At 40.8% G+C, this 72089-nt stretch overlaps 1 protein-coding gene and 1 pseudogene across 2 annotated transcripts; one reads left to right on the plus strand and one right to left on the minus strand.

The window, feature by feature from the left end:
- Positions 1–34332: 34332 nt before the first annotated feature.
- On the minus strand, positions 34333–46627 carry LOC127674866 (zinc finger protein 551-like). Of its 2 annotated transcripts, XM_052170656.1 has the most exons (4): positions 46348–46627; positions 45767–45805; positions 43046–43169; positions 34335–36803 (listed from the first exon to the last, which is right to left on the minus strand). In XM_052170656.1, the coding sequence occupies exons 1-4, from the start codon at positions 46438–46440 to the stop codon at positions 34969–34971; spliced, it is 2091 nt and encodes a 696-aa protein (XP_052026616.1). In that variant the 5' UTR covers positions 46441–46627; the 3' UTR covers positions 34335–34968. The 2 variants fall into 2 exon arrangements, with proteins under 2 accessions (XP_052026624.1, XP_052026616.1); XM_052170664.1 differs by lacking the exons at positions 45767–45805; positions 46348–46627 and adding an exon at positions 44096–44156 and having other exon boundaries at positions 34333–36803.
- Positions 46628–55292: 8665 nt separating this feature from the next.
- Positions 55293–56246, plus strand: LOC127684334 (vomeronasal type-1 receptor 1-like; annotated as a pseudogene).
- Positions 56247–72089: the final 15843 nt, after the last annotated feature.

The following is a 72089-nucleotide window of genomic DNA, read 5'->3' on the forward strand; positions in this document are numbered from 1 at the left end:
ACAATGTTTTTATGATTAAGCAAGCATGAAAATATAAGTATAAGCCTACAAATAATAAGAAAATGTGACTACATAAAAGGGGACATATCCTCAACAAAGCTTAAAATTATGCTGAGACTATAGTTGGACATTCTGCTTTCTTTGTACAAGAAAAGAAGGAACATTGAAAAGCGGAAGAATCACTACAATTATATACAAAGGGGCTGAGTGTGGGGAAGCCCAGGGAAATTAGCACAGAGGTATTCAGCAGCCAGTGGCTTGGGTTCACACTCTGGGTTATCCAAAGTGAAAAGATGGAAGAGAGAGAGTAAAAGGAGAGAAACATGGTCGCTAAGATCAGGATGGTCCGTGTGGCTCTGTCCTCATGGGCAGGCTTTGGGGACAGGCTGTGGCTCCGGATATACTGGACTCGCTGCTTGTGCTTACGTAGGACAAGGGCCATGGAGCCACTGGCCCAGGCCATGATGACCAGACACATAATATCACTTAGGGATAAAATCACTCCTGCTAGTAAGAAACCCATTCTCTCAGGCATGGTGGAGGAACAGTATCTGTGGATTCCTTTGGCAGTCAGATTTTTACTGTTCTGTGGGGCATGTGCAATCTTGGTTACATGGACATTGAGCATGAGGTGCAGGATCCAGCAAAGGAAACAGCAGGTGCCAATCCACTTTGAGGATCTAATTCTGAGGCTCAGCCACCCAGAAGTATTGGGGTGAAGCTTAATGGCCTGAAAGCCACTGAGAAGGGAGGTGGTGCTGAGGGAGACCCCTCTGGCCACTCTGTACAAACAGAGGATAAGTTTGCACCCAGCATCCCCCAGGAATGATGTCAACCCAAAAGTGGCCACTGTCTGAGGGATCCCTTTGGAGAGAAGAACCAGGTTGTTTGCTATGATGAGCTGATTGAGAATCAAGTTTGTGGGTCTCATCACTTGTGCAGTGAAAACCGGGAAGTCATGCAGATGAAAGAGGAAGGAATTGCCAAAGATTCCAACAGTGGTCTGAATGAGGAACATCATTCCCCAGTTTAAATTAATGGAAACTAATGCATCCATTTTTATGAGAAGGCTGTGAGCTTCCTTTATTTGAACCAGAGAAATACAGAGATGGGTTGTTACTTACAGTGGTTTGAATGAAAAAAAAAAAAACTCCAGACACTTATGGTATTTGAATAGTTTCTTCACAGTTGATAGCACTGTTTATGACATTATGATCCTTTAGGAGATGATTCCTTGCTGGAGGAAAACCATCACTGGGAGGGAGAGAGGAAACCTTGAGTGTGGAGAGCCCGAATCCATATTCTGTTGTTTTTCTTGTGTCTTTAATCACCCAGCCTCCTCCTCCTCCTCCTCCTCCTCCTCCTCCTCCTCCTCCTCCTCCTCCTCCTCCTCTTTGTCCTCTTCCTCTTCCTGCTCCTCCTCCCTCCACACCTTTTCTGACTGTTTTGGTATCTTACCTTGAATAATAAACTATCCTTCTGGAGCTATAAGAAAAAAAACAAATTCCTCTCTTCTCTACCTTGTGTGGCTATAATTTTTATCACAGCATCAGATAAAGCCAGTACAGTTTACTCCTCTCTTATCTAGAAATGTCTTTTCTATCAAAACCAGTATTCGTCATGAAGATTAACAGTAAAAGCAGACCATTTTTTTTTAATATACAAGGACTTTTATTTGCATTGTTTGTAGTCACACACTCAAAACTCTCCACTCAGTCACCAAAAGTTTCAGTGGCTTTGCATTGCTCTGACAAAGTGTTGTGCAGCTCTGTCCCTGATAAGGAAGTCTGATGACTATATCCCTTTGAGGAAACACCAGTGTTTACAAAGAAAAAAACAGTAAATGACTCAGATCACTTTTTAGAGAACACAAATGCCAGCCCAGGCTACTATACCCAGCAAAATTCTCAATTACCATAGATGGAGAAACCAAGATATTCCTTGACAAAAACACATTTACACAATATCTTTTCACAAATCCAGCCCTTCAAGGGATAATAAATAGAAAACTCCAACACAAGGTGGGAAACTTCACCCTAGAAAAAGCAAGAAAATAATCTTCTTTTAACAAACCAAAAAGAAGATAGCCACATAAACAGAATTCCACCTCTAACAGCAAAAATAACAGGAAGCAACAATCACTGTTCCTTAATATCTCTTAATATCAATGGACTCAACTCCTCAATAAAAAGACATAGACTAACAGAGTGGATACAAAAACAGGACCCAGCATTTTGCTGCATACAGGAATCCCACGTCAGTGACAAAGAAAGTCATCTTTTATCTTTAAAGGTGAAAGTAAATCACCAATTTCAGAAATAGCCTTATGAGAGTCAGTAAGCAATGCAGAGAAGTCAGTATGGAGCCAAGCTACCACAAAGTGATCTTCCTTCTTGTATGTGCCTAGAAGATCATGGCTCAGCAGATAAAGCTGTCACCAGGCTTGATCATCTAGGTTGGATCATTGGGATGTTCATGGTAGAAGAACCTACTAAAATGCTACAAATTGTCCGATGTCCTCCAAATGAACAACAGGACATATGCACCCACAAACATGTACATTATGAAGGGAGGTGGAGAGTGGGGATAAGGCTTGGTGTTTAAGGTCACTTCAGACTTTTTCAGAAAATCCAAGTTTAGTTCCCAGCACACACGTTGTCGAGTTCACAACTTCTTGTAATTTCAGCTTCAGGAGTTTGTCTGTCTCTTTTGGACTCTGTGGGCATTGCAGTCAAGTGTACAAATAAATGTGTGCATGCACACATGTCCACACAAAACATACACAAATGAGAATAGAAGAAATATGTCCTTAAAAGATATAAAGAATAAAACTGTATTTTTCTTAAACATATATATACCAAAACTTGTGTCTAGAATAATTCATACATAATTGTCTTAGTCGCGGTTTCTATTCCTGCACAAACATCATGACCAAGAAGCAAGTTGGGGAGGAAAGGGTTTATTGAGCTTACACTTCCATGCTGCTCTTCATCACTAAAGCAAGTCAGGACTGGAACTCAAGCAGGACAGGAAACAGGAGCTGATGCAGAGGCCATGGAGGGATGTTTCTTACTGGCTTGCTTCCCCTGGCTTGCTCAGCCTGCTCTCTTATAGAACCCAAGAGCATCAGCCCAAAGGTGGAACCACGCACAAGAGGCTCTCCCCCTTGATCACTATTTGAGAAAATGCCCCACAGTTGGATCTCATTGAGGCACTTCCCCAACTGAAGCTTCTTTCTCTGTGATAACTCCAGCCTGTGTCAAGTTGACACACAAAACTAGCTGATACAATTGACCCCTTGTCAACTTGACACACAAACACATCACTATTAAGCTTCATCCCTTACTTTCTTATTCATCCCCAAGATCCAAATTACTTTAAAAGTCACACAGTCTTTACATATTAAAAGTTCAATCACCTTAAAAAGTCCAATATCTTTAAAATTCAAAGTCTTTTAAAAATTCAAAGTCTTTTAACTGTGGGATCCACTAAAATACTTTCTTCCTTCAAGAGGGAAACATATCAGGGCACAGTCACAACCAAAAGCAAAACTCAAACTCCAATGGTTCAGTGTCTGGGATCCAACTCACAATTTTCCAGGCTCCTCCAAGGGCAGGGGTCACTTCTCCAGCTCCGCCCTTTGTAGCACACAACTTGTCTTCTAGGCTCCAGCTGCCTGTACTTCACTGCTGCTGCTGTTCTTGGTGGTCATTGCATGGTACTGGCATCTCCAAAACGCTGCTATCTTCCACTGTAATTAGGCTTCACCAATAGCCTCTCATAGACTCTCTTCATAGTGACAAGCCTCTGCTCCTATGCATGACTCCTTCAAGTCCTGGGCCATCAATTGTAACTGAGGCTGTACCTTCACCAATGGCCTTCTGTGGCCTCTCAGTGTGCCAAGAGCCTCAGCTGCTCTTCATGACCCCTTCATGCCTTTAAAACCAGTACCATCTGGGTGACTCTTACACAGTACCAAGTCCAGCCACAGCACAAAATACAGCTGTGGCTATCTCTGGAACACACTCTCTGTGCTCTCAGAAAACACATCCAAGAAGATTTCATCTCAGTTATGCTGGTTTCTTCTTAATCACTGCTAATTTCTTAGCTCCAGCAAACCAGCATCAATAGTCCCAGTAACACAAAGGTTTGCTTTAGTGGTTCTGGTATCTTGTTACTCACAGCTGATTCTTCATCCCCAGCTAACCAAAATGACAGAATCTTCACAATCAAAACATGGCCACTGTGAGAGTCTTTAATCTTCCCTCTGAAATTTCACAAGCCAGACCTCCATCTTTTGCACTGTTCTTAACATTGTCTTCTAAGCTCCTACAGAACTTTCCACTGAGCTCTTAATATTCTAATGGCTTTTCTAGCTCAAAGTTCCAAAGTCCTTCCACAGTCCTCCCCAAAACATGGTCAGGTTGTCACAGGAATACCCCACTACGCTGGTACCAATTTGTCTTAGTCAGGGTTTCTAATCCTGCACAAACATCATGACCAAGAAGCAAGTTGGGGAGCAAAGGGTTTATTCAGCTTACACTTCCACATTGCAGTTCATCACTAAGGGAAGTCAGGACTGGAACTCAAGCAGGTCAGGAAACAGGAGCTGATGCAGCGGCCATGGAGGGATGTTTCTTACTGGCTTGCTTCCCCTTGCTTGCTCAGCCTGCTCTCTTATAGAACCCAAGAGCACCAGCCCAAAGGTGGTACCACCCATAAGGGGCCCTCCCCACTTGATCACTAATTGAGAAAATGCCTTACATCTGGATCTCATGGAGGCACTTGCCCGACTAAAGCTCCTTTCTCTGTGATAACTCCAGCCTGTGTCAAGTTGACTCACAAAACTAGCCAGTACAATAATCAGGTACTTGCTTAGAATGCACAAGGCCCAGAGTTCAATACTCATTATCATGCACACAATAAAACAACAAACATTGCATAATAAAAGCAAAGTCAAAAACTGGCCTTTAAAGAATGATACAGGCCAAATAATGGAAAATCAAGATATCTCTCCTACTGGCAGAACTCCATATCCACCAGGTATTTATGTAAGTTCATCTTTCTGTTAACATAGGAGACAACATTGCAGGACTTATTTAGGTTTCTTCAGGGGCATTACTTCAAGCAAACACAGATTAATCAATAAAATTTAATATGCAATGTGTGCATATTATAATATGATGTTACATATATGATGACATTAAAATAGAAAAATTAGCCAGGTGGTTAGAATCCACCTTTAACTCTAGAATTCTTGGGACAGAAGCTGCAGATGTCTGCCAGCTAAAGGCTGGTCTGATCTACACAGGAAGTTTCAGTCTAGTCAAGGATACATTGTGAGAACCTATCTCAAACCTAATAATGCCAGCCCAAATAAGTAACAGAAAAAATCACAGGAAACATAACGTTTTTCAAATTAAAATGAAGATCCATCAAAATAATAATTGTCCTTTTTGTAACAAAATTTCATTTGTTCAAAATTAATGCCATTACATTATACTAAGTTATATAGCTAGCATTCAATTTTAGAAAATATTAAAATCTAGATAAAGTGCAGGCACTTTAAGAAAAGGAAATGCTAAAAGATGGAATATTTCAAATAGAATTCTTAATTCTCACTACGGGCATGGTATGTAACTCAGGAGTAGAATGCTTGCTCAAACTGCATAAGCCTCCAGGTCCAATTCTTAGCACTGTGAAAATAAAACTTTCCATAACTAAAGCGGGCAGATTAAATTGCAGTGTTGCAGGCAATGCAGGCTATTCATATAGCGCTGAGCAAATAGACTCACTGTATCCTCAGCAATGAACTGTGGACACTAAAGGCACACAGAACTAAGACATTATCTCACCATTTGACCTGCTAAGATCCCAGATCCCTGTGCAATTTAATAACTGAAGTCATTCAGGCAAAGACAAGCACCCTCCTCTTTTTCTTTATTAAAGGATTACCTGCAGAGAAATGAGTAAAAAATAAGGTGTATACAACTTCTAGAATAAAGAAAGAAAAATGCAGCTCAAATGTGTGGTGAGAAACATGCTGTATTTTCACTGCCTCAAGACAGGATGGGGGACACCCTGATAGTTTTGAGACTGGTACAGGACATGTAGGCATATCCAGGCACTGTCACTATGGTCACATGACAAAGCCACAGATAATGTATTGATGCACTGCAATTCCTCCTATTCAGAATCCTAAAAACATCTTAGACAATTTGGGGTGACATTTTTCTTACTTTTGTGAAAAGATGTATTTACCTTCATCACATGATCTTAGAACTTTCTGTGACAATAAAATTAATAGAATAATGAAATTCATCTTGCTGCCAAGGGCCAGTAGACACCTAATGTGTGTCTTATTGGTGCTTTGAGTTCATAAGAAAAAGACTGGCACCAGGAATATGGCAAGGGTGTGTGGTTGTATGGATCTGATTGAAAACATTCAGAGGCTTGTTCACAGACCCAACTGAGCACAGCATGGACCACAAATGTGTTAGTTGTCCTAGCTAGCCTTGCATACATGCAGGCTGAAATAAGTGGATCATGTGAACCCATGTGTTGTTGGTCAACTCTGGACAACATTGCAAGAACCTGTCTCAAAATTTTGCATATCTACCCCATTCCCTTCAAGACATTTCCAGAGAAAGAAATCTATGAAAAAGAAGGAGGCAACTTACCAAGCCATATTCAGTGAGGCAGTAACCACTTTTGTCACACTCTGATCATCTGCACAGAAGAGCATTTCATCCATGAGATAAATATTTGGCATTCCATGAGGTCATCCTGCTGGGAGGTGATTATCATTTCTCCTTTTAGTGTAGTGACAGCATCTGCACAGAGATTAGAAGTCATTTCAGAGAAACACCTGTACCATGTTCAAATTCCTGAAAGCAATTAGAGTTATTCAGGCCAGGGCAGAGGATATAGAGAAAAACACAATCTCAAATGACTGAAAATCACCAGGTGGAATTGGTGGAGTGCACCAGGGCACTGAAGTGGGAATAAGCTCGGTAGTATCTTGCCACCTTGAAGGCTTCACTTTTCAGTGTGATTATCAGTACAAAGAAACTCACACCATGCATACCTAGAAGTGGGAGAATGAGATGGTGTGGGTAGGAGTAACTTGCTTGATCTGACTTTGTTCCCAGAAGAAAAGGACAAGAAGTGATGATCCAACTCTCAAGTGTGAATTTGGAATACCCTTTATTAACAGTTTCTACATGCAGGATTAAGACCTAATATGTGTCTTATTGGTGCTTTGAGTTCATAAGAAAAAGACTGGCACCAGGAATATGGCCCAACATGTAAAGGTACTTACCTCCAACAATGATAACCTGAGTTTGACCCTGCTGGGGACAGCATACCAAGATACAGAGATGGCATCTGGGACCCTGAGAAGCAGAAGATACATCCCTCCAGGGGACCAGCCATCAGAAAGAAGGAAGTGACCACAGCAGGCCTAGATGGAGGCATCTTAGAAACCCAGGGTCCAGCAAAGGAGAGAGACAGAAAGACAGACAGAGAAACAGAGACAGGCAGAGAAATGGGGGAAAATAACTAAATAAATACATAAATATTCAATTAAATAAAATGTTACATGGAGGCAAATTTCTGCCTCCTATCTTGTTTATTCATGATAGAGAATTGTATTTATTGGATGCAACAAAAAGACAGATAACTTTTTTTTTAATCTAGTATGTTAAATTTTTCTTTGTCACAGAATTGAAAATGTTAATTTTGATACTTACAGAGCACAATGTTGTTTCAATTCTTGTATTCAACTGAACTATGGGATCCCCCTCCCCCTCTTGGGTTTTATTCTTTTTGTTTCATCTTGTTTTATCCCATGTTTTATTAATTATATATATATTCCTCATTTACATTTCAAATGTTAGCCCCTTTCCTGAATTCCCTTCCAAAAACATCCTATGCCATCCCCTCTCCCCCTGCTCGCCAACACACCCACTTACTATTCCCTGTCTTTGCATCCCCCTATACTGGGGCATCAAGCCTTCACAGGATCAAAGGCCTTTCCTCCCTTTGATGTCCAACTAAGCCATCCTCTGCTACATATGCAGCTGGAACCATGAGTCAGTCACTCCATTAATACAGTTTGGTTGGTAGTAAGTCCCTGGGAGCTCTTGGGGTACTGGTTGGTTCCTATTATTGTTCCTCCTATGGGGCTGCAAATCCCTTCAGCTCCTTGGGTCCTTACTCTAGCTCCTCCATTGGGGAACTTGTGCACAGTCCAGTGGTTGACTGAGAGTACCCACCGCTGTATTTGTCAGGTACTGGAAGAGCCTTTCAGGGGACAAATATATCAGACTCCTGTCAGCAAGCACTTGTTAGAATCCACAAAAGCTTCTGGGTTTGGTTACTGTATATAGGATGAATCCCCAGGTGGGGCATTCTCTGGATTGTCTTTCCTTTAGTCTCTGCTCCACTATTAGACTCTGTATATCCTTCAATGGTAATTGTGTCCCCCCTTCTAAGAAGGACCAAAGTATCCCCACTTTCGTCTTCCTTCTTCTTGACTTTCATTTGGTCTTTGAGTTGAATCTTGGTTATTCCAAGCTTCTGGGCTAATATCTACTTATCAGTGAGTCTATACCATATATGTTCTTTTGTTTTGGGTTACCTCACTCAGGATGATATTTTATTGCTCCATCCATTTGCCTATAGAACATTTCATGCAAAATCAAAGAATAAACCTTCTTCTCAGCAACTCATTGTACCTTCTCCAAAGTTGATTATGTAACTGGTAATAAAACAGAAGTCAACAGATACAAAAATATTGAAATAAACCCATGCATTCTACCAGATTACTACAGAGTAAGTCTGGTCTTTAAAGACAACAAAACCAATAGAAAGCCCACATACATGTGGAAGCTGAACAACACTCTATTCAGTGATAAATTGGTCAAGGAAGAAATAAAGAAAGAAATTAAATACTTCTTAGAATTCAATGAAAATGGAGGCACAACATAAGCAAATTTTTGGGACACAATGAAATCAGAGCTAAGAGTAAAAATCATGTCTCTGAGTGCCTCCAAAAAGAAACTGGAGAGAGCATATACTAGCAGCTTGACAGAACATCAGAAGCTCTAGGACAAAAAGAAGCAAATGCACCCAAAAGGAAAAGACAGCAGGAAATAATCAAACTCAGGGCTGAAATCTACCAAGTAGAAACAAAAAGAACAATACAAGGAATCAACAAAACCAGAAGCTGGTTCTTTGAGAAAGTAAACAAGATATATAAATCCTTAGCCAAACTAAACAGAGAACACAGAAACATATCCAAATTAGCAAAATCAGAAATGAAAAGGGAGACATAACACCAGGAACCTAGGAAATAAAAAAAATTATCAGATCCTACTACAAACGAGTATACTCAACAAAACTGGAAAATCTGGATGAAATGGACAATTTTCTAGACAGATACCAAACATCAAAGTTAAATCAGGATCATATGAATGATCGAAATAGTTCAATAACACCTAAAGAAATAGAAGCAGTCATTAATAATATCCCAAACAACAACAACAACAAAAAAGCCCAGGACCAGATGGGTTTAGTGCAGAGTTCTATCAGACCATCAAAGAAGACCTAATACCAATACTCTTCAAACTATTCCACATAATAGAAAAAGAAAGAACACTACCCAATTAGTTCTATGAAGCCACAACCTAAACCACACAAAGGCCCAACAAAGAAGAAGAATTTCAGACCAATTTCCCTTATGAATATCGATGCAAAAATGCTCAATAAAATCTTGCAAACTGAATCAAAAAATACATCAAAATGATCATCGATGATGAACAAGTAGGCTTCATTCCAGGGATACAGGGATCATTCAATACACAGAAATCCATCAATGTAATATACTACATAAAGAAACTCAAAGAAAAAACCATATGATCATTTCATTAGATGCTGAGAAAGCATTTGACTAAATTCAACACCCTTTCACAATAAATGTCTTGGAAACATCAGGAATTCAAGATCGATGTCTAATTATAATAAAAGCAATATACTGCAAACCAGTAGCCAATATCAAACTAAATAGGGAGAACCCTGAAGCAATCCCACTAAAATCAGGGACTAGACAAGGCTGCCCACTCTCCCCTACTTATTCAGTGTAGTACTTGAATGCCTAGCCAGAGCAGTTAGATAACAAAAGGAGGACAAAGGGATACAAATTGGAAAGAAGTCAAAATATCACTCTTTCAAATGATATTATAGGATACTTAAGTGACCCCAAAAATTCCACCAGAAAATACCTAAACATGAAAAACAACTTCAACAGAAGGGCTGAATGTGAAATTAATTCAAACAAACCAGTAGCCTTCCTCTACTCAAAGGATAACCAGACTAAGAAAGAAATTAAGGAAACAACACCCTTCACAATAGTCAAAAACAATATAAAAATCTTTGGTGTGACCTTAACTAAGCAAGTGAAAGATCTGTATGACAAGAATTTCAAGTCTCCGAAGAAAGAAAACAAAGAAGATATCAGAAGATGGAAAGATCTCCCATGCTCATGAACTGGCAGAATTAATATAATAAAAATGTCCATATTGCCAAAAGCAATCTACAGAGTCAATGCAATCCCCAACTCAGTTCTTCAAGGAGTTAGAAAGAGCAATTTGCAAATTCATCTGGAAAAACAAAAAAACAAGGATATCAAAAACTATTCTCAAAATAAAAGAAATCCTGGTGGAATCATCATCCCTGACCTCATCAAGCTGTACTACAGTGCAATCCAGATAAAAATTGCATAGTATTGGTACAATGACAGGCAACTAGATCAATGGAATAAAACTGAAGACCCAGAAATGTATTCATACACCTATGTTCCCTTGATCTTTGACAAAGGATCTAAAACCATCCAGTGGAAAAAAGACAGCATTTTCAACAAGTGGTACTGGTTCAACTGGTTGTCAGCATGTAGAAGAATGCAAATTGACCATTCTTATCTCCTGCTACAAAGATCATATCCAAGTGGAGCAAGGACCTCCACATAAAACCAGACACACTGAAACTAATAGAAAGGGATGTGGGGGAAGAGCCTTGAACACATGGGCACATGGGGAAATTTTCTGGAACAAAACATGAATAGCTTATGCAGTACAATCAAGAACTGACAAATAGGACCTCATAAAATTGCAAAGCTTCTGTAAGGCAAACAACACTGTCAATAGGGCAAAAGAGCAACTAACAGATTGGGAAAAGATATTTAACAATCCTACATCCTACAGAGGGCTAATATCCAATATATAGAAAGAACTCAAGAAGTTAGACTCCAGAGAAACAAATAACCCTATTTAAAAATGGAGTACAGAGATAAAGAATTCTCAACTGAAAAATACAGAATGACTGAGACCTAAAAAAATGTTCAACAGCCTTAGTCATCAGGGAAAGGCAAATCAAAACAACCCTGAGATGCCACTTCATACCAGTCAGAATGGCTAAGACCAAAACCTTAGGTGACAGCTGATGCTGGCGAGGATGTAGAGAAAGCGGAACACTCCTCTATTGCTGTTGGGGTTGCAAGCTGATACAACAACTCTGGAAATCAGTTTTATGGTTTCTCAGAAAATTGGGCATAGTGCTACCTGAGAACCCATCTATACCACTCCTGGGCATATACCAAAAAGATGCCCCAACATGTAATAAGGACACATGCTTCACTATGTTCTTAGCAGTCTTATTTATAATAGCCAAAAGCTGGAAAGAAGCCAGATGTTCCTCAACAGAGGAATGGATAGAGAAAATGTGGTACATTTACACAATGGAGTTCTACTCAGATATTAAAAACAATTAATTCCTGAAATTTACAGGCAAAAGGATGGAGCTACAAAATATCATCCTGAGTGAGGTAACCCAATCACAAAAGAACACACATGGTATGTACTCACTGATAAGTGGATACTAGCCCAGACACTTGGAATATGCAATATATAATTCAAGAAGTTCAAGAAGAAGGAAGACCAAAGTGTGGATAATTTAGGCCTTTTTAGAAGGGGAACAAAACACCCATGGAAGGATATATGGAGACAAAGTGTGGTGCAGAGACTGAAGGAAAGGCCTTGCAGAGACTGCCCCACCTTCGGATCCATCCCATATACAGTTACAAAACCCAGACGCCATTGTGGATGCCAAGGAATGCTTGCTGATAGGAGCCTGATATAGCTGTCTCCTGAGGGGCTCTTCCAGAGCCTGACAAATACAGAGTTGGAAGCTCTCAGCTAACCATTGGACTGAGCACAGGTTCCCCAATGGAGGATCTAGAAAAAAGGATCCAAGAAGCTAAAGGGATTTGCAGCCCTATAGGAGGAACAACAATAGAAGCCAAGCAGTACTCCTGGAAATCCCAGGGACTAAACCACCAACCAAAGAGTACACGTGGAGGGACCCATCTCTCCAGCCACATATGCAGCAGCTGAGAAAGAAATTAGAGAAATGACACCCTTCACAATAGTCACAAATAATATGACCTACCTTTGTGTGACTCTAAACAAGCAAGTGAAAGATCTATATGACAAGAACTTCAAGCCACTGAAGAAATAAATCATAGAAGATCTCAGAAGATCTCCTGTGCTCCTGGATTGGAAGGATTAAAATTGCAAAGCTTCTGTAAGGAAAAGGATGCTGTCAATAGGACAAAATGGCAACCAACAGATTGGGAAAAGATCTTTACAAATACTACAATGCTCTAAGATCAAGAATTGACAAATGGGACCTCATAAAGTTACAAAGTTTCGGTAAAGCAAAGGACACCATCAAAAGGACAAATCGGCAACCAACAAATTGGGAAAAGATCTTCACCAACCCTACATCAGATAGAGGTCTAATATGCAATATATACAAAGAACTCAAGAAGTTATACCCCAGAAAACCAAATAACCCTATTAAAAATGGGGTACAGAGTTAAACAAAGAATTCTCACCTGAAGAACTTCAGATGGCTGAGAAACATCTTAAAAAATGCTCAACTTCATTAGTCATCAGGGAAATGCAAATAACAACCCTGAGATTTCACCTTACACCAGTCAGAATGGCTAAGATTAAAAACTCAGGAGACAGCAGGTGTTGGCGAGGATGTGGAGAAAGAGGAACACTCCGCCACTGCTGGTGGGGTTGCAAATTGGTCCAACCACTCTGGAAATCAGTCTGGTGGTTCCTCAGAAAACTGGGCATGTCACTTCCGAAAGATCCTGCTATACCACTCCTGGGCATATACCCAGAGGATTCCAAAGCATGTAATAAGGATATATGCTCCACTATGTTCATAGCAGCCCTATTTATAATAACCAGAACCTGGAAAGAACTCAGGTATCCCTCAACAGAAGAATGGATGCAAAAAATGTGGTATATCTACACAATGGAGTACTATTCAGCCATTAGAAACAATGAATTCATGAAATTCTTAGACAAATGGATGGAGCTGGAGAACATCATACTAAGTGAGGTAACCCAGTCTCAAAAGATCAATCATGGTATGCACTCACTAAAAAGTGGATATTAGCCTGGAAAACTGGAATACCCAAAACATAAAACACACATCAAATGAGGTACAAGAAGAACGGAGGAGTGGCCCCTTGTTCTGGAAAGACTCAGTGAAGCAGTATTCGGCAAAACCAGATCGGGGAAGTGGGAAGGGGTGGGTGGGAGGACAGGGGGAGAGAAGGGGGCTTACGGGACATTCGGGGAGTGGGGGGCCAGAAAAGGGGAAATCATTTGAAATGTAAATAAAAAATATATCGAATAAAATAAAAATACATCAGAAAAAAAGAAAAAAAAAGAGAGAAGAGACAATATCAAGGTAGAATATTGGACATACCTGGGGGAGTGAGAGAAACACTGCCTTCATAAAGCAAAGGGTGCTTCTATAATATTTTGGGAGTTATCTTAGTGCATAAGCTGATGGAGATGTTTGGGAAGGAATGGAAATCTAAGGAAAATGAATAACAATTACTTTTACTTCCTGTTCAGGTAAAAGTAAGGGTTAGTGTGGCTATTAACAATCCTGATAGGAGTCACTAGTCAACGGAGTTCCATTTTCTTTTCCTGTAGGCAAGAGAAATGACTCTAATCTTTGAACAAGATTTATTTTTATTAATTGTTTATAAATACTAATTTTGGTTTTGATCTTTTTGTTTGTTTGATTCTAACCACCAGGAATCCATATGTAATCTATCTTGAGCTGGGCAAATCTTGGGATTTTAGAATATATGGACTCCCTGAGAACTAATTAGATTTAATTTTTAGGAGAACCTGGTTATTCCCTTGACCTCAACATAAATTAGCTACATAAACTTTATTGAATCCTAATAAGTGTGTGTCTTCTTCTATAGGCTTCAAAGATTCCTGTGATTTTTTCATTTATTAGACTCTAAGGTTCACAGTGCTGATGAAGTCTACATGCTGTCCTTTTCACATTCACTTTGAATAGGTTTAAAAAACCAGAAACTGAGTACCTTTGGAGATGTATATATATCCTAATATTTTACACAAATAGTTCTCATATTGTTGCACATATTTTATTGTGGTTATCTATCTGTTTATCTATCTATCTATTTATCTATCTATCTGTTTGTGAAAATACGTTATTCCTTACAATTTTTCAAACAATTACAAAAAAAATATTTTTGAAGCCACTGAGAATAAGGAAAGGCAATGTATGTGTCAGTGTGTCAAATGACATGAGCCTTAGATAATTGACATCACAATAGTCCATCAGTCTGACTACTAAATGAGCCTCAGACCTCAGTAGTTTGTCTACCAACTTTAGTCACCAATTTGATGTTTAATAGGAAGAAGGCAAAATGAAATTTAAATTCTATTGAAAGATTCTCACATCCAGGCTCCACAGAAAAGGTATTTTTATATCTAATTTGAATCTCATAATAGACTAACCATATCAGGAATCATTATCTATTTATTCCTCCACAAAATGGATTTCCCACTTCTTGGTCACTTTTTGGAAAAATATTATTTGTTGTTGTAAAAAAATGCTGCATCTGTGATTTAAAGTCTCTTACTCTAATTTGATGGAAGTGATGAATCTCGGCCAATGTGGTGAAGGAGACAGTGTTACAGCGGTCTTGAATGACATCAGCTTTTTGACCTCCATCTTCCCTTCTTCCCCGTGTAGCCAACTCTCCTTTCCTTTGGTAAGAGCTCCTTTCTGAACATGGATGATGTCTGGGAAGTTGGCCAGGTGCCCCTGATACAGTGCTAACAGTCCATGACCAGGTCCATGGCCTGCCTGGGCTGCTCAGCAAAGAGTTCTCTGATGGCGTCATAGGCGTCTCCAGGGAAAGCAACGACCTGGTTCAGACCTGTGGAGAAGGCCTGATAATCCAGCTCAAAGGCTTAGCTGTGGCCCAGGAAGGACTGGCCCAACTTCTGATGCTCCTTCTTTAAGCCAGTCACCTGCTTGCGCTCGAACTCGTTGGCAGTGTGGTTGAGCTGCAGTGCGCTGTCATCCATCTTGGGGAAGGATTTGAAGCAGTCTTTCTTGCTCTCCACCTCCTGCAGGTCCAGGGCTGTGGCAGGTGGTGTGCTCAGAGTGAGGAAGAAGTTGGAGCCACCATCTCATCCTTCTCAGCCTTCATCTTTCCACAAATCCAGCCCTACAAAGGATAATACATGGAAAACACCAACACTAGGAGGTAAACTACATCCTAGAAAAAGCAAGGAAACAATATTTCAACAAACCCACTTCTGGATTTGGCTTTGTCGAGACAGGGTCTCTCTGTGTAGCCCTGGCTGTCCTGGAACTCACTCTGTAGACCAGGCTGGCCTTGAACTCAGAAATCCACCTGCCTCTGCCTCCCAGAGTGCTGGGATTACAGGCATGCGCCACCACCGCCCGGCAACAAACCCACTTCTAACAACAAAAATAACAGGAAGAATCACTTTTCCTTAATATTTCTTACTAAGAAAATTCATGTTACCAACATATCCTAATCGATTGAAATTCAAAAATATGAGGAATTAGAAATTTGTTGGCTGTCACCCAGTAGTTTCTCTAATTTGGTAATTGGAGAAATATGCCCAATATTGTACAATCCATATACACGTTCTGCTTATTTGTGCATGACAGTGTCTTGCTGTGTACCACATAATGGTCTTGAAGTCATGTTTCTCCTATCGCAGCTTCTCTAAAGTAGGATTGTTTATTTGATGATTTTACACTATACTATGGTTTTCAGAAGAGCTTACATATTTTAAAATTATTTATACAGTCAAAGGAAACATAGACAATTAATTTGGAATGTGGCTTGTAAGGGTGAGAATGAATGTTTCGCTTGATATTTATAATTATTTTATAAATTCTGAGGATAACCTTTTAAGTTATTCTTTTTCTGAGATGAATGCTTTTCAAAATCATTACAACCAATAAACCAGAGTCTTTCCTGTCTGGGCCACCCTCCAAGCAGAACCATTGTTCATCGAAACAGTTGATGAATGACTTCATGGATAGACCATCTTAATACACACACCATTTCTTAAATGAATGTAACCTGTTCCCTGTGGGCTGAAAATGATGACAATCACTCAAGTCAAATAGATTTGTCCATAGCAGGAAATCTGTACCCAAATTAATTGTGCCTACAATTCATTCCTTGGTGCAGCAGAACTGTTAGCTTAGCTTCTATGGAGGTAAAATCTTTTGGTAATGTGAGGGACATTGAAGTACAGCCTTATTACAATGAACTCCAATGTCTAAAAATTGTTCTTATTTGAGTTTTCTACCACAGTCATAGTCAAGATTTTAAGCTCTACCAAAAACAAAACAAACAAACAAACAAAAAGACTTTATCTTTTTATGTTCATTTAATAGCATGTCCATCATTTTTATGATTGGTATAAAAATATATATTGTACTGAATATGATAAAAATAAAAATTATAAAAAAATAAAATGTAAATAAAACAAATAATGAGATATCTGAATGTAAACACACACACACACACACACATACACACACTTCCTAAATAGCCCAGAAGGTACTAATTATGGTTTCATGGTGACACAGTTATTTTGAAAGACGTGAATCAATATATTTTTTAATGTATATCCAAAATGCTGTTTCCCCTCCCATCACTGAATCTCCCTCCCCCATCTTCACTTCTTTTTGTCTCTGAGAGGGTGGGACATCCCCCACCCTGGTGCAATAAGTCTCTGCAGGATTAGGTTATCCTCTCCCGCTGAGGAAAGACAAGGCAGCCCTCTGCTACACACGTTCTGAGGGCCTCAGTCCAACCTGTTTATGATCTTTGGTTGGTGGTTCAGTCTCTAAGGACTCCCAGGAGTCCATGTGAGTTGACATTGTTTGTCTTCCTGTGGGGATCCTATCCCCTTCAAGGCCTTCAATTTTCTCCCCAACTTTTCCATGAGGATCCCATGGCCTCTGTCTAGTTTGGCTATGGGAATCTCCGTCTGTTTCAGTCAGCTGCCGAGTAGAGCCTCTCATAGGATAGTTATACTAGGCTCCTTTCTGGAAGAATAGCAGAGTTCATGAATAGTGTCATAGATTTTTGCTTGCCCATGGGATGAGTCTCAAGTTGGGCCAGTTGTTAGTCAGCCATTCTTTCCATCTCTGTTCCATCTTTGTCCCTGCATTTCTTTTAAACATGACAAATTTGGCATGAAAAGTATTGTGTTTTGATGTCCTTATCCCTTCACTGAAGGTCTGGCCTTGTTATAGGAGGTGGCCTCTTGAGGTCCCATGTCCCCATGGTTAGATATCTCAGATGAGGTCACCAGCATTTACTCCTCGGGGCATCACCCATCCCAGGCCTCTGGGACATCCTAAAGATTTCCTTTACCCTACTCCTGGCAGCGTGATATTTCTATTCATTCTACAGGCCCTCCTGGCCTCTATCCTGTCTCTTCACATACCTGGTCCTGCCTGCCCCTCCCATTCCACTCCACCACTCCCACCCAAGTCCCCCTACCTGTTTCCCATTACTATCCTGCTCCCCCTATAAGTGAGATTCAAGCATCTTCACTTGGACCTTCCTTCTTGGTTAACTTCTTTGGATCTGTGGGCTGTATTCTGGGTATTCTGAAATTTATGGCTAATATCTACTTACCAGCAAGTATATATCACGATGTACTTTTGAGTCTTGGTTACCTTACTGACAATGATTTTTTTTTATTTCCATCCATTTGCCTGTAACATTCATGATGTCTTTGTTTTAACAGATGAATAGTATCCCATTGCGTAAATGAACCTCATCTGTATCCATTCATTTGTGTGACATTTGTGTTGTTTCCAGTTTCTGGCTATTTCGATCGAATAAGGTCGCTACGAACATAGTGGAGTCCTTGTAGCATGGTGGAGCATCTTTAGGGTATATATGCCCAGGAGTGCTGGGTCTTCAGGTGGAAGTATTTCCAATTTTCTGAGAAAATACACAATTAATTTTCAGAGTGGTTGAACAAGTCTGCAATCATACCAGCAAGGCAGGAGTGTTCCCCTTTCTCCACATCCTTGCCAGCATCTGCTGTCACCTGAGTTTTTGATCTTAGCCATTCTGACAGTATGAGGTGGATCCTCAGGGATTTTTTTGATTTGCATTTCGCTGATGATTAAGAAGGTTGAATATTTCTTTTTTGTTGTGTGTTTTTACCTTTTATTTATTTTATTGTGTTATTTTATTTATTTACATTTCAAATGTTATCATCCTTCTCAGTTTCCCCTCTGCAATCCCTCTATCCCATTCCCCTCCCCTGCCTCTACAAGGGTGCTCTCCTACCTACCCACCCACTTCTGCTTCAGTGCCCTAGCATTCCCCTATGCTGAGGCATCAAGGCTTCACAGGACCAAGGGCCTCCCCTCCCATTGGTACCAGATAAGGCCATCCTCTGCTACATATGCAGCTGGAGCCTCCATGTGTATTCTTTAGTTGGTGGTTTAGTCCCTGGGATTTCTTTGGGGTCTGGTTAGTTGATATTGTTGTTCTTCTTGTGGGGTTAGCAAACCTCTTTAGTTCTTTCAGTCCTTACCCTAACTCCTCCATTTGGGTCCCTGTGTTCAGTCCAATGGTTGGCTGCAAGAATCCATATCTGTATTGGTTAGGGTCTAGCAGAACCTCTCAGAAGACAGCAATATTGAGTCATTTGGTTTGTTGGACTCTATCTTCTTGAGCTCTTTATATATTTAAGATATTATCCCTCTGTTAGATATAAAGTTAGTTAATGTCTTTTCCCAATCTGTAGGCAGCTGTTTTATCCTGTTGACAGTGTCCTTTGCCTTACAGAAGCTTTTCAGTTTCAAGAAGTCACATTTATCAATTGTTGATCTTAGAGCCTGAGCCATTGGTGTTCTATTCAGGAAATTGTCTCCTGTACCAATGTGTTTAAGGCTATTTCCACTTTCTCTTTTCTTATATAGATTTAGTGTATCTGGTTCTATGTTTAAGTCCTTGATCTACTTGGACTTGAGTTTTATGCAGGATAAATACTGACTTATTTGCATCCTTCTACATGCAGACATCCAGTTAGACCAGCACTGTCAATGTCTAGAGCTTTGGGATCCCTAGGTAAGTGTCAGGCAATAATCAGGACAACGAGGATGAAGAGTAAAGGAAACAACTGTATTCTTTTAATTCTCCAGCTTCTTCTATAGGTAATCAGAATAAAGATTGCTAACAGTTTCTAATTCTCATCTTATCAGTTTCTAATACTCAAACAGTGGGTTATCTGGTTTTAAGGTCACCTATTTCTCCTTGCAGACCAAGAAATCTGTCTGCAGTCAACAGTTTTAACTGTTGCTTAGTTTATTAAAAAAAAAAGAGAGAAAGAAAGAAAGAAAGAAAGAAAGAAAGACAGAAAGAAAGAAAGAAAGAAAGACAGACAGACAGAAAGAAAGAAAGAAAGAAAGAAAGAAAGAAAGAAAGAAAGAAAGAAAGAAAGAAAGAAAAAGATTTTTCCCTTGAGAAAAAGGCCATGAAGGCCACTTCCTCAGCCATGCAGCTTACTTGACAGGACATCAGGATTCTCTGAAGAGAGAGCATGTTTACCCTTAGTCCCAGTATGCTGGGATTCTCACATATCCTTAAGTCACCTTGCAGCTAGCAGGCTGGGAGCAGTCATCTTATGTCATCTCTCTACAGGGCATCATTTTTTCTCAAAAGCCAGCTCTTTGTTTTGTTGATTATTTGTATTGTTCTCTTTGATTCTAATGGATTGATTTCAGCCCTGAGTTTGACTATTTCCTGCCATCTAGTCTTATGCGTGTGTTTACTTCTTTTTGTTCTAGAGCTTTCAGGTATGCTGTTAAGTTGCTAGTATGAGATCGCTCCAATTTATTTAGGAAGGCACTCCGTGCTATGAAATTTGCCTTCATTTTCATTGAATCTTAGAAAGATTTTAATTTCTTTCTTTATCTCTTCCCTGACCAAGTGATTATTGAGTAGTTGTTCAGTTTCTATGAATCAATAAAATATTAAGCATAACATTTATCGAGGCTTGTTGGAACCTGCCTTAAAACCCAGCACTCTGAAGGCAATGGTAGGTGGGTGGATCTCTGAGTGTTTAAGGCTAGCCTGGTCTACATATCAAATTCCAAGACAGTCAGGACTATATAGAAAACATGTTTAAAAAACAAAAACAGGAATCAAGAAGAATGTTAAATCACCATGTGATTTAAAAAAAATACAAAAGTGTATATTTTTTTTTGCCAACACTAAGGAGGAAAAAACAGATAGACCTCTGTTGAGTTCATACACAGCCTGATCTAGGTACTCAGTTCTAAGCCTGAGACACTGTCTAAAATGAAAGGAGAAAAGAGGGGGTGGATGGAGTGAAAGTTCAGTGATTATAAGTACTTGCTGCTCTTTTAGAGGATCCAGGTTTGTCTCTTAGTACTTACACTGTGCTCACAACTATCTGTAACTCTAGTCCTCGAAGGTCATGAGGCAGTTCTGACCTTCATGGTAACTGCACACACATTGTGCACAGGCATACATGCAGGAACAATGCTCATACATGTATTTTTCTTAGAAAATAATGATGTAGTTATATTTTGAATATCCCCCCAACTTGCTCTGTGTGGCCCCAGGAAGTGGGTACTTCTAGGAAATAGGGACTTCTGGGAAGTCCTTAGATCCATGAGACTATTGAATTCTCAGTAATTGTAGGATTCTAAACTGTATCTCTATCTTTAATCTTTTAAAAGATTAAAAAGAAGTATTATAAATTAGATATTAGTAATTATTCAATAAGGGAATAAAAAATAAATATCTCCTAGTGAAATGAATGCTGGGAATAACTAAAATTACAAGCAATAGCAGCATTCTGAGTGCTGGTATTATAGAACCAGCGTATGCAGAACACTGCATATAAGAGCTGGAAATCCAAAGATAAATTAGTAAACAATAGAAAGCTAACTTCCATCACAGAATTGTGATAACACTTTTTTCTGTTCTCTTTCTACTGTTTTAGACTGTCATATATGGATATAATGTGGTTTGATGAAATCACATTCCCTCCCTACAATTCCTATCCTATACTCCTACCACTTAAACACACTGAATACACTTAGAGTTTTCTATATGTGCATGGACTTAGGATCATCTACTGGAACATGGGTACCCGCCTATGTTATGAATCCCTGAAGAAAACTAAATCTCCCTCCACCAGGGGTCATCAATGGTCAAGAGCTCTTCATCTAGAGGTGGGAATTTGCACCCACTTCCCTGTCCCACACTGTGTTTTGTCTGGCTTTGTCTTGAGCAGGTCTTAGGCATGCTGTCATATGTGGCTTTATATGTGCAACATATGTGGACACATATGTCCATATGTGTCAGAAAATGATGAAGTGTTAATTCTTCCTTTTAAAGCATGCATTAACAATGCAGAATAATGGAATTTGTTATAACATTTTCATATATGTATACTGTATTCTTTCATCATATTCATACCCCATTACTATCTCATATCCACTCATTCCTGATGCTTTCTTCCTAGCATTTGTTCTTCTACTGACTTGCAACATCAATTTTGGTGTTTTTTTTCCCCTCAAGTTTTACTTTTGTCCTTTTATTAGTTATTCAATAATGTTTATAGGCTATCTTGATCCTTTTCAATCCCCCTCATAGATTTCTTGGAATTTCCCTTTCTCTGTGTTTCTAGCTTATCCCAGAGTTCCTGCAATCCACCCACCCAGCCAGTGCCAGGATTCCTGTTGTCTCTCCCAGGGATCTCTGCCTCCTTCTTCCCCCCAGCCTGATCCCTGTTCCCATTCCCATACATAACCCATTCAATAGCCTACACACACACACACACACACACATACACTCACAATGTCTATTCTAATTCCCTTTCGTAGTGAGATTCACAGATTCCCTCCTTAAGCCTGCTGTTTAGAAGCAGGTGCACCAGCCAGCTGGAAGAACAAGAGGGAACAATGTACTTGGTGTCTCATTGTTTAAGCTTTATCCTCCTAGAATTGCTGGGGATTACTTGGAAGCAACTCAGGAGACATACAGACTAAGAAGTCAAAAAATTATTTTAAGTGTGTTCAAATAATTCAAAGGCATGGATAAACTCTAAAAGAGCAAAAACATGAATGAAATGGGAAAGGAAACAGTAAGATATGAGAATAACAGTAGAAATGCTAAGGAAAACCTGACCTGAAATGATGCTGCAAGGAAAAAAATAGTAAGTCAAATAAAATCCTGAGTAGAGAGCCTTATTAAGAAAAGGGAACAGGATGGGTGTTTCTGTAGTGTAGTGGTTATCACATTCACCTAACATGCGAAAGGTCGCCAGTTCGAAACCAGGTGGAAACAGATCTCAATTTTTCAAATTGTAAATGCTTACATAGAAGAAAAGGGAACAGGAAGAAAACAAAGAGTGAGGGATGGAAGTCAAGATTGAAGAACTGGATAATGTAGTAAGTATCAATAATAAATCGAAGACAAAAATATGAACAAAGACTGGAGGAACTCTAAAACACCACTAAAATATCTGACCTTCAGATTATAGGCATGGCAAAATGAGGAAACTGTGGTGAAGGCATGGGGAGTATTTTCACATTTTTTTTCTAAACCCAGAAAAGAAATGCTTGTACAAGAATTCTGCAGAATTCCAAATATATAGTACCAGAAAAGAAACCCTCTGTGCCATATAAAGTTAAAATATTAAAAACAAATAATAAAGAATGAGCAATTATATTAAACTAAACATGTTTAAACTCTTCAAAATGTGAAATATAAGACCCAGCATATGGACCTACCAATCCTTAAAGAATAACTAATACTAACATTCCTCAAATTGTTCCAATAAGTAGGTAAGGAAAGAATGCTTCCAAATTCTTTTTACAGAGCCAGTGTTTCCCTTGATGCCAAAACAAGACAAAGATTCAGCATAAAAAACAGAATTATAGGCGAATCTTCTTGATGAATATAGATGCAAAAAGGCTCAGTAAAATAGTTGTAAACTAAATTCAAATTAGTCTTTCATACCTCACTCTCTGTTTTTTGCCTGATCCATTCTATTAATGAAGCTTTCTACTAAGGATTTTATTTGGCTTATTAAGTTTTCAAATACATTAAGATCATCTACCGTTATTCAATCAGCTTTATCCCAGAGATGCAGGGGTGGTCCAACGTTACAAAACCAATAAATGTAATGCACTACATAGACAGACTCAAAAAGAGAACCACATGATCATTAAAATCACAAAAGGCCTTTGAAAAATCTGTCTCTTCAAAAATAAAAGCCCTAGAGAATCCTGGAATATAGAAGGCTCAGCAATATGATAAAGGCACAACACACCACTCCAGTCATGCTAAATGAATACAACCTGAAGCATGTCCAAGCAAATCAGAAACAAGACGAGGGCATCCATTCTCCCCACTTCTATTTAACACAGTGTGTGAAGTCTTAGCTAGCAGAAGACAAGTGAAGGAGGTTAAAGAAATATAAACAGCAAAAAATTAAGTCAATGTATCTTATTTGTAGATGATATGAGGCTATACATAAGACCTACTAGAAAACTCCTACAGCTGATAAATTCATTCATCAAAAAGCAAGATACAAATTTAACACCAAAAACCAGTGGTTTATTTATTTATTTATTTATTTATTTACATCCTGAACATTGCCACCCCTCCTAGTTGGTCTTCCCCTCACAAAATGTCTCCCTCCATGTCCCCTCACTTTCTCCTCTGAGAGGGTTTGTGCCCCTCCCCCACTCTCCTAACCTAATGCATAGTCTTTTCAGGATTAGGTGAACCCACTGTGGTCAGACAAGGCACTCCTGTTAGGGAATGGATTCCACAGCCAGGCTATAGCTTTAGGAATAGCCTCTGATCCAGTTGTTAAGAAATTCATATAGAGACTGTGGGACCTTGTAGGGCCGTCTGTAGCCTGGTTGAGCAAGGCTCACTTGGAAGACCCAGTAGAACAAGGGACAGAACCTGTGAGCTATGCTCCCAGACTTCTGACTCGTCAACTCCATAGTCCTGTGGCCAACAGTCATGTATGGCCACGCCCCAAGCCCATAGCGTTCTAGCTAGACTCCATCCCTACAGTCACCTGGCTACAGCCAGGCTTTCCCCCACCCCACCACTGCCAGGTAACCCAGCCCATTAGTAAAGAAGGCTCCTTGCCCCTCCTTGATCTCTCTGGCCTCTTATCTCTCTCGCCTCTCTTGCCCCTCTCTCTCTGTTCCCCGTCTCTCTCCATTCTTTCCCCTCTTTCCACTTGGTCAGAGCCATCCCTCTACTCTTTCTCTCTTTACTTTTCTATCTCCTTTTCTCTTCTTATCTTTCTATAATAAAGCATTGAAACTATGCACTGTCTCTTCTTATCAAAACCTGCAGTGTAGAAGCATGGAGCAGGCCTCAGCATTTCCAGCCACCAAGAAAGGATCCAGCCTCCTCTCAGCCAAGCTTCCTCAACTGGTACCCGGGAGGTCCATGCTAGAATGGCCCCACCTTCTGAGCAGGGACCTCTCTCCCCACTAGCCAGGCAGTCTTGTGCTCCATACTACCCTACTCTCCCTACCCCAGTGCGAGTGTTCCCCTATAACCCTATATTCTCCTATGCGGACTCCACCCCCACCCCCACTTTATTTTCCCACACTGCACATCTGCTACACATGTGCTGGAAGCCCTGGTCCATCTTTGTGCGCTCTTTGGTTGGTGGCTCAGTCTCTGAGAGCTCGCAAGGGTCCAGGTTAGTTCTTCCTATAGAATTTCTATCTCTTCAGGGCTGCCACTTCTTCCCCTAACACTTCCATAACAGTGCCAATGTTTTGCTGTGGGTATGTGCAGCTGTTTTGGCCAGCTGCTAAGTGGAACCTCTCAGAAGACAGTTATGCTGGTTTCCTGTCTGGAAGCATAAGAGAATATCATTAATAGTGTCAGGGATTGGTGTTTGCCCATGGGATGGGTCCATTTATAAGAAACAACAAACATACCAGGAAAGAAATCAGGGAAACAGTACCATACCTAATAGGCTCCCAAAATATCTTAGAATAAATCTCACTAAAGAAGAGAAAGACATGAAGAAGGAAAACTTCAAGAAATTGGAGAAATAACAAAATTAGAATGACCCACCCCATGCTCATGGACTGGCAGGATTAATATTATAAAATGACCATCCCATCAAAAACAATATTCAGATTAAATGCAATCTGCATCAAAAATTCAACATAATTCTTTACAAACATTGAAAAAAAACTATTTAAATCTTATATGTTAACAAAGACCTCTCAAATATCCAATGGAAATTCTGAATAAGAAAAATACTGCCTGAAGAATCACCATATCAGATTCCAAGTAATACCACAGAGCCATAGTGGAAAACGCAGCCTGGCACTGACACAAAAGTAGACACATTATTCAGTGAGATCCACTGAGAACCCAGATATAAGGCTGCTTTTTTCAAAACAAGCACCTGATTTTTTCAAAGATCACAAGAATATATATTGGAGAAAAGCTGCCATCTTTAATACATGGCTTTTGGAAATCTGGATGTCTGCATGTGGAAGAAAGAAAGAAATCCTTGTATCCGAATCAACATACAGAGCAATTCCAAACAGATCAACATCTCAGCATTAGGCTAGAATGTGCAGCTGCTAGAAGGAAGAGCCGGGAGGAGCCCTTCAGGGTACAGGCTAAGTTAAGGATTTTCTGAACTAGACTATTATACCAACAAAACTATTCAATAGAATTGAAGAAAAAATAAAAACTTTCCATGGTAAAATAGAAGGACCCATGTCCTTGATGGCTCTGTGTTTATGTTTTATCCAACTCATCTTACTAGGACTGATTGTGGTTGCTTGGTGTGGCATAAAGTGAAATCCCCTGGAGCATTCAAGAAAGATAAAGTACAAGTTTATACCCAATGCCATCTGGGAAATATTTCATTCCAAAGTCTGTCATTACCTTAGGAATGCCTCTAGAAAGAAAACACAAGCAGTCGGCACTAGTCAAGCGCTTTACAAGCATCAAAATATTTTTAGTCATTTCAGGGGTTAAACAATGAAGCAGAACTGAAGAACTGCCCAGGGTTCCTACTGCACTCTGCAAGGTGAAGATCATACCCACTGCCAAATGCTCTGATCTCATTTTCTCACAGTCAAAACCGTTGTTTATGTTAGGCTAACTTGGGAGAGAAACTTACAAGTATGTACTACTTTTATTAGAGTACATAAATAAAAACAGATGACTTAACTCGGCAGACAACTTGCCTACCAAAGTTCTGGGTTTCATTCCCAACAACACAATAGCCACTTAAAAAGTCTTCAAGTTGTCCTGTATATAAAGATTTCTCAAAGATTAATGTTTTATTAAAAAAAAAACTTGCATTTATTCATATGAACAGTTATGGTGATTTTGACAATAGGGTAATGTACATGTCATGATATTTAATAATAGAGACATCTAAATAATATGGGTTTTAACATTTCTCACCATTATTCAAATTTGCTTTCTCAAGTTCATTTCAGTCATTGGGGATTGCTGTGTTTATTTCATAGTCTTCTCTAAAATCAAAGAATTATCATTGTCATCTCATTTCTTCTAACATAATGACGTAATTGTTTTCCAGGGAATATGAACAAACTCAATCTCCATTCATCAGAAACAAGACGACAATTGTTACCAAAACCACAACTGTGCAAAACCATTATTATGTCTGCTTCCAGGCACCTCTATAAGAAGTTACCAGTTCTTATTGGCACAAGACTCACACTGTGCAATCCAGTCCTGAAAGTTCCATAGAAATGACACCAAGAAATCTTGAACGCCCCTTACTCCAGGCACAAGAAGCATATTTCTGGTTGTACTTAATTCGTGGATTTTCCTGTGGGTCAAACACTGAGATCAAAGATCAAACCAAATGTCATACCCATGTTGCAGGTCTAGCTTCAATCCAATTCTAGCTCCAGATCATTCACCAAAATGATCCAAGGCTTCCATAAAAAGGTCAGTGCCCTGAGCTGGATCATGTAAGGAGACGGTGTTTTCACATGATGTTTGAAAAGATAAACATGAGGTATAGGGGTGAGTAAAGATACTATCATGTATCCAATGATATAGAAATTTAAAATAGCTTTGATAGTAAGAACAAAGCTAGTTAGGCAAAATTGCTGCATGATTCATCTGAGTAAATCAAAATTGGAATTAATGGAAGAATTTTTTTAAGTAGTGATGATATGTTGGTCAAATGCTTGCATAGCACACACGTAAGCATGGAACTTGAGTGAAGATCAACACAGGCTGAGTGTATTGGAACATACCTGTAATCCCAGGCATTGGGAAGTAGAATCAGGTACTTCTGATGTTCACGGTGACTCTCACCTACATAGTGAGCTCTAGGCCAATCTGTACTACATCAGTCATCGTATCACTAACTTATCTTCTGTTTAATTCCCTCCTCCCCTGCAAGACTGTATCCCCTTCTCCCAAGCTCTAGCCATTTTCCAGGTCCAACCTGGAAACCACACCTGTGCTTCTGCCCAGCCTCTTGAGTCAGTCTCATCCCTAAGCATCTAGCACTCATCCCAACTCTCAGACAAGCCTGAGTCCCACACCCAATCCGCTAGACCATTCTGGTGAGTTCCTTCCCAGATTCCAGTCGTAGGACAAGAGGCACAGACTCTAGGCAGCCTAGTTTAATGTGTCCACATTAGACACACAGCCAACAACAAAAACTTCACATGATCAGGTCTCACTGAAAAAAAAAAACACAAACATTTTGAAGAACAAAACAGGATGTCTCCTTCAATATCTACAAGTCCTATCAAAATGTTCTCCAATGATAATCACCTAGTTCAGTTCATGAATCCCTGGGGCTCACATGACTCTTTCACAGGGTTGCCTAAGACCATCAGAAAACACAGATACATTGTGACTGAAAAAAGAAGCAAAGTTACAATTATGAAGTAACAATGAGAATAATTTCATGGTTGCAGGTCACTATGACGTGAGGAACTGTATCAATGAGGTGCAGGATTAGAAAGGCAGAGAACCACTGACCTACTTTATTCTACAGATTTTTAAAAGGATAATCATAAACTTTATTAAACAATTCAGAGATTTAAAGAAGACACAAAGAAACAGTTCAAAAAACATAAAGAGAATAAACATGAAAAAACACAAACATTAAGTGAAATAAAATGATAACTACAACCTAGTATTTAGAAGCCAAATTCAATAAAGGAATAAAACCACAGTAGAGAGCTCAATCTGAAATGGATGTGGAGTTGAAAAATTCTATCTCCTGATTTGAAAACTCAGAGGAAAGCCTTATAAATAGAATGGATCAAGTGGAGAACAAAATATCAAGTCTTTAAGACAAAGCAGGGCAGTTAGACTTCATAAGAAAAATAGCAAATTTGAGAGAGATGGGACTCTGGGACAAAATGAGAAGACAAAGTTTTTAAATTATAGGTACAACAGATGAGGGGGGAAAACTGCATAACGTGTTAATGTGATAAGTAAAACAGCAGGAGAGATAGCTCTGCCAGTAAGGTGCCTGGCACAGACCACGAGAACTTGAATTAAGACCCCCAGCGCCTACATAAAAGCTGGGCATTGTGGGACAAGTCTGCAAGGCCAGGGTTAATGGGACACAGGGATGCTGGATGCCTGAAGCTCACCGTCTGGCCATCCTAGCTGAAGTAAACCAGCTGGGGTGTACAGGGCCAGGACACCAGGCACAAGCCATTCCGGTCAGTTTTCATGTACAGTTCACAGTAAAGAAGAAGCAGATTCATCATGTATGCTCCATCTACCTCTGCATGGGTGGGTCTCCTCAGATCCAGTCAGTTCCTCATACAGAGGCTGGAAATCTCAACAATATTTTGTCAATTTTAGTGAGTGAAGTTATGCTGAGAAGTTGGCATATAAATATTCATCTCAATTCACATAACTTTCAGTCCAGTGATGTTTAAGTAAAAAGAGAAAAGAGGGGCTGACGTCCCATTTTGGTTCCCCAGCAGTTAAGAGTGCGTACTGCTCTTGCAGAGGAACTGAGTTCAGTTCCAGTACCCATATTAGGTGAGTCACGGCCATCTGTGACTCTACCTCCAGGTAGTCAATATCTTGTTCTGGACCCCACAGGGTCGTGCACTCATACAGCACAGGTCCACCAACAAACACATGATTAAAAATAAGGTAATCTCTTTAAGAGAGAGAAGAAAAGCACAAAAAAGGAAAAACAATAGATGAAGGGGAAAAAAGGAAAATTAGCAAGGGTCACCCACCTATATGTCCTGTGATGCCGTGGAGATGAACAGAGCTGTGAGTTTAATCTGTCCTGTGGTGGTGGTGAGACTCTACTTCCTAATTTATAGCTTTATTATTCTCTGGATTCCTCCTCGCTGGACCAGAGATTTTCATGGCTACTCTAGGTCTATGACAGCAAGGGGCTAAAAAAAAACTTTTAAACATTGTTGCCCTAATTAGATGTCAGTAGAAACATGTACAAATTACATGACCAAATCCAAGGAAGCAATTACGAGGAGGTGGGAAGAAAACTTTCTGATCCCTGGACTAGGCCAAATATTATAGGGATTTATGCAGGAGGCAGAAAAGTCCAACAACAAGAGGAACAAGAACAAAATGTGTGAAGTTAGAAGTCTGCGCCGACGCAGATGGCATGGGGGAAGGTGACCCTTGCTAATTTTCCTTTCCCCCTTCAGCTGTCTGACAGTGGTGTCAGGAGCCAAGCCCCAGTGTTCTACAACAGCAGCAAGCACTTCTAACTGCTAAGCCCTCTTGCCATCCCTGTGAGCTCAGAAGTTTTCAGTGTCTTCTATACATGACAGGGCTGTTCCACTCTTGAACACAAAAGCTAATGTTGTCTTCCCAAGGCCTGCATACAGGGGAACCAAGCCAGTAGACCTTCCAAAAGGAAGAACAGAAGGGTTCATGAGCTTCTAGCTGAGGAGCTATCGATAGTTAATGGATAAGGAAGAGCTCATTTTCTTTAATATGGACCATGATAAGTTGCTCATACTCCTGTGGGTGGCCCCACACCCATGCACATATGGGAGACTAATTGGACAGGGGCTTATGGGAGACAGACAGGCAAAGATAGTGAGAGAAAAGTGGGAAAATGGAAATTGGGAAAGGGTAGAAAGGTAGAGGGAAAATTTGGTAAGAATTAAGGGGAGTGGTAAGCAAATACAATCAAGACATTATATACAATAAGAGATCTTGTCTCAAAGACTAAGGAGAATGCCAGAGGACACTCAACTTCCTGCTGTGGCCTCTGAATACATGAACACAGGCACAAACGCGCGCGCGCGCGCGCGCAGACGTGCATGCCACATATACACTCCAAATCAGGGGGATGACTAGATGGGAAGGAGATCTCACACACACACACACACACACACACACAGACACACACGCACACACACATGTGCATGCCACATATGGTCTCCAAATCAGGAGGATGACTAGATGGGAAGAAGGAGATCTCTCTCTCTCTCTCTCTCTCTCTCTCTCTCTCTCTCTCTCTCTCTCTCACACACACACACACACACACACACACACACGCGCATGCCACATATACAATCTGGAGGATGACTAGCTGGGAGGAAGGAGATCACACACACACACACACACACACACACACACACACACACACACACACGCATGCCACATATGCCATCAGGAGGATGACTAGCTGGGAGGAAGGAGATCATCAAGAGGAGGAGAATGAGAAGGCGCGACGACAGCTGGGAGGATGAGTCCATACTGCACTATATACAAGTAAGGAGTTAACCAATTTTTAATTATTTTTAAAGAAATAGTCATTTTATCAGTAATTGGATGCACTGAAAAACCTATATTCAAAAAGCAGGAAGGACACTTGCTTTGGGGATATAGACATGTAAAGACAACAAAAAATGTTTTAAAGGTACACAGGTCTAATAAATTATATCACAATTGTTTTAATATCTACCACTCCTAATCACTATGTTTAATTAATACCTGTATCTTGGGGCCATCTGCAGCAATTCAGTCAATATGCTGGAAACAGAAGTCATAAAAAGTTGTTACTACACACTCGCCCAGACTGCATGGACATCTCAGCAGAACTGACAGAAGGAAACTGGGAGAGGCCACAAACCTGAGCTTTATATAGTTTTAACTTAAGAAACCGATGGGTGGCCTGTTTAAAATGTATGTTAAACTTATCTACGGTCAACATAGGCATTTCACTGTACATATAACAAAAACTTTAAAGAAAAATTTTTCCAGTATTCAAAAGCAATTGTTCTATATGACAAAATACCATTCGTAATGCTAAACCATGAGCAAAATCCTGTGTATCTTTGTTGTGTTACACTGTCCTATCTGGATCTGGGCTTGGCTTGGTGTCACGAGGCTTTAATTTCAGCACTTGGGAAACGGAGGCAGAGGCAGGAGAATCTCTGAGAGTTGTAGTCCAACCCAGTATACATAGCACACTCCAGAATAGCCAGGACTACATAGAGAGACATGGTCTTAACATAATGAATAATAATAATAATAATAATAATAATAATAATAATAATAATAATAATTTCACTGAAGGAAAATAAGAAAATACATGAATAGTCATTTTTTAAAGATATATAAGCAGCAATTAAGCACATGAAAAAAAGTGTTTTATTTTGAATTCTTAAGGAAATACAATTAAACACACAGTGAAATGCCACAGTAGACTCACCAAGTGGGGCGATATCTTACATGATGAATACGCCAGAGTGGAAAGGAACAGCCACTTTTATGTTCTGCTGGTGAGAATGCAAGACGGGGCAAGCATCACAGCTGGCATTGCCTAAACTGTCCTTAAAATGTTCACCTGTAACTCCTGTATTACAATTTGGGTCATTAACACAAGGTGCTTAAAATGCATAGCTATATAAAGACACTGACATATGCACAGCAGCTTTAGTTGTCATATGAAAAGCCTATAAGAAAATTCTAAATAAATTAATAGATAAACAAGCAGTAGTTGATACATACAAAACACTATTCAGCAACAGTAACAACTTTTTATATGAGCATCACTGTTGAATCTTCAAATAATTATACAACATATATATATATATATATATATATATGCATATATGTTTCGATGGCAATAATTTAAAATTCTAAATGATGTAAACTAATCTGTTGTTTAAGACAAAGCAGGGTCTAAAGAGATGGCTTAGCAGTTAAGACCACTAGAAACATGGACTCAGTTCCCAGTACCCACATGGTTGCCCACAGCTATCTGTAACTCCAGTGCCAGGAGATCCTTCTCCCTCTTCTGGCCTCCCCAAGCACTAGGCACATATATATTCATGCAGAGAAAATACCCATACATCTAAAAATAAAGTTTAAATTAAAAACAAAAATCACTGGTTTCCAGGAGAGGTAGAAAATATAAAGGGGCATGTTGTAAATATACAGATGAGAGGCAAATTCATTTTCATAACTGTAATGATTTCAAGACTTTACCAAATTGACCTGTTGTTTTCAGACAGAGTCATGCTATGTTGCCCCCACTGAGCTACAAACTCCTGGGCTCATGGACTCCTCATTCCTCAGCCTTTTCTAGAAATTGGAACTGTAGGCATATGCCACAGTGCCATGCTATGCCCTTGAAGTATCAATCATCCAGACGATACATAAATAATGCTGTAAAAAGTAGCACAAAACAGTATACCTAGATATCCTGCTGTTCTCAAAACTTTTCACAACCTGGTGTGGATTCTATCATCTGTCTTCTGAGAATCTGAGAGTCACAGCTCTACTGACAGACAATCTTGGTAAGTAATAAAAGTTACTGCCCTTCAAATGACAAGTCAGAATTATACCCCACCTCACAGAATCACCTTCCTCCCCTTGTTTTTCTGACTGTACGGCTCTGCCAATGCCAGAGCCAGAGGGACAGAGGAATCCACAAAAATCATCTCAGTGTTTTCTCTGACAAAAGCTCACAGCCACAGGAAATAGCTATAAAGATCTTGTGTATTTGTCAACTCACACAAAATCACTGGAACATCTATGGGTGAAGTTTTAACAGAAGCACGTTCCAGGGTCAGAGAGATAGCTCAGCAGGTTAAAACATTTGCCAAGAGCCTGATGACCTCGATCCAATCTCGGAGCCCACATGGTAGACTAGAATCAGCTCCAAAAGCTGCCTTCTGACCGCCACACGTGAACCACAGTCCGTGTACGCCAAGCCACACATACGCACAATAAAGAAATGCAGGATTATTTTCATATCCATTAACTCAGTCCCTGTCCCAATCACTACCCTGTGCACTGCTTCACACATAGCAAATGGCTCCATTGCAAACCTTGCTGAAGAGATTACCTTCAACAACGCTAGGAATTATGTGACATCCCGGTGGAAAGTGAATCCAATTGTTCAGGTGACGCGGGAATACCTGGGGTTGGCATAACACTCCTCTTCATGAAGACTTCTTGCCTCCCCAAAATCATAGTACCTTCAGTAAGTCAGGAACCCAAAACCCACAGTCTTTCCTGTGAGGGCAGGAGCAGCCATGAAAATTAGACTAATACTCCACGCAGCTGCTTCCTGCAGCTCTACCATACCTTCTAAAACAAAGTGGAGATATCTATGGAATTGGTCCACCCTCCATGCTGACATCACAGGTCACCTGACAAGTCATGCCACAGAATGCACAGAACCTTCCAGATCAAAGGAGCATAAACAAACTCCCTTTTCAAAAGTTAGTCCAGAGTAATGTGCAGCAAGTATTTCACAAGTTGGTGAGTTCCAGCCTGGAAATAATCATCAGGAGCACAGTGTGAGAACAAAACCTGTCCTGAACAAGGTGATCTTTCCTAGAAAAGTTGAAAGTACAACTCAGACCACACTTTCTAAATAAGATTGCTGCCCAAAAAAGGAAAAGGGTCTTCAAGGCTAAAGCCAGAGCAGAGCAGAGAGGTCTGTACCTCTAAGCACTTAGCAGGGATAATCAGACTCAATCTTCCAAGTGGTAAGAGAGACAGGGTTTCTATCACAGATACTGCGAATGACATAAATCAGGACATGGCCCTGGGCATCTAAAAACTGTAATGAGTCTTCTCAAAGTTTCCCACATATTTGAAATAACTTCCACTTCCGAAGCCCAGATAAATAATCTCTGAACTCAGAGAGGGCTGTGAGTCTTCTCCAGTGTTAAAACACCTGTTAAACAGCACTTTTCTACTTTTGAGCCGAATCTGAAAGAAGTATTAAATACTGGTCAGGATGATGTACACCGGCCAGATCCATACCTGGGATTCCCAGAGAATGACCACAAATTATTAGTCAGCTGCTTGTAAAGGCAAAACTCACAAGGCTGCACACTTCCAACCTCTGTCCAATCGGGGGCAGGCATAAATCTTTATGCACTTTCCACCTGTGTACGCCTCCCCTAGACACAATAAAGAACACCCTTAGCAGCACAATTCGTACATGATAAAGAGTCTTCTTAGGTGTGAACTCGCTGGTGTCTGACAAGATTCGATCTACGGCTAAAGGATTTCTCACAGTCATGGCACTCATAAGGTCCTTCTCCGGTATGAACCCTTTGGTGCTGAATCAGGTCAGACTTATGGGTGAAAGGTTTGCCACATTCACTACATTCATAAGGCTTTTCTCCACTGTGGCTTCTCTGGTGTTGAATCAGGCTAGCACTCTGGCTAAAGGACTTCCCACATTCACTACACTCGTAAGGTTTTTCTCCAGTGTGCAGTCTCTGGTGTTGAATGAGGCTAGCACTCTGACTAAAGGCTTTCCCACATTCGACACACTCATAAGGCTTCTCTCCGGTATGAACTCTCCTGTGCTGGATGAGGCTAGAACATTGTCTGAATGACTTCCCACATTCTTCACACTCATAAGGTCGCGTGCCACTGTGGATTCTCTGGTGCTGGAAGAGGTCAGATTTTCGGGTGAAGGATGCGTCACATTCCCCACATTTGTGAGGCCTTTCTCCAGTGTGAACTCTTTGGTGCTGGATGAGGATGAATTTGCGACTGAAGGATTTCTCACATTCACTGCACTTATAAGGCCTGTCACCAGTGTGCACTCTCCGGTGTCGAATGAGGTTGGGGAACTGCCTGAAGTATTTTCCACAATCACTACACTCATACGGCTTTTCTCCACTGTGAATTCGCTCGTGTTGAGTGAGTTCAGTTTTGCAGCTAAAGGCTTTCCCACAATTACCACATTGGTGAGGCATTTCTCCAGTGTGGACTCGCCTGTGTCTGATGAGATTAAAGATCTGTCTGAAGGATTTCCCACATTCATAGCACTCGTACGGCCTTTCTCCAGTATGAATTCTGTGATGTCTAAAGAGGCTAGAGTTTTGTCTGAAGGATTTTCCACATTGTTCGCATTGATAAGGCCTTTCTCCAGTGTGGATTCTCTGGTGTTCGGTGAGATTGGATTTGTACGTGAAGGATTTTCTACATTCCACACACTCATAATGTACTCTACCAGTGTGATGTCTGTGATGGTAAATGAGTTCAGATTTATAGATAAAGGCTTTTCCACATTCCGTACATTTATAGGGCCTTTCTTGAGGATGAATTCTGTCTCGTGTATTGAGACGGCACTTTTTGCTGAAGGACTTCTCATGTTGACAGTGCTCATGGGTCCTCTGTCCGGAGTGACTGTCCTGGTGCTGAGCACGTTTGTAATTGCAGGAGAAGGCTTTCTCATACTTGCTATTCTCAGCCGGCCTTTTCTCAGAGGAGGTACTGGGACACTGAGCAGGGGCATGTTCGCAGCTTGAACATTTTTGGCATTCCCCATCCTTACAATGCCTCTCTCCATTCAAAAGCACTTCCCCATACTCACCACTGCTGTAAAGCTGTTCGCTTCTACAAGTGGCCTGCTGCTGAAGACAGGCTGTGGAGGGCTGTTCACTACTGCAAGCAGCCTGCTGATGACCACAGCCTGTGGAGGACACGGCCTCCTCCCCATCCTTCCCACAGATGAATGGCCTGGTCAACACATGGGATGTGCAGCTTGGCACAGCGGAAGTCCTGTGAGGATCCCCTTCATAGGACTTTACTCCACTGTAACTCCTCCAGCGACAGTTATTCTCTTCTTTAAAACTGGAACCTGTTCTGCTCAAGCACAATGTCTGCACGGGGTATGTGCTCAGGAACTCAGTCTGAGGCAAAACGTCTTCTAAAGCTGAAGCACGTATCTCAAGATGACTCTCCTCAGGAGATGGCCTTGTCTCACACACCACACCTTCTGCAGGCACTTTATGCACACAATTTACGTCTTCACCCCCCATTCCAGTACAGGAACCTGAAATCAGAAAAATACATGTTGACATGCTAATGAAATAATCCTAGAGAGGGAAACGCACATCACAAAGGTAAACTAGACACAAAAAACAACAACATACCATTCTAAATACTTGGGGATCTGACGCAAAGGGGCCGATAAGTCTGAGATTAGCCTGTGCTACATAGACAAGGGATTATCACAGAAAAAATAATGGAGAAGAGGCAATGAAAGCACTGGAATGTTCTAAGAACAAATGAGTTGCAGACATACTAAGGGAGCTGTTTTCAAATACAGAATGGGTTTATTACACCAGACAAAACACATGGGAATAAGGTGCAGGAAACACCAGCAGGCTCTCCAAGCAATTCCTCAGCCAACAGCCTTCACCAGGATGCGTCTATTGGGGATGTGTCTACACTGAGCTGAAGTCCGCAGATGAAGCTAGTGATCAAGGATTTTTTATCAGATATTCAGATATATTCTTTATTACATTTCAGATGTTGTCTCCTTTCCTGGTCCCCCCCCTGAAAATCCCATAACCCATCTCCCCTCCCACTGTTCCCCAATCAACCCCCCTCCTGCTTCCCTGTCCTGATAGTCCCCTACACTGTGGCATCAAGCCTCCCCAGGACCAAGGGCCTCTCCTCCCTTTGATGTCCAACAAGGCCATCCTCTGCTGCCTATGTATCTGGATCCATGGGTCTCTCCATGCGAACTCTTTGGTTGATGGTTTTTGTCCCTGGAATCTCTGGGAGTACTGGGTGGCTCATATTGTTGTTCCTCGTACAACACTGCAAACACCTTCAGCTACTTGGGTCCTTTCTCTAGCTCCTCCATTGGGGACCCTGTGCTCACTTCAATGGCAGACTGAGAGTGTCCCCCTCTGTATTTGTCATGCACTAGCAGAGCCTCCCAGGTGACAGCTATATCCGGCTCCAGTTAGCAAGTACTTGTGGGCATCAATAACAGTGTCTGGGTTTGGTAACTGTATATGGGATGGATCACTAGGTGGGGCAGTCTCTGCATGGTCTTTCCCTCAGACTCTGCTCCACCCTTTGTCTCTGTATCTCCTTCTGTGGATATTTTGTTCCCCCTTCTAAGAAGAACCAGAGTATCCATACTTTGATCTTCCTTATTCTTGAGCTTCATTTGATCAGTGAATTGTGTCTTGGGAATTCCAAGCTTCTGGGATAATATACACTTATCAGTGAGTGCATACCATATGTGTTCTTTTGTGATTGGGTTACCTCACTCAGGATATTTTCAGTTCCACCCATTTGCCTAAGAATTTCATAAATTCACTGTTATTAATAGCTGAGTCGTTCTCCATTGTATAAATGTACCACATTTTCTGTATCCATTCCTCCGTCGAGGGATATCTGGGTTCTTTCCAGCTTCTGGCTATTGTAAATAGGGCTGCTATGATCATAGCAGAGTATGTGTCCTTATTACATGCTGAAGGATTTTCTGGGTATTTGCCCAGGTATGGTATAGCAGGGTCCTCTGGTAGTATTATGCCCAATTTCCTGAGGAACCGCCAAACTGATTTCCAGAGTGGTTGTACCATCTTGCAATCCCACCAGCAGTGGAGGAGTGTTCCTCTTTCTCCACATCCTTGTCAACACCTGCTTTCTCCTGAGTTTTTGATCTTAGCCATTCTGACTGAGGTGAGGTGAAATCTCAGGGTAGTTTTGATTTGCATTTCCCTGATGACTAAGGATGCTGAACATTTCTTTAGGTGCTTCTCAGCCATTCCATATTCCTCAGTTGAAAATTCTCTGTTTAGCTCTGTACACCATTTTTTAATAGTGTTATTTGTTTCTCTGGAGTTTAACCTCTTTAGTTCTTTGTATATATTGGATATTAGCCCTCTGTTGGATGTGGGGTTGGTAAAGATCTTTTCCCAATTTGATGGTTACTGTTTTGTCCTTTTAACAGTGTCCTTTGCCTTACAGAAACTTTGTAATTTTATAAAGTCCCATTTGTCAATTCTTGATCTTAGAGCATAAGCTATTGGTGTTCTGTTCAGGAAATGTTCCCCTGTGCCCATGTCCTCAAGGGTCTTCCCCAGTTTCTTTTCTTTTAGTTTCAGTGAGTCTGGTATAATCTGCAGGTCCTTGATCCACTTGCAGTTGAGCTTTGTACAAGGAGATAAGAATGGATCGATTTGGCCTTTTGTTGCCATTTGCCCCAGAGAGCCAGGCCCTCCACAGCCTTCTGTGCACAGCCCACAGGGAGAGAGTGATCTCCCAGCAGTGCCTCCACTTCTGAGCATGGAGGTTAAGTGCTCCACTTTCTCTCCAATATCTCTCTGGAGGAGAACAGCTAAGAGAACACAGGACATACGATTAGTGGGGCAGCTGGACAGGAGTCTTTGGTCACCATTTGCATGTCAGGCTCCCCACAGCCTTCTGTGTGCAGACCCTGCCAGAGATAGTTGGTCTCCCAGGAGTAGGGACACAGCCTTACAGGCCCACAGGAGGGACAAGCGCCAGCCGGTCAGGTGAGACCAACTAACAGGAGAAATAACCAGAGGGTGAAAAGCAAGCACAAGAACCCTACCAACAGAAACCAAGGCCACAAGGCAACATCAGAACCCAGTTCTCTCAACACAGCAAGTCCTGGATGCCCCAACACACAAGAAAAGCAAGAGTTGGATTTAAAATCTCATCTCATGATGCTGATAGATGACTTCAAGAAGGACATAAACAACTCCCTTAAAGAAATACAGGAGAACATGGGTCAACAAGTAGAAGCCCTTAAAGAGGAAACACAAAAATCCCTTAAAGAATTTCAGGAAAACACAAACAAGTGAAGGAACTGAACAAAAGGATCCAGGGGCTAAAAATGGAAGTAGCAACAATAAAGAAATCACAAAGGGATAGAAAACCTTGGAAAGAAATCAGGAGTCAGAGACACAAGCATCAACAACAGAATACAAGAGATAGAAGAAAGAGTCTCGGATGCTGAAGATTCCATAGAAAACATTGACTCAACATTCAAAGAAAATGCAAAAAGCTTGTAACCCAAAGCATCTAGGAAATACAGGACACAATGAGAAAGTCAAACCTAAGGATTAAAGGCATAGATGAGAGTGAAGATTTACAACTTAAAGGGCTAGTAAATATCTTCAACAAAATTGTAGAAGAAAACTTCCCTAATCTAAAGAAAGAGATGCCCATGAGTATACAAGAAGCCTACAGAACTCCAAAAAGACTGGACCAGAACAGAAAGTCCTCCCATCACATAATAATCAAAACACCAAATGCACTAAACAAAGAAAGAATATTAAAAGCAGTAAGGGAAAAAGGGCAAGTAACTTATAAAGGCAGACATATCAGAATTACACCAGACTTCTCACCAGAGACCATGAGAGCTAGAAGATACTGTACAGATCTCATACAGACCCAAAGAGAACACAAATGTGAACCCAGACTATGATACCCAGCAAAACTCTCAATCACTATAGAGAAACCAAGATATTCCATGATAAAATCAGATTTGCACAATATCTTTCTACAAATCCAGGCCCACAAAGGATAACAGATGGAAATGCCAACATAAGAAGGGAAACTACACCCTAGAAAAAGCAAGAAAGTAATCTTCTTTCTACAAACCCAAAAGAAGAAAACCACACAAACATAAAAATAACATACAGGAAGCAACAATCACTATTCCTTAATATCTCTTAACATCAATGGACTCAATTTCCCCAATAAAAAGACATAGACTAATAGACTAGATACATAAACAGGACCCAGCATTTTTCTGCATACAGGAAATGCACCTCAGTGTCAAAGACAAATACTACCTCATTGTAAAAGACTGGAAAACAATTTTTCAAGCAAATGGTCCCAGAAAACAAGCTGGCATAGGCATTCTAATATGGATAAACTTGACTTTCAGCCAAAAGTCATCAAAAAAGATACTGAAGGACACTTCATACTCATCAAAGAAAAAATCTCCCAAGAAGAACTCTCAATTCTGAACATCTATGATCTAATTGCAAGGGCACCCACATTTGTAAAAGAAACTTTACTAAAGCTCAAAGCATACATTGCACCTCACACAATAATTGTGGGTGACTTCAACACCCCACTCTCATCAATGGACAGATCAGAGAAACACAAACTAAACAGAGACACAGTGGAACTAACAGAAGTCATGGACCAAATGGATTTAATAGACATTTATAGAACATTTTACCCATATTTTTTAATTAAGATAATTTCAAGAGTGATAAAAGTTAAAAAGAGCTGTGCCAGTGTAGGCCTGCTGCCACTTTTTCACAAGTTTATTGGCTACAATGGTAGAAGCAAAATTAAACTGTCCAAGATCTACTATCTGTAAAGTTATTTGTCTTTTGCCAGTTAATCTGAATCCACTTGAGAACAGAGGCTTAAGTCCTCCTGTGGTAAGCTTAGAGCAATGTCTTAGCCAATAAATGTTTTACAATTATCAGGATGCAAAGCAAAACACAACCTTCTGAATCCATAATAATTTTGTATGGAGTAGGCAGGCCAGATTTTAATGCCTTCATAAGTTCTACATAGCCTTATTAACCTTTCATAGATCTTAAGTTTGAACTGTATTTTGAACCACACCTGGATAGATCTGTCAATAACATTGATAATAACAAGTTGATACTCTTTATACCATTCAAATTATTGGAGAGCTGGTCCAGAGTTTAGAAGTAAGTCATCTCAAATGCCATGATAAGTATCAATAGATGTGTTACTTCTAAAATTTACAATGAATAGTCACTATAATCAGGGAAAAGCTCAAAGACACTTGCAGGGTGGTTGGCAACAAATCGACTCCCTGGCATCAAAACCTATACACGTATATTATCATCCTACTCGACTTAGCAGACCGTGGTCTTGATGAGCCCACTGTAAGTGGACATCCTACTGGAGCTACATAGAACTCAGATCTATGTATGTCTGCGTACAAGCGGGCAAGGGCACCAGTGGGAGGTGCCCGGCAAAGCACTGCAAGGGGAGGACCATGTTTTCTGCTTCTGAGACCCCTGTGAAGCAAACCTGGTTGCATAGAGGTTGGTGTCTAAAGGCATTTCTTAGAATAACAACCACTGTCCTCCACAAAGGACACCATGAAGGATTTAGGAGGGCCAGGTCAATGCTTCCTCTCCCTTGTTACCACCATCCACAAGGTTGTTACCTTCTCATCTTAAAACTAATAATTAGGGAGGAATTGTGCCCTCCCCCCAGCCTTCCAGTGGGAATTTCAGACCTCGGTGCTCACCACTACTTCCCACCTAGGGTGGAGGTCTAGCCCATTGTTCTTCAAGGACCTGCAGTTTCCTGAGACACTAGCCACCTGTTGAGCAACCAAACCGGTTCTGCAGTCCAGTCTTTGGGGGAAGGGTTTCCCCCGCCTTTATATTTGGAGCCCCCCCCATTAAAACATTGAGCCTTGATCAGAAAACTTGTCTTGGCTCCTTATTTGTTTCACAAACCCATTGTATTTCATCTCCAGCTTTCCTTCCAGGTGACCCATTTGATGTAACTGTGGGCAGTTACAAAAACTAAGAATACAACAGAGCATCAAGGTAGCCAAGAACCAAAACTTGCAGGTGCAATTAGAAGATGCCAAAGTTTTAAATGTGGAGTAAAGGTAGAAGTGAGATATGGGTTGTACCTTACTAAAACACTGAGGACATTCTGCTGTCTTCTGATACCATGTGAACATGCCCTTCCCTAGGTGCCTACTGCAAGGCCTGATCTCCTTTGAGACAACGTGACTTATCAACTCTATGAAACAATCAAGACCTTTCCTGCATCTCCAAACACATGGAGAAATGCAAATATTCAGAGAGAGAGAGAGAGAGAGAGAGAGAGAGAGAGAGAGAGAGAGAGAGAGAGAGAGAGAGAGAGAATGCATATGACAACACTGGCAATTCTTCACAAAAGCAGCCATAAAGAAATGACAACTAAGCCTGGTACATACCTTTAATTCTAGCATTGGGGAGGCAGAGGAAGGCAGATCTTGGTAAGTTCAAGACCAGCCTGGTCTACCTTGTGAGTTCCAAGACATCAGGGGATATATAGAGAGACACTGTCTCCAATAAGAAAAAAAGAAGAAAGAAATGACAACTACAGAAAATAGGCAGAAACCAAGGCATAGGATGCTGAAGAGAATGTTTGAGATTTGTTATGACTCCTAAGATAGCAATCACTCTTGGGTAAAAATAAAGGTAGACGCCACTCTGGACACTGGGAGCCATGCGAGGACCTTACCCAGAGATGCCACAAGTGCCAAGTTTTCCAGCATCACACTGCAGTACAGGAGCCTCTGGGCCTTATCAAGGAGCACCCACTCTTCCTGGGAGAAGTGAATGGCCACATCCTCAAAGGAAACATCCTATCACAATGGAAACAATTCAGCGTATAATCAGCTTCTCTTTCAGCACTCTAATTCGAAGCACTCCAATTCTGTTGCCCCAATACACACCTCTTGCTCTCCATATTCTCCATCCCATATCATAGGAGACACTCACCCACTGAGGCCCATTCTCTGCCCATTGATATTGTACCCTTCCATGGAAACACAGGAAGATAAACAGAAAGATAAAATATAACCTCAAGGCCTAGGATGAAGGCTACTACCCCCCTTCTTATCAATGCTGTGACTTATCACAGATACTGGTTAGGAACAAAAATGGCTAGAGAGAAGATAGGCTAACTTAAATTTTGTCTTGTCAGACAATAACCCTGAAGACGCTAAAAATCTTCCAGACCCAAGGAATATGGGCTCACCTCTTTATCCTATGATTCCTAACTTACTGCTCCTGGGGCAATTAGTTCACGCTACCTCTGCACATTTGTACATCCAAGAGGTCAATGTTGAGTGTCATATTCAATTGTTTGCTACCTTATTTGGTAAGATATGCCTTCTCAATAAAACTGGACCTCACCAGATTAGCCAGACTGGCTAGCCAGTGACCTCCAGGGATCTTCCTGTCTCTGCTCCTGACCCTCAACCCCAGTGCTGAGGTTACAGACAGGGTCCACAGGGCCCAGGTGCTGGAAATCTGAACTCAAGCCCTCATCTAAGAAAAGCAAGCACTTCTGCCCACTGCACCTTCTCCCTAGTCCCACACACAGCACTCTGAATCGTACTTTTCTTGTATGATTACATTCCCACAGCCACACCCTCGGGATTACATGGCCTTGAATGACAGGGAAAAAAGTTTAAGATCCATTTCCTTCCAAAGACTCCAATGTCATGCCCATCTCCCATCTAATCCTATCTGCCCATGAGGAAATACAGGCCTGAGTACCACTTACCCTGGGCTCTCACTTTCACTCACTACTCGTGTGCAGCACCAATACATAGAAGGATGATAGGCTACATCTAATTCTGGCCCTGACACGGAGAGCTGCTGCAGAACTGCCCAGTAGTCCTGCCCACCCTTCATCCCATATATAACCAAACAAGGATGTGCAACTTTCATTACTATGTCAAGACCTTGAGATCATCAATTTGCACTTCCACCTCGAAAACTTAGACCTTTTTGTTGCACACACTTCTCTATATTTGTTCTCATATAACCATAGCTACACACTGAAAGCAGCCCCCTGGCCTACCCATTGGTTATTCAACACATAGGATCCAGAGAGTTCTTAGGGAATTCCCCAACCTCTCACAGACCCCACTGCAAAGCAGCCCCAACCCTGTGATGATGCTATCCTAGCTGATGCTATTCTTTGGGTCAACCTCACCCACTGTGGTGTTTTGAATAGGTTTGCCCCCCATAGACTCATGTGTTTGAATACTTGACCCAGAGGGAGTAGCACTGTTAGGAGGTGTGGCCTTGTTAGAGGAAGTGTGTCACCATGGGGGCGGGCTTTGAGGTCTCCAATGCTTAAGCTATGTCCAACATACAGTCTCCTTTTGCTCCCTGCAGATGGCGATGTCAACCTGTCAGCTCTTCCAGCAGGATGCCTGCATGCACACTGCCATGCTTCCCACCAGGACACTGATGAACTAATGTTGAGGTTTGGTCATTTACTATGTATCATGATGCTAAACACTGACGCCCACAGCCTGGCTGCCCACAGGGAACCCACACAGACATACAACATGACCTTGCTCCTTGACTAAATAAAGATACTGACAGCCAATGGCTGGGCAGAAGAGACAAAGGCCAGGTTTGGGGTTCTCAGGCTTGAGGTCTGAGCAAAAACACACAGAGAGAGAAGATGGTGAAGAGAAGAGGAAGCCACCATGGTGTAGGTGAATCACGAAAACACAGCCACGAGGGCTGGCAAACCGAAGTTAAGAGCTGCCCAGGTGGAACGTGGCAAATTATACCTTGGGGTTATTGATGGAGAAACAGATTCTAATAGCACAGAGGATAGATATCTGCCCAGCTCTAGTGCTGATTAGGCCTTATTATAATAATAAAAGTTGTCTGTCTTTTATCCAGGAACCAAATTATCAAAGGCGGTGCAAAACCCCTGATTGAGATTAAATTTTTCTACAACAGACTAAACCTCTGAAACTATAAGCCAACTCCAATTAAATTTTTCCTTTCTCAGAGTTGCCAGAGTCATGGGGTCTCTTCACTGCAATAAAACCCTAACTAAGACAACCACCAACAATCACCAGTGGAAGCCAGGTAATGACTATAATTTGGCGTCTGACGCCTTCACCTCACTGATCTTTATTCCAAGGAGAAGGAAGATCATTCTGCACATGCCTAAGTAACTCAGTCTCCCCTTCAGGCATAGGCACATACTGGCACACACTTCTTTGAGAGAAGCAACCTTCTACACTTCTGTTCACGCTTGCCAACAATTTCATACAACACACAGCCTATACATCTCTGGGTTATGTACCTAACCTGTTCAAGCCTGCGATGCCCAGGGCTCCTAGGGCGCACTGAGATACAGACCAAGAACCACTAACCCCAAAATTGTATGGGTGGCATGAGGGTGAAGGCAGGATCCACTTACCAGGCCAAGCTCTGTAACTGGTTCTGAAGTCAGGGAACCCTGGAAAAGGAGGAGGCTGTTAGAATCTAGCAGCCACAGGCGTCTTCACAGGCTCCAGTCACACAGTGACCCTGATCACCTTGGGGTTTGAAGGTCTGGGATGACTACAACTCTGTCTATGCAGCGGTCCACAATTCTGAACCTCACCGGAGAGCTGCCAGACCTGTGGCACTACTCTCTCCTGCCCCTCATGTCTCCTCCTCCTGTTTGTCCTTCCTCTGAGTAACTTCAGGAAAATTTAGAATACTATTTCCGAACAGGATCTCTGTTCACAATTCTCAGGGGCTCTCGGTGTCCGAAGAAATAAACTCAAATTCCTCAGATGCAAATCGACCTCACAACTGCTTCTACAAACACTTGGATACCAGGACTCCATATCTTCCCTGCCTAGCCGCCTTTCCAGGCGTCATCTCTGCAACACTCAGAAACCCCAGCACACAGGTGCCTCCTGCCAGGTGCACCAACTAGGAGCTTCGGGATCAGGGTGGGGCCTCTCCCGGGGCTCTAGCGCTAGGGTGGGAGCCGCAGGATGCAGCACTTACCTGGGCCAGGTTCCTGTGAGTGGTCACAGCCATTGGATTCTGCAGAGGATGCAAGGTCACCAAGGTCTCTTCCCTAGGCCTGGCTCGGAGCATGTGGGCGGAGTCGCTGGGCCTCCGCAGGGCCTCTGTACTGCGGAGCAGCTCTAAGCGCTCTGCCACCCGAACGACCCACCTCGCCGGAGCTTCCAGTTAGGTCAACAAACCCCAGAAACGGCTAAACGACCGCCAAGAAGACCACGCTGGAAGTCCAGCTCCAGACACACGAACCGCACGCGCGCGACCGTGCACACACACACACACACACACACACACACACAAAACCAAAAAATAGAAATAAAAATAAATGCCGAATTTCCATTGGCTCAACTCCCCCATCGTCTCGCGTATTGCATCCTGGGAAATGTAGTTTCCATCGCTCCCCAGGCAAGTACCCTGCCTCCAAACCTGACCCCTGTGAACTTAGTTTAAAAGAAAATAGGCATGCTGATGTGAGTTTGTGACTACATCTTTCTGGCGAGAGAAAGATACTCAAATAAAGCTATTCCAGTGTTTCTGGGATCTGTTAACCTCTGTGATAACCTCTGTGATGGTATCTTATTTCAGATGCCATGAAGTTCGTTGTACATCAAGAGGCTACAAAGAAAACAATTCAAATAAACGTATTCCATATAGCAGTTTAGGAGCCATATGTGTGCCTGTATATCTGTATCTGTATATTTATATATGCATTATATGCATTCAGGGACTCCATGATGCAGTTCTCATGAGTCTTTATGGTGTTTCAGGTATTTTTGGTTCACCTATGCACCTTTAACAACCCCTTACCCATTGTGTGTGTGTGTGTGTGTGTGTGTGTGTGTGTGTACATCATGCACGCATACCCATACCCGTGCCTGTACCCTGTACCTGTACTCGTACACATACATACATGCGTGTGACAATTGTTGTCTAGGCTATAATATACATTTTTATTGCTGTTCAAATGCTTTCAGTCAAAAGCATTGGTAAGAAAATTTGTAACTCTCTGTATGTTCAGTTAACGACAAGACAAAAACAGTGTTGCTTGGGTACATTATATGGAAGATGGGAATGTTTAGCCTGTCCTAGAGAAGCAGTTACAGGGACATCCTTGCCTTTTGCTCCCACAGACCTCCGCTCTCCTGCCTATCTTCTAGTGAGTGTGCCCAACACATAGATCCAATTTTATACTTTCCACGTAATATTTCTTGTTCAACATCCAAAGAAGCAGTTGCCTTAAAAATTCATATACTCACTATGTCTTCTGTTTGCCCCAAACACAAATATATCAAGATACTGCTGAATGAAAATTTTACAAAATTAAAAAATAGATATGCCTTGCTCCTAGATATGGTGGAGGAGGTTTGTCGTAGAGATGAGGAGAGCAAAGCCAGACAGAGTCCAGAGTGAGCAAGGCCATGCTAGGAGAGAGGGTAGGAGAGAGAAGAGATGGGGAGAGATAGGGAGAGATGGGGAGAGACAGGGAGAGATGGGGAGAGATGGGGAGAGATAGGGAGAGATAGGGAGAGATGGGGAGAGACAGGGAGAGACGAGGAGAGATGGGAAGAGACAGGGAGAGATGGGGAGAGACGGGGAGAGATGGGGAGAGATGGGGAGAGATGGTGAGAGACGGGGAGAGATGGGAAGAGATGGGGAGAGATGGGGAGAGATGAGGAGAGATAGGGAGAGATGGGGAGAGACGGGGAGAGATGGGGAGAGACAGGGAGAGATGGAGAGAGATGAGGAGAGATAGGGAGAGATGGGGAGAGACAGGGAGAGATGGGGAGAGATAGGGAGAGACAGGGAGAGATAGGGAGAGATAGAGAGAGACGGGGAGAGATGGGGAGAGACAGGGTAGAAAAACAGGTCATGTAACAAAATGACTGGATTATAGAGTAAAGGGCATCTGGAGGCAGGTGTGGCCTAGTTATAAATTCCCGATGAAATACTCTTTAGGCTATACTTACACAATTTAATTCCTGGTTTAAAAAAATAAATGTAATAATTATTTAAAATATTTATCTTTGGGCCTGAAGAGCTAGCCCAGTAGTTAAGGGCATTTGTTGTTCGTGTACAGGACTGGATTCAGTTTTCAGTACCCAAATGGCAGTTCACAACCACCTGTAACTGAAGTTCCAGGAAATCCAACACCTCCTGGTCTCCTCAGGCACCTGCACACACATGGAACACACACACACACACACACACACACACACACGCAGATAAACACTCTTTCACAAAAGGATAGAAAAAATTAAAAAAAAAAGAAAAGAATAAAACCCCAGGGACTTTAGTGCTCTGAGAGTTTGGTTCAACTTTTTAGAACCCAAACTTCCAGGACATTTTGAGTATAGCAGAAGCATCTATAAGGTCTAAAGCCTGTTTGCTTACACAGACAAGTGTGTTCATTTAGAAAACTATGTTGCAACAGTCATCTGAAGGCTGGATTCAGATATAGCAAAACAGGCATTCAAGCTACTCCACCACTGGCAAAGGTCTTACGCTGAGTTTCAGTCAGATTCCCAGTCCCCTCAACTGAGATCTGAGATCTTGTCACTAATTCCATAATATGATTCAACCTGAAACACACACACACACACACACACACACACACACACACACACCACATCCACAGTGAAGAGCAGATAGAAAATGCATAATGCTCCAAAATGGCATTATTTGTACAGAAGTTTTGACCCCTTCTCCCTCACGTCCCTCTTGACCTGCCTCCAGAATATTTTTTTTTCTTTTTTCACATTTGCAAGACAGAGTCTCTCTGTGTAGCATTGACTGTCTTGGAACTAGCTTTGTAAACCATCCTGGCCTCAAACTCACAGAGATGCACCCATCTCTGCTTCTTGAGTGCTGGGAATAAAGGCGTGCACCATCACCTCCCAACTCAGAATATTCTTATGACGTGTAACATCTTAAGACACTCTTAGGAAAATAAAATATATTCCTGATGTCTCCAGCCTTGGAAATGTTTCTGCATTACATAATACAAGTTTTTCTGAACCTCTCCACAGAAGAAACTATGACAGGCACATCAGGATATTAAATTATTGCCTGGTTTTGACTTTTAGAACTAAGTTATTCCACTCATTAAATACGACATTATAAGTCTTTGCACAAAGCCAGGCACCTAGTTGTCCTTTGGAAATTACGAGATAAGTAACTGTATTCCAGAAGACAAGTGCAGGGACCAGGAAAATGGCTCAGTGGTTAAGAGCACTTGCTTCTCTTAGTGAGGGCCAATGTTCAGTTCACAGCACCAACAGCAACCAGGCATGTTTGTGAGGCACTTCCTTACATACAACCTTTCAAACATACACACGTGCACGCACATGCACACACACACACACATACATAATATACACATATATACCCCTACACTTATATGCATGCATACATGTATCTATACTATGTATGTATATGTATGTATGTATATGTGTGTGTGTGTGTGTGTGTGTGTGTGTGTGTACACAGCTTAGCCAAAAAGGACAGATTCATAACCCTGTGATAAGATTAGGATAAGATGCATTGTTAGTGGGCATGTCTGCAGATTCATTGTACCTGAGAGAGAGAATTCCCACAACTGTTAGCAGACAAAGTAGATGATTTAATATCATACACACTTAGCCTTTTAGTCTCTGCTAAGGAGATGAACATTTCTTCTCATTTAAGAATTTTTATTTTTATTTTTTGGGATAATTTCATATATGAGTACTACATTTACATCATTTGTAGTCCTGCCTGTTCTTCCTTCATATCTCTCTCTCTCTCTCTCTCTCTCTCTCTCTCTCTCTCTCTCTCTCTCTCTCATTCTTTCTTTCCCTCCCTCCTTCCCTCCCCCTCTCTCTAACTCATGACTTCTCTAATTATTACTATTTCATATATGTATAAAGTCAAGTCAAATTGTTGGTAGGTTCCATGCTTGGTGAGAGTCTATTGCTTATAGATAGCACTTTCTGGATGTGTCCCCATGAGATAAAGTCATATTCTAACTCATATTCTCTTCTATGAGACCATTAATTCTATTCCACATGATGACACCTTGGGACTGACACGCTGAAGGCACAGCAACATTCTCATGAGATTATAAAGATATTGAAAGATTGCTCTCACCTAGTGGTGTGCTAAGCACCGCATATTGAAAAGATGGTTTGTGGCTTTGGGAGATGTTGGTACAAAAACCTAGTGCACTAACAGGTTCATAAAAGCATACAGCTATGCATCTGGTATGTGACAGATAATATTTGATTATGATAACCAAATGACTATTTTGCTTGCTGATGCGTTCACTGTACTTACCTTGTTATTTGAGTAAATACTTCCATTTATCTAAGAAGTTTATTGCAAATCAACCTGCTGCATTTCACCAGCAGAAGCTGCATGATTAACTGGGTCTTCACACCCAAAGGCCACGTTGGGTGAGAATCTCATGCATTTTTAGCATGCTACCACATTCACAAAGTCATGAAATCATCAAATGGTGCGTATCTTAAAACATGTCCCCATCATTAAATTGGGTTTTCAATTTCTTTTTTTTTAATTTATTTTCTATATTCTTTGTTTACATTCCAAATGCTTTCCCCTTTCCCGGTTCCCCCCTCCCCATAAGTCCCATAAACCTTCTTCTCTCCACACATCCCCCAATCACCTCCCTCCCACTTCTCTATCCTGTAGGTACTCCCCTACATTGCTGGATTAAGCCTTTCCAGGACCAGGGCCCTCTCATTCCTTCTTCTTGGAAATCATTTGATATGCTAATTGTGTCTTGAGTATTCAGAGCTTCTGGGCTAATTAATATCCACTTATCAGAGATTGCATTCCATGTGTATTCTTTTGTGATTGGGTTACCTCACTTAGGATGATATTTTCCAGTTCCAACCGTTTGCCTAAAAATTTCATGAATTCATTGTTTTTAATTGCTGAGTAGTATTCCATTGTGTAAATATACCACATTTTCTGTATCCATTCCTCCATTGAGGGACATCTGGGCTTCAATTTCAACATCTGCATTTTGAGAGGACAGAAACATTTAGATAATATCAAATAGGTATTTCATAAAAGTTGTATACATCTGTTAATAGCAGCTATATTCATTGTAACCAATAAATAGAGGGAGACAAATCATTGTGTAATCTTATGTGTTGAGATATGTATGACTCGCATGAATATTACATGCAAGTAATATTCATATTACTGGGAGTAGCCACAAATATGATTCCATTTTTGTAACTCTTTTCATGCATATGGGTAAGCTTTTTCATATACAATTTTAAGCTTTTTAAGTTTTGTTTGAAATATCTGTTGGTCAAAGAGATGCCTCCTTACCATGCAGTTTTAGTGGAAGTCTTCCTTTATTTTTTCCTCACCCACTCCCACAGTCTGGCACAAGTCTCTTCTGTAAATCACTTCCTATCCTGCATCATATTAGTTTTTTTATATGCTTGGCTATAATATTAACAAGATAGGAGCAACTCTTTGCCAATCTACTTTTAATTCTAAAATTACACTTATTGATTGCCTTATTCATTTAATCAGTTTGTGTGTGTGCCTGTGTGCACTTGTGTGTGTGTGCACATGTGTATGCGTGTGTGTATGTGTATGTACATACACATGTATACACCTACAATATGTGTGAGGCCAAGGAACAATATGAGGAGTCATGTTTTCCTTTCCAAACTGTCAGTCATGGGGGATAAAACTCAAGCGATAGGGCCTGGCAGCAATGCTTTCACCCAGTAAGCCATTTCTGTGCCCCCCCCCATTTCATAGTGCATCCCATACACTATGAATATCATGCAATGCACACTAACGTCTGTGAATGGTAGTTTTCCCAAATTCACTTCTGAGAGTCAGATCAGCCCAACCCTTGTCTATGAACACAGTCAGACCCAGCAGCTCACGGCTGCCCACCCCACTCCACCTTCCCTCTTTTAGGTCTGAATGATATAAACTTCTCAGGACTGACAAATAATCACACATGAGTAGTAAAGACCTCAAGGTGACAAGATTCACAGCCAAGCTTGTTCCCACTTCCTAGCCTTCAGTGCCTTCATATACCTCACCAGTTCCACCTGGTGTTCTGAGCCATCTCAGATGGTGGTTTTCTCTGTATCCCCTGCCTGGGCCTGAACTGTCACTAGTGCTCTAATGCTTTCAGGAATTTGAACACAGTGCAGGTGTTTCTCTGAGATGATTTCTAGTCTCCATGTAGAACACTGTCACTGCACTGAAGGGTAAAATGATAATCACTTCACGGCAGGACGACCACAGGGTGTGTCAAGTCTTTTTCTCAGGGGAGAAATGCCCCCCAGTGCTCCCGCTCTGAGTGTGACTGAGGTGGCTACTGCCCCAGTGAATATGGCTTGGTAAGCTGCCCCCTCCTTTTCTGATAGATTTTTTTCTCTAAAAATCTTTAAGGCATAGCATGAATATACAAACTTGTTTAAAAATAGGCTCTAACCATTGTCCAGAATTAGCCAGGAACTATTGGGTTTAAATGGTCTACTTTGTTCAACCTGAAAGTGTGCCAGGATTGACATGAGATTTTTAAGCCTGTGGGAGCATACTATTCTTAGCTGGATTTGTGCTGAACATTTTCTGTAAAAGCCACCCATCCACACGTGCCCTGTTTCTTTCTTCCTGCTCTGCTAAGTAAGATGAATCTAATGACACAACTGATCCCATTAGAATAGAAACTTCCAAAGACCTACATGGTCCAGGTAAAGACACCTTTTCAAAAATGTAATAAGAATGTCATTGACTCTTCACGAAGAAATGTGCAGGATTCTGGGGCGTGATGAATTACAATCTGTACATACATTACCTGTGGCTCTATCATGTGACCAAATTGATAGAGCCTCGATAGAAACATTTGTGTATCTGTTTGAAGCATTTCAACTTTTAGCATTTTCTTCACTTACTGCACCTGGAATTTTATCTAGATTTTTGTGTTTTCCAAAATTTAATATGAGTTATTTAACTTCTTATAATGCAATACCATTAATTTTTAAACAAATTTTTGTTACAAAAAGAGATACAATTCTTGTTTTGATGGATCCTAATTTTAATTTTCAGGAAAATCATTATATCTTAGATTGGGGTTCTTCTATTACTGATTTGAGCTGGTATTGTTTATGATGAGACAGGTTCTCAAAATGTGGCTCTGCATGGCCTGAAACACGCTGTGTGGATCAGGCCCAACCTGAGCTGGTGTATATCTTCTGCCTCTGCCCGAGGGATGCTAGAAGTAGAGGTGGATTCCTCCCACCTGGTCACTTTAATAATATAATGTACATATGTAACATCATATTGTACCATACACCTATTGCATATTAAATTTCATGAACTGATTTTATTCTACTTTAAATAATGCCACCTAACTTCTGTAACTTTGACTCATACAAAAGATGAACTTACTATACATAGGAGACCATAAACACTTAGCAAAGATAGAGTTCTGCTACCAAGAGAAATCTTGATTTTCCTCACTATTTGGTTCATAAAGGCCAGATTCTTCATCATCACCATCACCATCACCATCATCATCATCATCATCATATTATTATTATTGTTGTTGTTGTTGTTGCCGTTAATCATTCCATTTGTTTACATTTCAGATGTTATCCCACTTCCCAGTTACCCCTCCACAAGGCCCCATATCCCACAACCTCCCTCTCCTCCCTCTCCTCTGCCTCCATGAGGGAGCTCTTCCACCCACCCACCCACCCACCCACCCTCAGCTCCAGAGACACAGGTAGCAGAGTATGGCCTTGTCTGACATCAATGGGAGGAAATGCCAGTTTCTTGACTTTGCTTTTGTTATGCAGTGTTTGATGGTGTTCTTTCTGATAAGGAGTATTGAACCAAGTGCTCCATTACTGAAGAATATCCCAGCCCTGGGTTTGCTTTAATAGTAGCAAATGAGTGTGTGAGTGTGTACATGTGTGTGTGTGTGTATTACACATACATACACACACATGTATAATACATATATACATATATTAATTTCTTTTAATAGACTTCAAGTCTTTGCCATTGGGATTCCTCTGTGCTAAGTTTCCATCCACACATGTACTTTGTGCCTCTTTTTGTTTCTGTGCACAGAGTCTGAATACATTCCTTAGATGTACAGATGGCTTTTTTAATTTGTCAGGACCCTCAGAGTGCTTTTGGTAAGATTGGTATTTAAGCTGGGTGAGGTGGCCCACACTTGTATTCTCAGCATTCAGGAGGTAGAGCTGAAGACTGCTCAGTAACTTGGGCCAGCCAAGGCAATGGAGTAGGACCTGATCTCAGAATCCAAAAACCAAAAGAAAAGGCTTGTAAAAACTATATGTAGATTATGCATATAGGACGTATAACACATACTTGTGAAATCATTTACAATACAATCACCTAACATTTACAAGCAAAGGTTTGTAAAAACTATGAACGTAGATTATACATATAGGACGTATAATACACACTTGTGAAATCATTTACAATCACCTAACATTTTGTGTGTATTTTATTTCATTGTTGAATTCTGTGGAATTGTGCTAAACAAATCTGCTTAAACTCAATGTAAACAATACCTCACTGCTAGATGAATGATTTCTGCAATAAGGTGCCTGCCTCTGCCTACCACATGCGGGAATTGAGTAGGAGGCTGGATGATTAAAGGCACAAGAAAAACAGCAGAATATGGGGTCGGGCTCTCCACACTCAAGGTTTCCTCTCTCCTTCCCAGTGATGGTTTTCCTCCAGCAAGGTATCATTTCCTAAAGGATCATAATGTCATAAACAGTGCCATCGACTGTGAAGAAACTATTCAAATACCATAAGTGTCTGGAGTTTTTTTCATTCAAACCACTGTAACAACCCATCCCTGTATTTCTCTGGTTCAAATAAAGGAAGCTCACAGCCCTCTCATAAAAATGGATGCATTAGTTTCCATTAATTTAAACTGGGGAATGATGTTCGTCATTCAGACCACTGTTGGAATCTTTGGCAATTCCTTCCTCTTTCATCTGCATGACTTCCTGGTTTTCACTGCACAAGTGATGAGACCCACAAACTTGATTCTCAATCAGCTCATCACAGCAAACAACCTGGTTCTTCTCTCCAAAGGGATCCCTCAGACAGTGGCCACTTTTGGGTTGACATCATTTCTGGTGGATGCTGAGTGCAATCTTATCCTCTGTTTGTACAGAGTGGCCAGAGGGGTCTCCCTCAGCACCACCTCCCTTCTCAGTGGCTTTCAGGCCATTAAGCTTCACCCCAATACTTCTGGGTGGCTGAGCCTCAGAATTAGATCCTCAAAGTGGATTGGCACCTGCTGTTTCCTTTGCTGGATCCTGCACCTCATGCTCAATGTCCATGTAACCAAGATTGCACATGCCCCACAGAACAGTAAAAATCTGACTGCCAAAGGAATCCACAGATACTGTTCCTCCACCATGCCTGAGAGAATGGGTTTCTTACTAGCAGGAGTGATTTTATCCCTAAGTGATATTATGTGTCTGGTCATCATGGCCTGGGCCAGTGGCTCCATGGCCCTTGTCTTATATAAGCACAAGCAGCGAGTTCAGTATATCTGTAGCCACAGCCTGTCCCCAAAGCCTGCCCATGAGGGCAGAGCCACATGAACCATCCTGATCCTAGCGACCACATTTCTCTTCTTTAACTCTCTCTCTTCCATTTTATCACTTTGGATAACCCAGAGTGTGAACCCGAGCCACTGGCAGCTGACCATGTCTGTGCTGATGTCCTTGGCCTTTCCAACACTTAGTCCCACTGTGTTGAATTTCACCCATACTGATGCCCCTCTATTCTGTGCTGTCTTTTGGTCAAAGAAAATGAACAGTCCAACTATGGTCTCTGACTTTTAAGTTTCCTCCAGGACACGTCCTCTTATATAATTTCCCCCCAAGATCTTACATGCTTATTGTCATGGTTCTTAATTTGTAAAAGTTTGGGATTTAGCATTCAATAAACATGGCAGTTATTTCTTTACAATGTTTATTAGATTCCCAAAAAAAATGAAGATGGGTCTCCTATCAAAAAAACATGTAGACTAACTGCATATCTTTACCTGTCCTTTAATTTATCCAGACCCAGTCTCCTAGTCCTATCCCAGATCAGCAGTAGAACACTTATAGAAGTATGTGCCAATCTCTTGCAGATCCCACAATTATTCCCCTCAGAATCCCCTTCCTTCCACTTGTTGATTTGTTCCTGCCCTCAGGGAAGCAGATATTTTGATGAAGATCTGCACCTCTCCTTCTGCTCCTCCAGATCCAATTCCTCAGTCTCATCATCACAATTTAGCAGAACACCTGCTGCAGTCTCTCTTTCCTCTCTGACCCAATCTCCAAGAGATCAGAAAGATTTTCTTCTCCACCCTTCCTTCCTCCATCCCATCCTATTATCCCTGCCTCATACAGAAGCATCCAAAGCCTGAACAATAAGAGACACCGGAGATCTCAAGATTCCCAATTTCAAAGTTATAGCCATAAAAACAGCATGGGACTGTCATAAAACAGACACATTAACAGGTAAGATCAAGGACATCCTACTTGATTAGGATAAATGGTTGTTTTGACGTGTTCTCGGATTCCATTTGCAAGAATTTTATTGAATATTTTTGCATCAATATTCATTAGAGAAATGGGTCTGAAGTTCTCTTTCTTTGTTGGGTCTTTGTGTGGTTCAGGTATCAGTATAACTGTGGCTTCATATAAAGATAATTGGGTTCTGTTCCTTCTATTTTATGGAATAGTTTGAGAAGGATTCATATTAGATATTGGAAGGGCTGATAGAATTCTGCACTAAAACCATCTGGTCTTGAGGTTTTTTTTTGTTTGCTTGCTTTGTTTTTTCTAATGACTGCTTCTATTTCCTTGGGGATTACAGGACTATTTAGATGGTTTATTTGATCCTGACTTAACTTTGATACCTGGTATCTGTCTAGAAAATTGTACATTTCAGGAAGATTTTCCAGTATTGTTGAGTATAGACAGTTGTAGTAGGATCTGATTATATTTTCAATTTCCTCGGTTTCTGTTGCTGTCTCACTTTTTGTAGCCGCCCGCGGCCACATGAACTGGAGACCTGGAAGAGAATTCTGGGGATAAACAGGAAGGCGACAAAAGAGAAATGAGTCAGGACGACATTTGCCGAATGAGACTCATTTTTACTAATATTTAGTCAATATATGTAGCCTTTAGAAAACAACCCTGTCCCCCCCACCCCCACATCAAGGAGAAGGCCAAGAACTCCTTGGCTCCTCTTCTCAGCGGGTCGCCTGCTGGGATAAAGGACTTCACACCTCACAGGTCTCTGCTGGTCTCCAGGTGAGACTGCCCTGAGGCAGCCTTGGTTGTCAAGGTGAAAACAGCTGTATTGCTCTCAGCGGAACAAAGGCCAGAGATGACACCAGCAGAAGGCTGGGGGCTGTCAGCCAAGAATGTCACAGCTGATGGGATGGGCTGAGAAGTCCAGCTCAATGCTGTGGGAGCAGGGACAATTCCAGATTTTGTTTATTTGTATACTGTCTCTGCCCCTCTAGTTAGTCTGGATAAGGGTTTATCTATCTTGCTGATTTTCTCAAAGAATCAGGTCCTGCTTTGGTTGATTCTTTGTATAGTTCTTTTTGTTTCTACTTGGTTGATTTCATCCCTGAGTTTGATTATTTCCTGCCATCTACTACTCTTAGGTATATTTGCTTCTTTTTGTTCTAGAACCTTCAGATGTGCTGTTAAACTGCTAGTGTATTCTCTCTCCAGTTTCTTTATGGAGTCACTCAGAGAGCTATGAGTTTACTTTCATTGTGTTCCATAACTTTGGGAGTGTCGTGCCTTCATTTCATTAAATTCTATAGTCTTGTTTTGTTTATTTCTTCCCTGACCAAGTTATCATTGAATAGAGTGTTATTCAGCTTCCACATGTAATTGGGCTACCTATTAGTTTGTGTTGTTGTTGAAGACCAGCTTTAATCTGTGGTGATCTGATAAGATGCATGGGATTGCTTCAATCTTCTTGTATTGGTTGACGCTTGTTTTGTGTCTGATTATAAGGTCAATTTTGGAGAAGGTACCATGAGTTGTTGAGAAAAAGGTATATTCTTTTGTTTTATGGTGAAATGTCCTGTAGATATCAGTTAAGTCCATTTGGTTCATAACCTCTGTTAGTTTCACTGCATACCTGTCTAGTTTCCTTTTTCATGATCTGTCCATTGGTGAGAGTGGGCTGTTGAAGTCTCCTACTATAATTGTGTGAGGTTTATTGTGTATTTTGCTTCAGTAATGTTTTTTTTTTTTACTAATGTGGGTGCCCTTGCATTTAGGACAAAGATGTTCAGAATTGAGAATTCATCTTGGTGGATTTTTTCCTCTGATGTAGTGTCTTTCCCCAACTTTTTGATAACTTTTGATTGAAAGTCTATTTTATTGGAAAGAAGAATTGCTGCTCCAGCTTGTTTGTTGGAACCATTTCCCTGGCATTTTTTTCCAGCCTTTTACCTTTAGTGCCTGTCTTTGTCACTGAGGTGGGTTTGCTGTATGCAGCAAAATTCTGGGTCCTATTTACTTATCCAGCCTGTTAGTCTATATCTTTTTATTGGGGAATTGAATCCACTGGTGTTGAGAGATACTAAGGACCAATGATTGTTGCTTTCTGTTATTTTTGTTGTTAGAGGTATAATTATGCTTGTGTGGTTCTCTTCCTTTGGTTTTATTGTGAGAAGATTAATTTCTTGCTTTTCTTTTCCTTCTATTATCCCATGTAGGGCTGGATTGGTAGAAAGATGTTGTTTAATTTTGGTTTTGTCATGGAATATCTTGGTTTCTCCATTTATGGTAATTGAGAGTTTTGCTGGATATAGTAGCCAGGGCTGGTATTTTTGTTATCTTAGGGTTTGTAAGACATCTACCCAAGGTCTTCTGGTTTTATAGTCTCTGTTGAGAAGTCTGGTGTAATTCTAATGGGTCTCCCTTTATAGGTTACTTGACATTTTTCCCTTACTGCTTTCAATACTCTTTCTTTGTTCTGTGCATTTGGATTTTTAATTATTATGTGACAGGAGAAATTTATTTTCTGGTTCATCAGTTTGGTGTTCTAGAGGCTTCTTGTATATTCATGGGCATCTCTTTCTTTAAGTTAGGGAGGTTTTCTTCTATAATTTTGTCGAATATATTTGCTGGCCCTTTGAGCTGGGAATCTTTACTCTCTTCTATACCTATTATTCTTATGTTCCAGTCTTTTCATTGTTCCTGGGTGTCTTGAATGTTTTGAGTTAGGAGCTTTTTGCTTTTTGCATTTTCTTCACTGTTGTGTCAATGTCTTCTGTGGTATTTTCTGCCCCTGAGACTCTCTCTTCTATTTCTTGTGTTCTGTTGTTGATCTATGACTACTTGTTACTACTTTGTATCCAACCCACTTTCCTGGTAAAAGAAATCTCAACTCAATCAGTTAACAAACCAAGATATAAGCCTAGATTGGGCAGATCTCCCACTACACTGCTTTATTTCCATCTATGTTATCCCATATAACTTGCAGTTAGTTTCTCCAGGCTAAGAGCTGCTCTTTCTGCAGCTTCTCTGTTGATTCCTCATAGCTCCTCCTCCTCGTGGCTCCTTCCCTAAACTCTTAGCTCCTCCTCCAACCTCCTGTCCAATCATTTGGCTCAAGCCTTTATTTGAAAAGTTAAGGTGGGGAGAAGGTTCTGCCCTCCCTGTGAGGAGTAGAATTAGCATCAAAATACAAGCCCAGTTTCTTTTCTATTAGCTTCAGAGTGTCTGGCTTTATGTGGAGGTCCTTGATCCATTTGGATTTGAGCTTAGTACAAGGAGACAAGGATGGAACAATTCGCATTCTTCTGCATGTTGACCTCCAGTTGAACCAGCACCATTTGTTGAAAAGGCTATCTTTTTTCCATTGGATGTTTTCAGCCTCTTTGTCGAGGATCAAGTGGCCATAGGTGTGTGGGTTCATTTCTGGATCTTCAATCCTGTTCCATTGATCCTCCTGCCTGTCACTGTACCAATACCATGCAGTTTTTAACACTATTGCTCTGTAGTATTGCTTGAGGTCAGGGATACTGATTCCCCCAAATTTTCTTTTGTTGCTGAGAATAGTTTTAGCTATCCTGGGTTTTTTGTTGTTCCAGATGAATTTGATAATTGCTCTTTCTAACTCTGTGAAGAATTGGGTTGGGATTTTGATGGGTATTGCATTGAATCTGTATAGTGCTTTAGGCAAAATGGCCATTTTAACTATATTGATTCTACCGATCCATGAGCCTTGAGGACATCGGTACAGGGAGAAAGTTTCTGAACAGAACACCAATAGCTTATGCTCGAAGAGCAAGAATTGACAAATGGGACCTCATAAAATTACAAAGTTTCTGTAAGGCAAAGGACACCATCAAGAGGACAAATCGGCAACCAACAAATTGGGAAAAGATCTTCACCAATCCTACATCAGATAGAGGGCTAATATCCAATATATATAAAGAACTCAAGAAGTTAGACTCCAGAAAACCAAACAACCCTATTAAAAATGGGGTACAGACTTAAACAAAGAATTCTCACCTGAAGAACTTCGGATAGCGGAGAAGCATCTTAAAACATGCTCAACTTCATTAGTCATTAGGGAAATGCAAATCAAAACAACCCTAAGATTTCATCTTACACCAGTCAGAATGGCTAAGATTAAAAATTCAGGAGACAGCAGGTGTTGGAGAGGGTGTGGAGAAAGAGGAACACTCCTCCACTGCTGGTGGGGTTGCAAATTGGTACAACCACTCTGGAAATCAGTCTGGCGGTTCCTCCGAAAACTGGGCACCTCACTTCCAGAAGATCCTGCTATACCACTCCTGGGCATATACCCAGAAGACTCCCCACCATGTAATAAGGATACATGTTCTACTATGTTCATAGCAGCCCTATTTATAATTGCCAGATGCTGGAAAGAACCCAGGTATCCCTCAACAGAAGAGTGGATGCAAAAAATGTGGTATATCTACACAATGGAGTACTATTCAGCCATTAGAAACAATGAATTCATGAAATTCTTAGGCAAATGGATGGAGCTAGAGAATATCATACTAAGTGAGGTAACCCAAACTCAAAAGGTGAATCATGGTATGCACTCACTAATAAGTGGATATTAACCTAGAAAACTGGAATACCCAAAACATAATCCACACATCAAATGAGGTACAAGAAGAAAGGAGGAGTGGCCCCTGGTTCTGGAAAGACTCAGTGAAACAGTATTCAGCAAAACCAGAACGGGGAAGTGGGAAGGGGTGGGTGAGAGGACAGGGGAAGAGAAGGGGCCTTACGGGACTTTCGGGGAGTGGGGGGGCTAGAAAAGGGGAAATCATTTGAAATGTAAATAAATTATATCGAATAAAAAAAAGTGTAGGCGTTTATGCCACATGCTGGAAAAATAAAAAAAAAAAAAAAAAAATACAAGCCCAGGGCTAACCACAAAAACTCCTGATCTCTTTCCTAGGTTTTCAGACCTCCAGGGTTGTCTCCTTTTGTGATTTCTTTATTGTTTCTATTTCCATTTTTAGATCCTGGATGGTTTTGTTCAATTCTTTCAGCTGTTCGATTGTGTTTTCCTACAATTCTTTAAGGGATTTTTGTGTTTCCCTTTTAAGGGCATGGAGCTGTTTAACTGTGGCCTCCTGTATTTCTTTAAGGGAGTAATTTATATTATTCTTAAAGTTCTCTATCAGCATCATGAGATGAGATTTTTTAAATCCAAATCTTGCTTTTCCGGTGTGTTGGTATATCCAGGGCTTGCTGTGGTAGGAGAACTGAGTTCTGATGATGACAAGTAGCCTTTGTTTCTGTTGGTAGGGTTCTTTTTTTTTTTCTACATACTTTGTTTACATTCCAAATGATTTTCCCTTTCCTGGTTCCCCCCTCCCCATAAGTCCCATAAGCCCTCTTCTCTATGCCCATTCCCCAATCAAACCACTCCCAATTCTCTGTTCTGGTACTCCCCAACAATGCTGCATCAAGCCTTTCCAGGACCAAGGCCCTCTCCTTCCTTCTTCTTGGGAATGATTTGATATGTGAGTTGTGTCTATGGTATTCAGAGCTTCTGGGCTAATACCCACTTAACAGTGACTGCATTCCAGGTGTGTTCTTTTATGATAAGTTACCTCACTTAGGATGATATTTTCCAGTTCCAACCATTTGCCTAAGAATTTCATGAATTGGTTGTGTTTAATTGCTGAGCAGTATGACACTGTGTAAATATATAACATTTTCTGTATCCATTCCTCCATTGAGGGACATCTGGGTTCTTTGCAGCTTCTGGCTATTATAACTAAGGCTGCTTTGAACATAGTGGAACATGTGTCCTTATTGTATTCGGGGAATCCCCTGGGTATATGCCCAGGAGTGGTAAAGTAGGGTCTTCCATAAGTGTCATGCCCAGTTTTCTGCGGAACCACCAGACTGATTTCCATAGTGGTTGTACCAAATTGCATTCCCACCAGCAGTGAAGGAGTGTTCTGCTTTCTCCACATCCTCGCCAACACCAACTGTCTCCTGAGTTTTTAAACTTAACCATTCTGACTGGAGTGAGGTGAAAATTCAGGGTTGTTTTGATTTGCATTTCCCTATGACTAATGATGCTGAACATTTCTTAAGGTGCTTCACAGCCATTCGAAGTTCGTCAGGTGAAAATTCTTTGTTTAGCTCTGTACCCCATTTTTAATAGGGTCATTTGGTTCTCTGGAGTCTAACTTCTTGAGTTCTTTGTATATATTGGATATTAACCCTCTATCTAATGTAGGGTTGGTGAATATCTTTTCCCAATTTGCTGGTTGCCATTTTGTCTCTTTGATAGTGTCCTTTGCCTTACAGAAATGTTGTAATTTTATGAGGTCTCATTTGTCAATTCTTGATCTTAGAGCATAAGCTATTGGTGTTCTGTTCAAGAAATTTTTTCCATGTGCCCATGTCCTCAAGGGTCTTCCCCAGTTTCTTTTCTATTAGTTTCAGTATGTCTGGTTTTATGTGGAGGTTCTTAATCCACTTGTAGTTGAGCTTAGTACAAGAAGATAAGAATGGATTGATGCGCATTCTTCTGCATGCTGACCTCCAGTTGAACCAGCACCATTTGTTGGAAAAGGTTATGTTTTTTCCACTGGATGTTTTCTGCTCCTTTGTCAAAGATCAAGTGACCATAGTTCTGTGGCTCATTTCTGGGTCTTCAATCCTATTCCATTGATCTTCCTGCCTGTCACTGTGCCAATACCATGCAGTTTTTAACACTATTGCTCTATAGTACTGCTTGAGGTCTGGGATACTGATTCCCCCAGAAGTTCTTTTACTGTTGAGAATAGTTTTAGCTATGCTGGGTTTTTTGTTATTCCAGATGAATCTGAGCATTGCTCTTTCTAACTTTATGAAGAACTTAGTGGGGATTTTGATGGGGATTGCATTGAATCTGTAGATTGCTTTTAGCAAAATGGACATTTTTGCTATATCAATCCTGCCAATCCATGAGCATTGAAGATTTTTCCATTTTCTGAGGTCTTTTCGATTTCCTTCTACAGAGACCTGAAGTTCTTGTCATACAGATTTTTCACTTGTTTGGTTAGAGTCACACCAAGATACTTTATATTGTTTGTGGATATTGTGAAGGGTGTCATTTCCCTAATTTCTTTCTCAGCCTGCTTATCCTTTGAGTATAGGAAGGATACTGATTTGCTTGAATTGATTTTATATCCAGTCACTTAGCTTAAGTTGTTTGTCAGCTGTAGAAGTTCTCTGGTGGAATTTTTTTAGGTCACTTAAGTATACTATCATATCATCTGCAAATAATGATAGTTTGACTTTTCCTTTCCAATTTTTATCCCTTTGATATCCTTATGTTGTCTAATTGCTCTAGCTAGAACTTCAAATAGAACTACATTGAATGAATAGGGAGAGAGGGAGCAGCCTTGTCTTGTCCCTGATTTTAGTGGGATTGCTTCAAGTTTCTCCCCATTTAGTTTGATGTTGGCTACTGGTTTGCCTTGAATTCCTGTTCTTTCCCAGACTTTAAGCATGAAAGGATGCTGAATTTTGTCAAATACTTTTTCAACATCTAATGAAATTACCATGTGGTTTTTTCTTTGAGTTTTTTTATGTAGTGGATTGCATTGATGGATTTCCTTATATTGAATAATCCCTGCATCCCTGGGATGAAGTCTACTTGATCATGGTGAATAATCATTTTGATGTGTTCTTGGATTCAGTGGGCAAGAATTTTATTGAGTATTTTTACATCGATATTCATAAGGGAAATTGGCCTGAAGTTCTCTTTCTGTGTTGGATCTTTGTATGAGTTTGGTATCAGCATAATTGAGGCTTTATAGAATGAGTTTGGCAGTGTTCCTTCTGTTTCTCTTTTGTGGAATAGTTTTAAGAGTATTGGTGATATGTCTTCTTTGAAGGTCTGATAGAATTCTACACAAAAACCATCTGGTCCTGTGCTTTTTTTGGTTGGAAGACTTTCTATGACCCCTTCTATTTCTTTAGAGGTTTTGGGACTATTTAGATGATCTATTTGATCCTGTTTTAATTTTGGTATCTGGTATCTGTCTAGGAAATTGTCCATTTCCACCAGATTCTCCAGTTGTGTTGAGTATAGGCTTTTGTAATAGGATCTGATGATTTTTTTTTTTTTTACTTTCCTCAGTTTCTGTTGTTATATCTCTCTTTTCATTTCTTGGGGTTTTGTTGTTTGTTTGTTTGTTTGTTTTGTTGGGTTTTTTGGTTTTTGGGTTTTGGGTTTTGTTTTTTGGGTTTGGGGATTTTCTTTTTGTTTTCTGTTTGTTTGTTTGTTTTTGTTTGTTTGGTTGGTTTTTTGGTTTTAGTTGGGGGGGGGGGTTGAGACAGGGAAGTGCTGGCTGTTCTGGAACGCACTCGGCAGACCAGGCTGGTCTGGAACTCAGAAATTTGCTGCCTCTACCTCCCAAGTGCTGGGATTGAAGGCATGTCCCACCACTGCCCTCCTTTTTCATTTCTGATTTTGTAAATTTGGATACTGTCTCTGTGCCCTTTGGTTAGTCTGGCTAAGGGTTTATCTATCTTTTTGATTTTCTCAAAGAACCAGCTCCTGGTTTTGTTGATTCGTTGTATGGTTCTCTTTGTTTCTACTTGATTGGTTTCAGCCCTGAGTTTGATGATTTCCTGTCTCCTACTCCTCTTGGGTGAATTAGCTTCTTTTGGTTCCAGGGCTTTCAGGTGTGCTGTTAAGCTGCTAGTGTATGCTCTCTCCAGTTTCTTTTTGGAGGCACTCAGGGCTATGAGTTTTCCTCTTAGTTCTGCTTTCGTTGTTTCCCATAAATTTGGTATGTTGTGCCTTCATTTTCATTAAATTCTAAAAAGTCTTTGATTACTTTCCTTATTTCTTCCTTGACCAAGAAGGTGTCATTGAGTAGAGTATTGTTCAGTTTCCATGTGTATGTGGGTTTTCTGTTGTTTTCGTTGCTATTGAAGACCTCTGTTACTCCATAGTGATCTGATAGGAGGCATGGGATTAGTTCGATCTTCTTATATTTGTTGAGGTCTGATTTGTGACCAATTATATGATCGATCTTAGAGAAGGTACCAGGAGGTGCTGAGAAAAAGGTATAATCTTTTGCTTTAGGATGAAATGTTCTCTCTCTCTCTCTGTCTGTCTCTGTCTGTCTGTCTGTCTGTCTGTCTCTCTCTCTCTCTCTCTCTCTCTCTCTCTATATATATATATATATATATATATATATATATATATACACACACACACACACACACACACACACACACACACACACACGCACACACACACAACTATTGGTCCAAAGCTTCAATTAGTTTTACTGTGTCCCTGTTTACTTTTTGTTTTCCTGATCAGTCCATTGAGGAGAGTGGAGTGTTGAAGTCACCCACAATTATTGTGTTAGGTGCAATGTGTGCTTTGAGCTTTAGGAAAGTTTCTTTTACAAATGAGGGTGCCCTTCCATTTGGAGCAGAGATGTTCAGGATTGAGAGTTCTTCTTGGTATATTTTTCCTTTGACCAGTAAGAAGTGTCCATCCATGTCTCTTTTGATGACTTAGTTTGAAAGTCAGTTTTATTTGATATTAGAATGGCTACTCCCGCTTGTTTCCTGAGACCATTTTCTTTTAAAATTGTTTTCCAGTCTTTTACTCTGAGGTAGTGTTTGTCTTTGACAGTGAGGTGTGTTTCCTGTATGCAGCAAAATGTAGGGTCCTGTTTATGTATCCAATCTATATCTTTTTATTGGAGAATTGGGTCCATTGATGTTAAGAAATATTAAGGAATAGTGATTATTACTTCCTATCATTTTTGATGTTATTTTTATATTTGAGTGCTTATCTTCTTTTGGGTTTGATGAAAGGAGGTTACTATCTTGCTTTTTCCAGGGTGTAGTATCCCTCCTTGTGTTGGTGTTTTCCACCTATTATCCTTTGTAAGGCTGGGTTTGTGGAAAGAAGTTCTGTAAATTTGGTTTTATCATGAAATATCTTGGTTTCTCCATCTATGGTGATTGAGAGTTTTGCTGGGTATAGTAGTCTTGGCTGGCATTTGTGTTCTCTTAGAGTCTGCATGAGATCTGCCCAGGATCTCCTAGCTTTCGTAGTCTCTAGTGAGAAGTCTGGTGTGGTTCTGATAGGTCTTCCTTTATATGTTACTTTGGCTTTTTCTCTTACTACTTTTAATATTCTTTCTTTGTTTAGTAATTTGGGATTTTGATTATTATGTGACGGGAGGTATTTCTGTTCTGGTCCAGTCTGTTTGGAGTTCTGTAGGCTTCTTGTATATTCATGAGCATCTCTCTCTTTAGGTTAGGGAAGTTTACTTTCATAATTTAATTGAAGATATTTGCTGGCCCTTTAAGTTGTAAATCTTCACTCTCATCTATACCTATAATCCTTAGGTTTGGTCTTCTCATTGTGCCCTGGATTTCCTGGATGACTTGGGTTACAAGCTTTTTACATTTTGCATTTTCTTTGACTCTTGAGTCAATGGTTTCTATGGTATCTTTGGCATTTGGGATTCTTTCTTCTATCTCTTGTATTCTGTTGTTGATATTTGCATCTATGATCCCTGATTTCTTCCCAAGTTTATCTCCAACATTGTCTCCAATTTGTGATTTCTTAGTCATTTTTACTTCTGTTTTTAGATCCTGGTTGGTTTTGCTCAATTCCTTCACTTGTTTGTTTGTGTTTTCCTGTATTTCTTTAAGAGATTTTTGTGTTTACTCTTTCATGATTTCTGCCTGTTGACCAAAGTTCTCCTGCATTTCTTTAAGTTATTTTTGCATTTCCTCTTTATTGGCTTCTATCTGTTGACCCATATTCTCCTCAATTTCTTTAAGTAATTTTTGTGTTTCCTTTGTATGGTGTAGAGTCCAACTCCTACATTCTAACAGAGGGTTCCCTGGAAGGAATGTTGGGTATAGGAATGGGTGGCAAGAGACAACACATGGAGAGAGACCAAAACATGGCTTCTGGTTCAACTCTCCATCTTAAATTCATCTCTCCAATATACAAAGGAAGGCCAAGCCCCTCCCCTGAAGGCTGGAAACTGGTTCTTCTTGTTCTTCAATGAGGCAGGCAGATCAGGTTGCTGGCTGCTATTCTTTTAGAACAGTGTGCTGGGGGAAGTCACAGTAAGGGCTTCTACCTTATTCATGTTCTCCTCTATTTCTTCAAGAGATTTATTTATGTCCTTCTTGTAATCCCCTAATAGCATCATGATAAGTGATTTTAAATCTAAATCATGTTTTTCTGGTGTGTTGGGGTATCCAGGACTTGCTGCTGTTGGAGAAATGGGTTCAGATGCTTGCATATTGCCTTGATTTCTGTTAGTAACATTCCTATATTTGCCTTTTGCCATCTGGTTATCTCTGGCTTTAGTTGGTCCTGTTGTCACTGGCTGGTGCTTGAACCTCCTGTGAGCCTGTAAGGCTATTTCTGCATCACTTTATGATTGGGATTCCCCTGGCACAGATTTCTGATGTGCCGCCCTATTCTTGGGTGCCATTGGATTCCTGATGTGCCTTGCCCCAAGCAATGTTATACTTGGGTTATCTCAGTGTATCTGGTGTTGCCTGTCTGGTCAGCCTGGGAGACAAGACAGAGGATGCCATGGGGACCTCCTCCAAGCACTGATCACTATACAGGGCAAACTTCCCAGGACAGGGCTGGCACACAGATGGCCTGCAGAGCTGTCCAGGCCCTGGGGACAGGTATAAGCCTGGCAGGCTGTGTCCTGAGTCATGTCAAACTTGGGATATCTCTGTTGGTAGGGTTCTTGTGCTTGCCTTTCACCATCTGGTTATCTCTGTTGCTAGTCCATCTTGCTATCTCTGGCTGGTGCTTGTTCCTCCTGTGGACCTGTAATCCTGTGTCAGCACTCCTGGGAGACTAGCTCTCTTCTGTCTGGACCTGTGTACAGAGGATTGTGGAATAGCCCAGCACCCATGTGCAGATGGAGACTGAAAGGATCATGTCCCAGCTCCTCCACTGTTCCTGTGCCCTGGGCATTCCTGGGCGGTCCTGATTTGGAGAGTTATTGGAGAGAAAATGGCAATCTCTCTTCTTAGCCTGGGAGTGAGGGCACTACTGGGAGACCAGCTCTCTCCTGGCAGGACCTGTGTATAGAGGGCTTGGAACAGCCTTAGATACTGGGTGCAGATCTGATCATTTGTTTCAATTTGAATGTTATAGCAAGGATCAAATCCATGTAAATACCATCAGGTCCTTCCTCTGTTAACTGATTGAGCAGTAAAAGTAAGGTAGGAAATTAATACTATATTTTCCATATGATGTAAATGAATCCATTCCAAATGTTATACTCTTGTTCTATAATACATGAGGGAATATAATACAATTTATTGAGGAAAATAAGTAATTTTAAAGACAGTGAAGTACCTACATGATACACAAATGCCTGTTTTATTCTCAATTCAAATTGCTATACTTCTTCCTTTGGGATAATGAGCTTCTCGAGATCATGTACAAGGATGGAACAATCTGCCTCTCTTCCTAATATTTTACATAAGTAGGTTAGTGCATATAAACATGTGGATTTTTTTGATGCTGCACTGGAAATACAAAATAATCCTCATGAGTCTGGGAGTACTTGGTAAACTAATTCCCTCTCCCTGCTTTACCCTAGGTTGCTTAGATTGTAAAGTTTGCTTTTGTGTATGTTTCTTAAATCCACATCAGGAAATGGAGAAAATATAAGGTTAGTTTGATTTTCAAAGTTCCTCAGTACTTGAAAAGCAATATTTCAAGATCAGTTTCAGGCTATAGAGGATATTTATCTAAAGAAAATTCCATTATATGTTCTGGGGTTGTCATCACTCTTGATATAGTTGTCCAAATTAATACCCAAGGGACCTAAAGCAGGGATATTTCTGCTTGTTATTGTTGTCTTTTCAATATTTTTATTGACTCTATCACAAGCTTCATCTAACTTTTCTTCTTCTGGAAACCAAGGATTTAACAAGAAACAACTTGCAAGCAATCTAATAGGTGTGTGTTTAATATTAGTGCCCCTCCTTTCTTTAAAAACGACGATCAAAGCCTTCCCTGTTTTCTGCTCCATTATTCTCACTCACATACTTCTGTGAAGGTCCCTACTCTTATTTTATAAGAAACTTCAGGACCCTGATTTTTGATATCTCTGCTTGCTTTTGCTACTCTAGAGCCTTAGGGACTTCAGAGAATGGGACTGATAAATGAAGCACACTAAAATTTCATGAAATAGCCAATTTTATTGAGTGCAATAGAAAATTTATACTCTGAGAGATAAGAAAATTCACATGAGTGTGGTTATGAGTGACAAGATCAAACCATATTTGGGAAAAATATTTTTCATTGGTGCATATGAATAGCATTAACTGAAGTGATTCCTGTCCCCTATGCAAGGGAGTAGCATGAAGCCATATTCCAAGAACCATTCCATGTTTTTGAAGAAACTGGTCACAATCCATCTTGGACTGATTTTCTGACAGGAGAGGACACTACATACTCATCAAAGACAGAATTGATCAGGAGGGCATTACAATTCTTAACATCTATGCACAGACATAAATCCCCCCAAATTTGTAAAAGAAGCACTCTGATGCCTTAAATGACCTATTGACCCCTACCCAATCACAGTGGGAGAAATAAAAACCTATTGACCCTTACCCAATCATAGTGGGAGAAATCTGCACTAATGGACAAATCATTCACAGACAAATTAACAGAAAAATAGTGAAGTTAACAGTCATTATAAACCAAAAGGACACAACAGGTATTTACAGAACATTTGGCAAAAAAACAAAAAGAACAACAAACAACCACAAAGAATATGCCTTCTTTTCTTTACCTCATTTCTTCAAAGTGACACATATTCAGACAAAAAACAAGTCTTAACAGATACAAGAATATTGAAATTTCCTGCATCTTATCAGTCCATCATCAATTCTATTTAGATTTCAGTAATAGAAATAACAGAAAGTTAAGGAACTCTTGAAAACTAAGCAACTTTCTCCTGAATGAAAATGAATCAAGGGGCTGGTTTGAACCTGTGTCTGGAACAGACCTGGGGTGCTGGCTCTATACCTACTCCTACAATTCCCAGATGAAGCTCAACACCCAGGTGCTCTGACACACCCAAAATTACAGGATCCCAGAGGAAGCTCAACTCCCAGGTGCTCTGACACACCCAAAATTACAGGATCACAGAGGAGGCTCAACTCCCAGGAGCTCTGACACACCCAAAATTACAGGATCACAGAGGAAGCTCAACTCTCAGAAGCTCTGACACACCCAAGACTACAGTTGAGTCTACATCTGCCCCATCACCTGGAGTAACTAGGACCCCCCAAAGAAACCAGGGAAGTGCGAACTGCCACCCAGCCAGGGGCATGGGTTGCTTTCGGCTTGCATCTTTGCCTGGAGCAGACCCAGGACTCTGGCTCCCCACCCACTCCTGCAACACCCAGAGAAAGCTTACCTTCCAAGAGCTCCTACACAACAGGATCTCAGGAACTCAGTCAAACCAGGATTTCAGTATCCCAGAGGCAGCTTGACTCCCAGGAATTCTGACACACTCAAGATCTCAGAATCTCAGGATCTCAAGATCACAGAGTGACAGGATCATGGAGTCAGCTGGACTCCAAGGAATTCTGACACAACCAGAATCACAGCAGGGATATGCTCCAGTCAGAGACCGCAAAGGTAGTAGGCACTAGAGATAACCAAATGGCAAGAGGCAAGCATAAGAACATAAGCAACAGAAACCAACTTGACTACAACAGAACCCAGTTCTCCTACCACACCAAGCCTTGGATACCTGAAAAGCAAGATCTCATGAATATGATAGAGGAATTTAAGAAGGACATAAATAACTCATTTAAAGATGTACAGGAGAACACAGGTAAACAAGTAGAAGCCCTTAAAAAGGAAGCAAATAAATCTCTTAAAGAATTACAGTAAAACACAACCAAACAGGTGAAGAAGTTGGAAAAAGAATCCAGGATCTAAAAATGGAAATAGACGCATTAAAGAAAACACAAAGGAAGACAACCCTGAGGATGGAAAACCTTGGAAAGAGATAGTCACAAATGTAAGCACCACCAATAGAAAGCAAGAGATAGAAGAGAGTCTCAGTCTTAGAAGATATCATAGAAGACATTGACACAATAGTCAAAGAAGAT

Source organism: Apodemus sylvaticus, chromosome 1 (assembly GCF_947179515.1).
Source record: "Apodemus sylvaticus chromosome 1, mApoSyl1.1, whole genome shotgun sequence".
In the NCBI taxonomy this organism is placed as follows: domain Eukaryota; kingdom Metazoa; phylum Chordata; class Mammalia; order Rodentia; family Muridae; genus Apodemus; species Apodemus sylvaticus.

Bases quoted from the DNA above. Each gene is read 5' to 3' on its own strand.
- LOC127674866 (XM_052170656.1), bottom strand. From the start codon at position 46,440: ATGCTCCGAGCCAGGCCTAGGGAAGAGACCTTGGTGACCTTGCATCCT. The intron at 43,170-45,766 runs GTAAGTGGATCC...CCATTGTGATAG, and splicing joins CAGTTACAGAGCTTGGCCTG to GATGTTTCCTTTGAGGATGT. The intron at 36,804-43,045 runs GTAAGGTCCTCG...TTCTGATTTCAG, and splicing joins GGCACTTGTGGCATCTCTGG to GTTCCTGTACTGGAATGGGG.